The following is a 72,089-nucleotide window of genomic DNA, read 5'->3' as shown; positions in this document are numbered from 1 at the left end:
CATAATCCTTTAGTCATGGTGATATACCGTGGCTAAAGGGCATTTTTGTACTAGTGAAAAAGGAATGCTAATGAAAGTGTAATCCAAAATTTGTTGATTATGAAGGAACAATAATCTTTTCTCCAATAAAAGTAATCAGGGGGAGATATGGTAGACTATTTTCTAAGTCATTGTCAATATTCAGCTTCGAAAAATACATGACTAAAGGAACTGTCTGGAACAACTCTGAAAGTAATCAGGGGGAGATGCCGACATCAGGGGGAGGATCCAAGGATATGATGTCGACATATTTTTCTTCGAAATTGAAGTTGTGTTGTACTCTTTTTCCCTTCGATCTAGAAAGTTTTTCCCAAAGGGTTTTGTTACTCGACAAGGTTTTTAACGAGACAACACTAAAACATCAAGTATGTTGAACGTTGAAGACATAAAGATCGCTTTGATATTACTGAAAATATCTGAATCAAAGAAATGGAACGCGATAATCTGTTAAGCAACGTAACTTCCAGAATCAACAACATAGTCTTATAAGATTTCAAGTCACCACGGTAAGTGTGATAAACTCATTTTTACTGCATTAGACTAATGAAAATTGTCTGACATCAGGGGGAGCATCTAATGGTATGTTAAACTATTTTCCTTCACCAACAACAAACACCGGGAATGTAATTTCCTAGCTAAGGCTATTGTCTTTCCCACGAGGATTTTCTGCCTTAGGAGTTGTGAAGCAACTAGTCAACTTCAACGGAGCAAAGTGATCATCTGCAACGGATCACCTTTACTTGCATTTGTCACGTTGTACTCTTTTCCCTTCGTCAAGGTTTTAATGAGGCAACATATTCGAGTCTAACTATGTTCTATGTTTACGTAATATTGTACTCTTTTTCTTTAGTTCAGGTTTTGTCCCTTTGGGTTTCCCTGACGAAGTTTTAACGAGGCAATTAACTTAGACTCGGCGATCTTTGAAGATCGTATTACATGTGATGAACTACATGTAAAATACGAGGCAACATGTGAAGTACTACATGTGAAGCGTTGTACCAAGGTTTTGTCCCACTGGGTTTTTCCTTGTCAAAGTTTTAATGGAGCAATTTTCTTAAACACAATAGTCATCAAGGAGAGAACTACATTTCAAGACCTGCATCCGAATCATTGTATGAGAAGTAATGCATATGGAGTTCTATTGGACCGCACAAGGGGGTGTGTTGTAGGGCTTTACCCACGGGTGAGCTGCCCAATATAGTACCTAGGATTCTGTTCTGTTGTATATCAAGAACTATATTGATGTAATAGAGACTAACTCTAATGAAAGGAATATCCTTCTCTCTTTGTCTTTTAATCTTTCACATCCAGTGCAAAAGTCATCGTGTACTACACGCATTCATACAAAAAAAAGTTAGCACCATATAGTATTTTCTTAACCTATATCTTTGTGACTTTGTCTTGTATAAATCAAATTTTGGAAATCGGTTTCCAAATCCATTTACACCTCATTTATTTTCTCCAAACTCGGCTGAGTCTGACTCGTCCGGATCTGACTGAAGTCGCATGATTCAATTGGATCTGACTCAGTATATGTATTTTTTGAGTCAGATCTGACTCACCTGACTCAAAAGTATGAACAAGGGGTATTTTATTATGACTCAAACGAGACTGAATCAGATGCTACACCTGACTCAGATCGTGAATCAGACCTGACTCAAAATAAAAAACAAATGATCTGACTCAGGAGCCGAATCAGATGTGGAGTCGGCATAAATCAAACATACTCTGATATTAAATCCACACTCTCCGTCTGTGGTGAAATCTAAATTCCTACAACTACGAATGCTCATATGTCACAACCACTCAGGACCACTAGCACAGTGAGATTAAGAAACGACACTATGAATCCAACATCCAGATTCCTTTTTTCTTTTTGTAAATGGACAACCGTGACAACTTGACTTCTTTTTTAAGGAAATCCCCTGTTGATTTCCCTGATCTTTTCTCCTTTTCTTAAATGTATTGCCACTGATTAATAGCAAGAACCCTACTATCATATAAAAATATTAATGGGTATCACTGTTTAGTATAGTGGCGGTTACTCTTTCTCATGATGAGGAGAATATGTAGGTGTTTTGGACCATGTACTTGTTTCATTACGGGTTAATTAAAACTGGATTTCTCTCGCCATTGTGGTACATGGAGACTAGTTTCTCACTTGCTGACATAGTGAAAACTTACCTTTTCACTAGACTATAAATTACGCCGATAAAAATGAATAGGGTGAAAAATTACCTCATCACCTCTGCTTTGAGTGAAAAGTTGTGTTCTCACCTTAATGTTTATGCTCTTGTAAAATCATCTTAATATATGAAAAGAAAAAGTAAAAAATGAAAACCTAAAAATAAAATATGTATCTTAAAATCTTTTATGTGTTGTAGGGCTTATGGCTCATAGATGTGCGGCCTAACTAGGTAGTTAGGGTTTTCCCATGGTTGTATAAAAAACATACTCTGCTATGTAATATGGTTGCTGTCTATCAATAGAATCCCTCTTGCCGTTTCTCATATTCTTGGTCTTCTTTCTGTTTTTCCCTCAAAGATTATGGGTAATTGTTGATGGTGGTTTTTAGCTTAGGGTTAAAATCGTAAAACTGCACATCTGACATGACGTCATTATGACCATTAGCACATTTATTGAATCAGTCAGCATGCCTACGTAAGAATTACCGGGGTACCTTTTTTTTTTACATGGGTCATGTTCCACGGCAGAACCCTTAACATTCACCAACATCATTTATGCCAAACCCTAATTCTCATGCTACCGCGCCAAGGCATGCCAACCATGCCAGCCGCACCACCGTGCCAATGGAAAACCATGCCAGCCGCACCACCGTGTCAATGGCAAACCATGTCAGCCACGTCTCCGCGCCAAGGCATGCCAACCATGCCGGCCGCACCACCGTACCAATGGCAAACCATGTCAGCCACGTCTCTGCGCCAAGGCATGCCAACCATGCCCGCCGCACCACCGTGTCAATGGCAAACCATGCCAGCCACATCTTCGCGCCAAGGCATGCCAACAATGCCAGCCGCACCACTGTGCCAATGGCAAACCATGCCAGCCACGTCTCCGCGCCAAGGCATGCTAACCATTCCAGCCGCACCACCGTGCCAATGGAAAACCATGTCAGCCACGTCTCCGCGCCAAGGCATGCCAACCATGCTAGCCGCACCACTGTGCCAATGGAAAACCATGCCAGCCACGTTTACCGCGCCAATGGCATGCCAAACCCTTGGCCCTATCCATGCTGGCCGCACCATGCGCCGATGTCATGCCAAACCCTTGGCCCTAGCCATGCTGGCCGCACCATGCGCCAATGGCATGCCAAACCCTTGGCCACACCATGCCAAGCAAACCGCACCTTGACTTGGCCCTACCATGCCAAGTCGTCCAAACCCTTGGCCCCACCATGTCAGGCCAACCGCACCTTTCCTTGGCCCTACCCATGCTAGCCGCACCATGCGCCAAGGGCATGCCAAACCCTTGGCCCTAGCCATGCTGGCCGCGCCATGCGCCAATGGCATGCCAAACCCTTGTCCCTAGCCATGCTGGCCGCACCATGCGCCAATGGCATGCCAAACCCTTGGCCCCACCATGCCAAGCCAGTCGCACCTTACCTTGGCCCTACCATGCCAAGCCGTCCAAACCCATGGCCCCACTATGCCAAGCCATCCGCACCATTCTGCCTTGGCCCCACTATGCCAAGCCGCCCGCACCATTCTGCCTTGGACCCACTATGGCAATCCGTCCGCACCATTCTTCCTTGGCCCCACTATGCCAAGCCGTTCGCATCATTCTGCCTTGGCCCCACCATGCCAAGCCATCCAAACCCTTGGCCCCACCATGCCAAGTCGTCCGCGCCATTTGCCTTGGCCCTACCAAGTCGGCCTTCCCTATGTGGCTACCAAAACAAAGGCGTGCGACGATCAACGGCCACCCTTCAATCCTAGATGCAAATCCTAGCCGTCCAAGGTCGCCAGACAACGCATGGTAACCTATGGCCCAAAACCCTAGTTTTGGCCACGCCAAACCGCGCCAAGGCATGCCATGCCACATGTGCCAATTGCATGCCAACCACCTTGTCGCACCATACCATGCCGGCCTTCCCTATGCGGCTACCAAAACGAAGGCGTGCGACGATCAAAGACTACTCTTCAATCCTAGATGCAAATCCTAGCCGTCCAAGGTCGCCAGACAACGCATGGTAACCTTTGGCCCAAAACCCTAGTTTTGGCCACGCCAAACCGTGCCAAGGCATGCCATGCCACATGTGTCAATGGCATGCCAACCACCTTGCCGCGCCATACCATGCCATCCTTCCCTATGCGGCTACCAAAACGAAGTCGTGCGATGATCAACGGCCACCCTTCAATCCTAGATGCAAATCCTAGCCGTACAAGGTTTCCAAACAACACACGGTAACATTTGGCCCCAAACCCTAGTTTTGGCCACGCCAAACCGTGCCAAGGCATGCAATGCCACATGTGCCAATGGCATGACAACCACCTTTCCGCGCCACGCCATACCGGCCTTCCCTTATGCGTATGCCAAAACGAAGTCCTGCAATGATCTACGACCACCTTTTCGTCTAAGATGCAGATCTTAGCCATCCAAGGTTACCAGCTAACACATGACAAATTTTGGCCCTAGTTTGGTCGCGCCTAAACAAAGCCAAAACCCTAACTTTTAGCCGCGCCTAAACCAAGCCATATTAAAGCCATACCGTGCATGCTTTCATGCCACTGGCTACCAAATAAAGGGTTGCAATAATCAACGGCTACCTTTCCTCTTAAGATGCAATATCTCGACCGTTGAAGGTCACCGAGCTGGCAAGTCTCCCAAGCTCGACTTGCCAGACGACAACAACATGCTACATGTTTTCCACGAAAGCACTCGAGACATCAACGCATATCACAAACTGGGGGATGCTCATTGGGTATTGGTTTGGCGGTTTACAGCGTGCAGCGTACACTATGCCCGTTATAATAAAGTGTCATAAGGATGAGGCGGTTCGTAAAAAAGGGAGTAATGGTGAAATTCATTCTTTTATGGAACATCAATTCCAGGCGTTACCGGTTACCACCTCCTCTCATTTACTCACCCGTTTTCCATTTCTTAATGAGACCAGAATACGTTTCAATTCGACTTGTATAAATAGGCATGACTTATTTTCACCGAACTACAAGTTCAGGTCAGGAGCATACAACACTCAGAAAACATTTGCTAGCTTTCCATCTGTTAGCTTCCCACTTTCTGATACAAGTCGTGAAACAACTGCTCTTCCAGAATCAACTATTCTGGTCTCAACATTATATTCGCTTCCCTCCCCCAAAACCAACCCTTCTCCTTCACTTTGTGACCGAAGCAAGTCTGGAACGGCCATTTCTTGGTTTAATCCGGATTTGTACAGATTGATCTCTCGAATCTAAAGTACTCCCTCGCAGTACATTGTTTAGGGTTTAAACTCGTTTCTCACCCACACACCCGAAATTACCAAAATCAGCATAAACCGTTTTCACCCTCAAACAATTGGCGACCACAGTGGGAGATTGATCTTTCGGTTACAATGTCAATTTTTGACCATCGATCTCATGCTTCAACCCAGACATTAAGACGGTAGAAGCAGGCGATCCTCTCAGGGATCGACGACTCAGTTACCAGACGACCCGGTTATCAGTCTTGACATGGCAAGGGATGACTGGGGACTGCCTAGAGGTTAAGAGAGAACGATCCGACCAGGGATCGACGAGTCGATTATCAGATGACTCAGAGACGATTGGGGACTTTCCACAATCACGGCGGTGCTTCCCACAAAACTCGGTCTTACACCCGGAAGATTCTTTTTTCATCAGGAGATCTGAAAAACCGAGTAAGTCTCGCCTAGACAAAGTACATGGTTTACTATTTCAAGTTTTCACGGGAATGACAAAACTGATAGCCATGTTATGTTTCACCACATGTCATCTACCGAAACGCAACGCTCACGGTTCCATGGTTTTCCTGGGATGTTTGCGTCACTTGCAATCGTAACCAAGACAACATCATTCCAAAACAATCCATTCCAAAACAATTCATTCCAAAAGAATAATCCAAAACCCTCATAGATAACAGCTATCTATGAATTCAAATCAAACCATAAACCAGGCGCTTTGTTTGTCTGTCAAAAGAAAAAAAAAACAGTCACCTACCCGTACGTGCCTACTTTGCATAATAATGATTACCCATCACTATTCATGAGGTAGCCGACGTTACTACGGTGATATTCGAAAAGGAATTGTTGAGATGAAGTATTTCTACAAGTTTATGAAAGGCATACCCACGGCCAGGGTTTACACCAGTTCAGAAGAAAAGTATTTCTACAGATTTATGGAAGGCATACCTATGGCTAGGGTTTGCACCAACACAAGAAAAACAAGAAAACAAATTGAAAGAGAAACACTGGAGTACATACCTGGTATATGCTTGCCCACTTTATTGCTACCGCGCCACGCCAAGTAAGCGTCGTTCCAAGCTAGCGCCTTGCCAAGCCAGCGTCCACGCCAAGCCAGCGCCCATTCCAAGCCGATCCAGCACTAACAACTTGCATCTTTCCAGCGCCAGCAGCCTGCATTGCTTCCAGCGGTGACATCTTGCATCCCTCCAGCGCTAACAACTTGCATCTTCCCAGTGCCAGCAGCTTGCATCCTTCCAGCGTTGCTCTTGAACGCCCAGTAGAAGAGAATCAGCAATCCAATTTCATCACACGTAAAGATCAGGAATGACTTCTCCATAATCGAGGCAAAGAAGATCAGCAACCCCCCTGAGTTCACAAAGACTCTCTTCCTGTCTGGAGATGCGTGATTTCCGGGGACTTCGCCCACAAAATCGTGCAGTCTATGATGAAACACTTATGTGAGATTCTGTATTTACCCAAGGCGCAACGTAAAGACATATTTGCATCCCTTAACCGCACTGCATCAGGGAAGCAGTTGTTTCCAACCAGAGAAGGCGTTCCCAAACCCCAACCTCTCCTGGAAAGCACGATTGATAAATGGAACTGGGAACTCCTAACCATTGTTCGCTTGAAGGGTGTCCAGTTTGAAAACACACTGATTAAAAAAGCCGCCCCGCTTAAACGTTCACTCCGAAAGCTGCTCCGCTTCAACGCTCTCTCCAGCAGCCGCTCCGCTTCAGCGTTCTCTCCATAAGCTGCTCCAAGATCTGAAGCCGAAGCTTCAGCGTTTGGATTTTTAAGTTCAACATCCTCTCCAAGGGTCGAAGCTGCTTCAACGCCGCTTCTTCCTGCAAAGGTTCATACCACCACGCTCCCCATGTCAAGGATCATGATCACAGCCAGCCATTATTCGTAGTCATGGCCGTCCTTTAATCCATCCCACCAAAACTCGTGATCATGGACAGTTTGCTCTCTAACGCATCCATCCAATCCTTTTACTTCCATGGATGCCCATACAATTCAAGCCAACTTACCTTGTTACCACGACAGTGCAGTCTCTTCTGATTACATCTACTACCAAGAACTGTTACCGCTCATTTGTTGATACCAGCCAGAGCTTCACCACAGCAGCAATCACTACAAAGATGAAAACATGTAAACCATACTTGGGGACTGAGGATATACACGGAATCCCTTCACTGTCAAAGCTCAAAAGACACAGTCAACCAAAAGGCCATAGCCACAACAAAGTCATCTACTCTTCAAGGGTGCAGCACAAGAATATCATCACCTCTCTGTATAGAAGACGCCTTCGACACTCTACGAGGCCGCAACGGATCCCAAGCCTTTCCAGAGGAAAGAACTTTAGAAACTAAAGAAAAGCGCGACTGGGCACTGATCATCGCAGTCCATCCCGACGACCATCAAAGATTCGTGAGATAACTCCAGAGATGCGGCGGAAAAAGTTTCCTGAAGAAACAGAGGGATCCAAGATAAACAACATAACTCTATCATTTTCTACCTCTTCGCTACCCAGAATATTTCATCCATGTGATATTCTGAGCATCCCGGCATCACATCCAGAAGAGTACAATAAGCTTGCATCAAATCCCGTGGACGTGGATTCAAGGCGATGCAATGAAAGTACACTACACATGTGGACTACCAACATGGGACGCTTTCACTCCCCTCAACCAGGTTATTTCTAATTTCAACATCATCAATGTCGAAGTTTTACACAAGAATTTCTCAACATGAAGCCGTACATATGCACCGAAGACTCCAAAAGCACGCCACAGAGATACATTCACATATTCGGCCATGACCATCGGATCAAACGGAAGTATAACTGGGGATTGTTCACCGCGTCCCATTCCATACGATAGTCCAAGATTCAGAAGCTGGTTCTAAGGATGTCTCTTGGAACAAAGTCCTTGAAGACTTGATAGCAGCACAACAATGACAGAATGTCTCCCAACTCATCTATTTCAAATTGTGTCTTCGGAAGATTTCTACCATACAATCATCCACAACATATCATCATCGCGATCAAAGGATCCATACACTGAACAACCTGAAGTCAAGGATGGCCGACAACGCAACAACAATATCCAAGATTAACCCTGACATTATCGTTGCCGAGCATATATTTCATCCATTCATCCCAAGAATGCAATGGAGTTTTGGTAAATTTTGGAATCCACTGGAGAGCCACTGCAGACGAAAGTACGGATCTAGACGAGCAACAAAAGAGGGTCGATACCTTTTATCATACGGACGGAGTTTCTAGAGTTTAAACAGAATGAAGGCTCCTTCTTCCTCCATGAACGTGAATAGATGACTGGGCGCGACTATACCACATCGGAACCGCAACATCCCTCCTAAATTCTTTCTGAGTTTCACTGTCGGACCGTTTTCACCTCCTGAACAAGCTCAAAACCTAAAATTCTCGTTTAGGGAGACAGGAAATTATTTTCCGGTCAGATGGAGAGGCGGACCGTCAAAATCCGAGTTCGTATGAGAATTATACAACGATTTTAGTAAGGGGCGCTAATTATGGTTTCAGCATCCCAAACCCAGATTTCGAAAAAGTTGTCAGGCGTCATAACCACCGTTTGGTAGCTGAAGTTCCAAAACCAGTTCCCATCTTTCCATGGAACTGAAGCCAGTCGTCATCCTTCCACGGAACTAAAGCCAGTCGACATCATTCCACGGGCCCGCAACATCCCTCATGAATTCTTCCTGAGTTTCACTGTCGGGCCGTTTTCACCTCCTAAGCGAGCTCAAAACCTAAATATTCTCGCGTCTGAAGATAGAAAATTCTTTTCCGGCCAGATGGAGGGGCAGACCGTCATTATCCGAGTTCGTACGAGAATTCTACAACGATTCTAGTAAGGGGCGCTAATTAGGGTTTTCGCATGCCGGACCCTAATTTAAACAAAGTTGCCAAGCGCCATCACTACCATTTGGTAACCGAAGTTCCAGCATCATCACCATCATTTGGTAGACGAAGTTCCGAAACCAGTTTACACCATTCTGCGGACTGAAGACAGTTTCCACCATTTCGCGGACCGAAGCCAGTTTCCTCCATTCCAAGACGACCAACGCCTGCGGCTCCCATTCCAAGCCGACCAACGCCTGCGGCACCCATTCCAAGCCGACCAACGCCTGCGTTTCCCATTCCCATCCGACCAACGCCTGCGGCTCCCATTCCAAGCAAACAATCTACATCTCACCACTTCACGGTCTAGCCAACAACACCACAAGTAGAATCTATGCAAGGCCGCTAACACGAGAATCACGAACTCTCATTACCTCTCGAAAAAGGTTAGCCGCGTCTTCTTGACCATCTTTTCACGACTTGTCATTTGGATTTTGTCCTTGCCTGTCTCCATATTATGATTACCTAGCAACAATGCTCTTGTTCCGAGCTAAGCAGGGGACTTAATGTTGATGGTCATTTTTAGCTTAGGGTTAAAATCGTAAAACTGCACATATGATATGACGTCACTATGACCATTAACACATCTCTTGAATCAGTCAGCATGCCTACGTAAGAATTATCGGGGTACCTTTTTTTTTTTACATGAGTCATGTTCCATGGCAGAACCCTTAACATTGACCAACATCATTTATGCCAAACCCTAATTTTCATGCTATCGCGCCAAGGCATGCCAACCATGCTAGCCGCACCTCCGTGCCAATTGAAAACCATGCCAGCCACATCTTCGCGCCAAGGCATGCCAACCATGTCAGCCGCATCATTGTGCCAATGGCACACCATGCCAGCCACGTTTACCGCGCCAAGGCATGCCAGCCATGCTGGCCGCACCATGCGCCAATGGCATGCCAAACCCTTGGCCCTAGCCATGTTGGCCGCACCATGCGCCAATGGCATGTCAAACCCTTGGCCCCACCATGCCAAGCCAACTGTACCTTGCCTTGGCCCTAGCTATGTTGGCCTCACCATGCGCCAATGGCATGCCAAACCCTTGGCCCTAGCCATGCTGGCCGAACCATGCGCCAATGGTATGCCAAACCCTTGGCCCCACCATGCCAAGCCAACCGCACCTTTCCTTGGCCCTACCATGCCAAGCCGTCCAAACCCTTGTCCCCACTATGCCGAGCCATCCGCACCATTTTCCCTTGGCCCCACTATGCCAAGCCGCCCACACCATTCTGCCTTGGCCCCACTATGCCAAGCCATTTGCATCATTCTTCCTTGGCCTCACCATGCCAAGCCGTCCAAACCCTTGGCCCCACTATGCCAAGCCGTCTGCGCCATTTGCCTTTGCTCTACCATGCCGACCTTCCCTATGCGGCTACCAAAACAAAGGCATGTGACGATCAACGGCCACCCTTCAATCCTAAATGCAAATCCTAGCCGTCCAAGGTCGCCAGACAACACATGGTAACCTTTGGCCCAAAACCCTAGTTTTGGCCATGCCAAACCGCACCAAGGCATGTCATGCCACATATGCCAATGGCATGCCAACCACCTTGTCGCGCCATACCATGCCGGCCTTCCCTATGCGGCTACCAAAACGAAGGCGTGCGACGATCAACGGCCACCCTTCAATCCTAGATGCAAATCCTAGCCGTCCAAGGTCGCCAGAAAATGCATGGTAACCTTTGGCCCAAAACCCTAGTTTTGGCCACGCCAAACCGCGCCAAGGCATGCCATGCCACATGTGCCAATGGCATGCCAACCACCTTGTCACGCCATACCATGCCATCCTTCCCTATGCGGCTACCAAAACGAAGGCGTGCGACGATCAACGGCCACCCTTCAATCCTAGATGCAAATCCTAGCCGTACAAGGTTGCCAAACAACGCATGGTAACCTTTGGCCCCAAACCCTAGTTTTGGCCATGCCAAACCGTGCCAAGGCATGTCATGCCACATGTGCCAATGGCATGCCAACCACCTTGCCGCGCCATGCCATATCGGCATTCCCTATGCGGATGCCAAAACGAAGGCCTGCAACGATCAACGACCACATTTTCATCTAATATGCAGATCTTAGCTGTCCAAGGTTACCAGCTAACGCATGACAACTTTTGGCCCTAGTCTGGTCGTGCCTAAACAAATCCAAAACCCTAACTTTTGGCCGCGCCTAAACCAGGCCATATTAAAGCCATACCGAGCATGCTTTCATGCCACTGGCTACCAAACGAAGGATTGCAATAATCAACAGCTACCTTTCCTCTTAAGATGCAAAATCTCGACCGTCGAAGGTCACCGAGACGGCAAGTCTCCCAAGCTCGACTTTCTAGATGACAACAACATGCTACATGTTTTCCACAAAAACACTCGAGACATCAACGCATATCACAAACTGGGGATGCTCATTGGGTATTGATTTGGCGGTTTACAGCGTGGGGCGTACACTACGCCCGTTATAAGAAAGTGTCACAAGGATGAGGCGGTTAGTAAATACAGGGAGTAATGGTGAAACGCTTTCTTTTATGGAACATCAATTCCAGGCGTTACCGGTTACCACCTCCTCCCATTTACTCACCCGTTTTCCATTTCTTAATGAGACTAGAGTACTTTTCACTTCGACTTGTATAAATAGGCATGACCTATTTTCACCGAACAACAAGTTCAGGTCAGGAGAATACAACACTCAGAAAACATTTGCTAGCTTTCCATCTCTTAGCTTCCCACTTTCTGATACAATCGTGAAACAACTACTCTTCCAGAATCAACTATTCTGGTCTCAACACTCTCTTCGCTTCCCTCCCCCAAAACCAACCCTTCTCCTTCACTTTGTGACCGAAACAAGTATGGAACGGCCATTTCTTGGTTTAGGCCGGATTTGTACAGATTGATCTCTCGAATCTAAAGTACTCCCTTGCAGTACATTTTTTAGGGTTTAAACTCGTTTCTCACCCACACACCCAAAATTACCAAATTCAGGAGAAACCGTTTTCACCCTCAAACAATAATATACGGAGGTTTTATTGTTTTCAATTCGGCACAACTAGAAACCGATAATTGCACTTTTTGTAACTATGAATAAGAGATGGTTGACCATCTAGCTTCTTAAACATTGCAACTTCTCTTTTACGATTTGGGATCGTTTCATCAAATCATTTCATATTCTTTTGCCTATTCATGCAATAATTCAGTCTTGTGATTTGGAGTCCTTTAGATTTGTTGACACTTGACATCAACCAAGTTTTGCAGAACTGGTCTAATATGTAAGGTGGCCCAAGCTCTTGTTCATTGCCTGTGGTTTTGCGTTTCTCTGTAATATGGCCCGCTGGCTCTTGTAATTGGCCCGAAAAGGTTCCCGCTTACACTTGGTGAAAATCCAAGAAACCCCCAAAAATATACTGGGAATACGATCGACTAAAACAACCGATGAGATGGCAAATTGCAGCTTAAAAGGTGCTAGCTAGCTAGCAAAAGGTCATGTATGTGCGCACCCAACCAAAAGGTCATTTAGAAAGACACCCAACCAAGCTCAGACCTTGCTCCCCATTCGAAATTAAGCACTTTGTAAACTAGATTATTGCCCACTTGATTGAATTATATTAAGTTAAGATAATATCAAACCTTTATCCAAAAACAATAAAGAACCATCAACTTGTGCACACCAAAAGTTATTATAACAACGTTTTTGGACTATAGCCCCAAAATGATTGCGTATCCCCACATCACCGAGAAGTGTCGGCAAATTCAAATTTGTACCCTAATAGTGATCACAAGATATTTGATTCCTTACATCCAACGGTTGATAATCAATTCAAATGTTGAAATTGACTATCTTTTAGTCATCTTGGACTTTTGACTTTGATTTTGACTGCTATTTAAAATAATGCACTATTTTTAGTACCTCCAAAAAGAAAGTCCTTAACTAATCCTCACGTGTACACTACCACAAAGCGAATTTCAGTCATGCCAAGTCCTAAAACAGCATTAACTTTTCAGGAAGAAAAGTGAAGAAAATTTGTGCTTAGTATGACGAATTTGCCCTTAGAAAACGTGGGTGAAATGGACAGAGAAGTTGTTTCTGTTTATTTTTTCTTTGTTTCAAAAAGTTGTGGGTTTGAACTTTGAATGGAATTCCAGTCTCATAATGAAGAAGATACATTAGTCGTTTAGTGTTGTAAGTGATTTTGATTAGATTCATGTTTGCATTCTAAAGTTAGTCTAAGTGATTGATTCTAATCTAATACAATGTTTTCACTGCTTTAATTTGTTTACTTCTTTTTCTTAGATGTTGGAGTTGAATGTTTTTGGGTTTTGATACTTCTGTTTAAATTTTTGGGTGTGCGATTTACGCTTTAAAAATTGCTAAAACAAGTATTTAATCATTTGGAGAATTGTTTAGAGTTTTAGAAAACTAATCAGTTCAGGTTTTCTCAAATTTTAAGAGAAGGCAGGTTTGTGCAAATATTCTAGCTAAGTGGGGCATTAGTGCTGCAAACAAGTTATTACGTGATTTATCTCGCAGGTACATCCATAAGATTCACTAGGTTATGACATTCACAACCTAAAAGATCATAATCAAATCTAGATGAGAATTTTATAGGAATCTTTCCGATAGGTAGAAATATGCTATCCTACTTGATTTTTTTTCCGGGATAATTGGGAAAATGTCCCCAATACGGGGTGCAATGTTGGAAATAAAGTAGTTGGAAAAATGTCCAGCCCGTTAATATTGTCATTCAACCTAATTAAGAGCTTGTTTGTTTGCAGCTGACTCGGCGTCTGAATCTGAGTCAACCCCTGACTCGGACCGAGTCATCAGTCAGACCGTTTGTTTTCCATTTTGAGTCAGATCTGACTCGACCTCTGACTTAGACATAACCCCTGACTCGGACTCATTTGAGTCAGGTAACAAAATACCCCTGACTCATGGGACCAAACCACTGACTCACTTATTTCCGAGTCAGATGAGTCAAATCTGACTCAAAACAAACATATCGACTCAGATCCAGGTGAGTCAGGTGATTTCACTCAGATCCAGATGATTCAGATCCAGACGACTCAGATGAGTCAGGAGTAAACAAACATGGTGTAAGTCACATGTGTAAAGCCACCATTGCCACTAAAACCACCGCGGCCGCGACCTGAATCTTAAACGTTGAAAGGAGTGTCCTCAAATATCTTGCCTGAGGAAATAGCAAACAAAGGAATTTTGTATTCAGCTATATAAGTGAATGGTATTTCACAAAAATAATGCGCTTTCATTTTGAGTTTGGTCCATTTTTAGGCTAACCTAAAACCTAAAGGAAGCAGACTTGACCTAAATTGTCAAGACAAACTTCATGCACTGTTGCTGTCTTCCATGATTGTTTCTAATCTGTACCTGCACTTAATCTCATTTCAGTGTGGGTTGTTTGATGTGTTTCTAATTTGTCCCTGCACTTTATTTCCTCTTTAGTCTCCATCAAGGTATGTATGACCCCAATAGTGGATAGATGTTTGTGAAAAACTAATGGACATGAACCAACACAATACTGTACATTGACTCATTTGTTTCAAGTCATCCTGGTGGGAGATGTGGTGGTGACATGAGCGAGAAGAATTGGATACTGATGTTAAGAAATGCGTAAAATTGAAGATACTATTTTTGCAGGTCTTTTGAGTTCTAGGAAAAAAAGAGATCCTAAGCACAGTCAAATGTGAGTCCAAAGGAACCTAATTAAACCTTTCACTAAATTTAGATAAGCTTTTTGCGCACCTAGTGTTTTACCGAATATCATCACATTCACCCTATGTTTAGTGATTGGTTGTGATGCTGCTATATCAAAACCTTCGGAGAAACAACATGCAAAAGAAAATTCCGCAAAAGTGTAGATAACATCAATCTGGCATCTCAAAAGAAAAAACAATATTCCAAAAGCATATTTTGGCTACTCATCACACAACCCACTGTGCATAAAACTAGTATTAGGGCATGTCGGCATCTCGCTGCTGTTCAGAGTATGATGTTTGAGTATGATTTCAGACCCAAAGTTGGCCCAAAACATAACCATGCACAGTGTAATGATGCGATATGTGCATTAATGTTAGTGTTGGATGAATGTCATCCTAAAACTAATCTGTTCTTTTTCTTTGTTCATAATTAGACTTTTAATCGAATGCTGAGATCCATTATTATACTACTAAACAACTCCATACTGTTCACCATTTAATCTTAATTAAATGGGAAGAGGACGTTTACGATACGACAGCGTATCGATGACGACGGTAGCGAAATGACAACTACTAGATGGGGGACCATCGCACTTGTATAGGCATGTAGGAGTAGAACAATAATAACCTAAGTATCTCCAACATTCTAATGACAATGAAAGATCATTGTATTTAGAGATACATTGAATTTAAAAATGATGAAAACTAATTAGCAAAGATAAGTTCATGGACTTATATTAGTGGTTAATTAGTCATTAATTCATTACTTCTCAGTTTGATAATTAGATTTGACGAATCTCTTTAAACATGGCTTGAGTTTTAAGCTTCTTCACAAGGGACAATTATTTGGGATTTAATAATTACACATACCCCTAGAGCTAAATGATCTATAGGCTATTTGGGCCGATCTCCTGGGTTGTATGAATTACACATACCCCATCCCAACTCACAACCCATTAAGCGTTAACGGGCTCATGTCAGCTTCGCAAGGAACGGTTTTTCGGGACCATGAGTTTTTTGAGGGGATCACGATTTGATTAGGCCACCTTCCCTATAATTATAAGGGGTGTCCTAAAAGGTGGAGATGACTAGTTTACCTTTTTACCTAATTAAAATTATAACTAATCTACAACTTCTTCTTCCTCTATTCTACAATTTTTCTTCTTCTCTTCTTCGTCAATATATGATCATCTAAACCTGACCGTATACAAATCTAATCAAAATCATCAAATTTTCATCGTCGTCGATTCATTGAGTTTTCATCGTCCATCAATCAATCTTTTATAAACAAACCTATCCATAAATATTTTCCCACAAGCCCATTACTTCTAATTCGTTTTTGATTGAAATTTTGAGCCGTAGTCATCAAAATATGTTGAATTTGGAGGTTACAGTTGTAAGTTCGGTTAGGATTATTTTGAAAAAAAACCCTAGTTTTACAACCGAACTTTTAAACACGAAGAACACTTCGGCTAAGAATTTTTTTTGCCTAACCGAACACCTGAGTTCGGTTGAGCCGCAAAAATAATTTCAAAACCGAACTCTTCTCTATATAGCCAAATGTTGAGGGTTTAATCGCAAAAAAAAATCCTAACCGAACTTTACTCAGAAAACCTATATAATGAATTCGGCTAACTCGCAAAAAAAAATTCAAAACCGAACTCTTCTCTGTATAGCCAAATGTTGAGTTCAGTTTAATCGCAAATTTTTTTTTTTTGCGAACTTACCGAACTCTGTTGTTTAAAGTTCGGTTACAACGTGGTCGAGTCGACTGAACGGAACAAACACTGTAAACTAAAGCATAGTAGTTCGGTTACATTTGATTTTTTATCAGCTAGCCGAACAAACAAAAACTCCATTAAAGCTCTGTTTCCGTTGCCTGTGATTTTGGATTTATTTACCGAACTGCATTTGCAGAAAGTTCGGTTACATGTTCCTCATATAATCTAACCGAACTTTGTTGACCTGGTTGAAATTTTTTTGTTACAATTTTGATTTTGAAGATATTTTAGGCCATTTATAACAACATTCACTAAGTTACAAGCATACTTCGGTGCTCAGAGGATGTTTTTTCTCCATATTCACCCATCTCAAAATAATTTTTTTCTCCATCTTCTTCTTCTATCACTTTAGTCACTCAATAATTCTACTTTAAAAAAAAATCTATTAATTTAACCTTAATCAATGATTAATCACACTAACTAATCATTATACAAAAATAATCAAGAGGATAATTGTGGTATTAATATAAATATTTAGATAAGGGGTGACCTAGAATTACTTCTAATGTCTTATCCAAAATAAAACAATGGTCCCAAAAAACCATTCTTCACAGGTGGCCTGATCCTTCCCGTATCAATGAACCAGGCTTGGGCGAGCTCCGACATAATATCAACATCCAATAACTTTACAAGGCCAGATAATGGCTTCGGTAGAAGCTCATGTCACAATTGTCTAGTGCAGCAAGGAAACATTCAACATCCAGACGTCCCTTATAGCTGCATATGGGGGTAACACGTACCACTAAAGGTGCAATTTTTCATGTGGTCAGCTGCTCAAAAAGCTATACCTACAATCAACAATCTACAACAAGAAACAACTAGCCATCATTTGTTACACTGCAACTTTGCACATAAAATCTAGAATTAATTCATTGGTGGGTGTAATGTTAGGTGGGCTAGGAGGACAATGACCAGTACGTAAATCACCGAGAACTGAATCAGTGTTGATAAATGAGACCAAGGCCTCCATTATTCTTTGGGGTTATACCGCATATTGGTTTAGGACAGCACCCTTGAGAGATATGATTACTCATCGGAAGGTGATTATTGATTAAAATTACTATTTTAACCTTATACATTTTTGTCAGCTGACCTCATACTTTTCCCCTCTGTACCCATTTTTGAAGCGAAAATTTACATCCGGTTAAGAGTGGATTCTTTTGAAACCAACTATAACTCGTATTCTAGCTCCACCCAGAAGGGAAAACAATTCGAAAAAAGTCTAAGCAGACCGTGCGAGAAGTGATCTTTTTCTACTTGTCCAATAATTTTTTACTATTGATTTTCATAAACGTTTGAATATTTCATCTGTTGAAGAGGAACTCGGAAGAATCAGAACATTGAAAGTCAAAGGAATTCACAAACAAACACGTCCGGACTTTGTCATAATTGTAAGGGGGAGTTTGTTTGAATTAACAATGCAATAATATCATCATCAATCATTAAATACTATGATGACAATTCATTGCAATCAATAGGTGTACGTTCATTTATTGATGATGAGCCCATCAATTTGACCTTAACAAAATGAATGCCTTGTCTACTGCTTTAACTTCTTGCAACATTTCAACTCCAACCACCAACGTATCCCGTACATGTTAATGAGATAAGAGAGAAGAAGATTAGATAAGGATTACGACCCCCAGCTAGTACGTTCCTGTTACAAGTTCTTTCTTGTAGGGACTAGCTAAGAAACTGCTACGCGGCCGACTCGTTCTTGCGGGACTAGGTGTAAAATTACCCGGCCAGCTCATACTTGTGGAGCTAGTCATAAATTAAACTACGCGGCCGATTTATTCTTGTGGGATCGGACCGAAAATGCTAAGTATTCACTGGTTTTCTTATACTTTCCCCTAGTGTTTTTTGTTTTTGTTTTTTTGATGCTAAGAGAAAGTTTTATTTATCACTCACACTGCAAAATTACAGTGATCCTTTTCTAAAAGTTAGAAATAAAAACAGGAAAATATAAGACAAAATCGAAATTTTGTTCGTCATCTCTTGATTTACGGGCTAGAGAATGCGCAACATTATTATCTAGTCTATAAATGGATTTAAAAAAACCAAAGTCTGTTAATACTATTGCATTTAGATTTCACTCTTTCCACTATATTTGAGTTGAACCAATGAACATGTGATTGCTGGTCTAGCACAGAATGCATCACATTATCACAGTCATTTCAAATATGACTTTTTCCATCTGCAATTGCTCCATCCAATCTAATGCCAACTCCAATGTCGTGCACTCAAAATGCTCAGCGCCATAGCCATAGCCCTCGTCCACTTCCTCTTCAAATTTCCTTCCTTGAGCTCCTAAGCAGTTACCTGCAGAGTCACATAGAATTAGACCAATACTCCCTTTTTTTGTTGCTGATATATAAGAGCCATCAATGTTTATTTTCACAAGTTCCTTATCAGGAGAAACCCAAACCTTAATATTTAACACATTGCTAGAATTAGAAACAAAACTAATAGCACATTTATTTATAAGGTTATTAATTCTAGCACTGGAACATTGCACATTAGGTTTAATTCCCTGAAAGATGAGAGAACACCTGTCTTTCCAAATGTATCACGTTGTAGTCATTAATCTGCAGACATACTTAGTATCAGTTAGACATAATGGAGAACCAGTATTACTCCCTGAAGAGAACCAAGAAATAATCCAAGATTGAACAGTATTGAAGGTACCTGCAATATAATCAATGTTTATATTCATAGATAGCCAGATTGCTCTAGCAAAGGAGCATTCAAAGAACATATACTTCACAGTTTCCATACTATGGTTACAGAAAGGGCAAACAGTTTGAATCTCATGTTTATAGATAGCAATATTCTTAGCTCTGACTGGAAAAATATCTTTAATGCACTTCCAAATGAATAGTTAAACTCTATGAGGGATTCTAAAATGCCATAAGTGAGACTATACTTCCTTAGGGGTAGCATCAGTAGAAACTATACTATTGACATTGTTAGTGCAAATGGTATTATAGGCACTCTTGACAGGAAATTGACCTTTTCTGTCAGGTTTCCAAATGAGAAAGTCCTCTCCAGTGGAAGGAATCTGCATGTTTAGAATAAGATCACACAAGATTGGGAAAATAGATTATTAAGGGTGCTAATATTCCACTCTTTTGTACCTGGTATAAAAATATCACAAACCAAAGTAAAATTACTATAAATAGATGAACCTACAATAGGAACAGTTGGACTATCAAGACCTATAATCCAACAATCTAGACGTATATTAATTTTTGTACCACATCTAACAGCCCAAATAGTGTGTTTTTTAATAACATCTAAACCAGAATAAATACTTCTCCATAACCAGGAGCAATCATCTTTTAGTTTGTATAACTACAGAAAGTTTCCATCTTTAGAATACTTGGCTTTAAGAATTTGAAAGCACAAAGAATCCTCATCATTACAAGCTCTCCAAGCCACCTTGGCAAGAACGGCAGTATTAAAGTGTTCAAGATTTCTAAAACCTACACCACCAAGAGCCTCTGGAACCATAAGCTTGTTCCAACCAATAAAGAAAAGACCAGTTTCTTTTCCCCACCAGAACTGTCTTTGGAGAGTATCCAACTAAGCTATCATAGTTTTGGGAATTCTAAAACTTCCCATCTGATGAGAAGGAAGAGTGTTTAAAACATGTTTAACCATGGTTGTTCTAGCAGAATGATTCATGGTTTTTCCTTTCCAATTTTTGTATCTAGATCCAAAAGATTGGAGGATAGGTTTAAAGGATTTAGTTTTATCTCTTCCTAGCAACAGAGATACACCTAAGTACTTGTCAGATTCCTTTATCTCAGACATTTTAAGAGCATTATCAAGAAAAGTTTTGTTTTCAGGACTAATATTCTTACTAAAGTAAACACTACATTTACCAAAATTGAGCACCTGACCAGAGTACATACCAAATTTCTCAAGCACATCCAAGATACCAGCTATGTTATGCATATCAGCTTTAGCAAACATAAGAATATCATCTGCAAATAAAAGATGAGTGATACCTGGAGAATTTCTAGCAGCTTTAACTCCTGAGATCACATGGTTATTAGCAGCATTTGTAAGCAATCCAGATAAAAATTCCATATCAATAATGAACAGATAAGGGGAAAGGGGATCCCCTTGTCTTATACCTCTAGTAGGATAAAATTCTTCAATGGGAGAACCATTGAGAAGAATAGATATCTTAGATGTGCTAATACATTGTTCTAACAGCTTGCAAAAATTTTCAGGGAAACCAATTTTCCTAAGCATTCCAAGAACAAATGACCACTCAAGTCTGTCAAAAGCTTTAGAGAGATCCAATTTTAAAGCCAAAGTACCACTACTACCTTACTTATGTTTCATTGTATGTATCATCTCATGGGCTATAATGATATTATCATGAATAATCCTACCAGGGACAAAAACGGCTTGACAAGGAGAAATGATATGCTTAAGATGAGGCTTAATTCTATTAGAAATGATTTTATAAATAAGATTGTAAACAGTGTTACATAAACCTATATGACTAAAATCAACAACATACATGGCAGTATAAGTTTTAGGAATCAAAGATAGATAGGTCTTATTGAATTCAATTGGCATATATCCTGTAGAGAAAAAAATTTGAACAGCACACACAACATCTTTACCTACTATATTCCAATTAGACTGGTAATAAAACCATGCTTGAAAGCCATCAGGCCCTCGAGAGCTCCAAGAAGACATACTTTTAACAGTTTGAAATATTTTTTCATCAGTAGGTATTTTATTGAAACTATCTGCAACATCATTCTCATTAAAAACAGTAGGAATAATATCAAAGATATGATCAAGGATAATAATATTAGAACAACAACTAACAACACTAAAATGAGTAACTAATATTCTAGAAATGTCTTCCCTAGTATCAAAGCAGGTATCAGTGCTATCATAAAGACAATCAATGTTTTTCCTGAACATTCTCCTATTAGCAAGAGTATGAAAATATATCGAGTTATTATCTACATCAAGAATGAATTTATCTCCAGCTTTTTGCTTATAAAAATCTGTTTTAGTTTCAAACCAGAACTCCAAATTCTTGTTAATTTCTATAAGTTTATCATGCTGAGAATTAGAATAACAGCCAAAATGGAGTTTATTAATATTTCTATCTATGTCTCCAAACTCAATTCTATTCAAATAAGAAAGCCTCTTTTTAGTAGCATGATGTTTCCCAGTTAGTTTATTGGCTGGAGAGCCACTAACATCAGTGTTCCAGACAGCAACTAACTGCTGCTTAAAAGCATTATATTTTATCCACATGATATAAAATTTAAAAGGTCTCCAAAGCTTTCTATTTTCTAGCTCAGTAAGCAGCATTATTGGACAATGATCAGAACCATCCTGCGCAAGATGGTAGATTTTAGCATTAGGAAAAAAATTACACCAATCATCATCGCCTAAAGCCATATCTATCCTGGATTTTTCAGTCCCAGTTCTCATCTTATTACTAGACCAAGTATAGTTTCTACCAACATATCCCAAGTCCATCAAACAACAATCATTAATATTATTTTGAACATATTTATCTTCTACGGAAACACTAGAAGAAGAAATAATGTCATGGAAATGAAAGTTTAGATCACCAATAACAAGCCAAGGTTGCCGAATATTATCTTTAATGCTCTGCATGTATTCCCATTGTTCTTTCTTCCTATCAAAATATGTAGAACCATACATAAATGTGATCAAAACATCTGGTTTTGCTATGTGTAATTTAGCAACTACATGAATCATATTATGAGATGTATCTGTAATTTCACAATTAATGCCATCTTTCCACATTAACAGTAACCCTCCAGCAAGACCTATTCTATCAATACAAGTATGATTGCAATAGTTCAATGATTTGGCTAATTGTATCATTTTAGTTTGTTCCATTTTTGTCTCAGAGAGAAACAGAAAATCAGGCTATTGAGTTTGAATTAACACAAGAAGTTGGTCTTTGGTAAACTTTGGTGTTAGACCCTGAACATTCCACGCAAGAATCTTCATAATTAATAACAAAAAATGGCTGGAAAGAAATCTACAACTAAATTTTAATAAACAAGAAATGGGATTGTTCAAAGAGTTTGAAAGGGTGGTAAGAATACCTGCATAGAGTCTCCATGACTTGCATTTGTGGTTTCAACATTGCTAGCATTTGAATCAGTTGTTACCATCATTGAGTTGTCATGATTGTCCATATTAATAATATTAGTATTATCAGTAGCATTGGGTGGTTGAACATGAATATTATGAGGGTTCATGGGAGGTTCTTCATTAAGAATGTAATTTCTCATTCTTTTAGTTTGACGTGCTTCCTCACTTTCCTCATTAGTTGCTTCATCATAGATCATCTCTTCCACACCAGTATTCTCTATATCTTGATTAGCTGGAACCTCAATTGCTGCTTCTTCTTCCTTTAGATGGGCTTCATATTCTGCTTCAGATAGGGTATCCAGATAAAGGAGATAGGTCCATTATGCACATTTACTGTCATCATGATCTATAACAAAACATTTATCACAAATCTTCTTAGGTTGTAATTCCCGATGGTATCTTATCCAGACTTTTTCCCCAGAAATTGTGTACTTTCCCCTAGTTGCATGTTATCGTTAGTAGTTCATTGTATTTAGATAGAACCCACCAGCAAATGGACTCACAATCTTGATTTATGGATCACATAGTTGCCAAACATTTTAGGGGGATAAACTATATATACCTAGGGAAAACTATATGGGGTAAGCAACTCCTAAAACTTGTTTATAGTCTTTTTCGCAAAAAAATATACACCCAATGTTCCAAAATAATATACTGGTTTCATGTGTAAGTTATACGTGAAATCAACCTATTATTTTAAAACATATACAATATATTTCTGAATTTATCTGGTTTTTCATCGTTTCATCTTACATAGTGCTCTCATACATAATGCTGTTTTCACCCTTTTTGCCTCAATCTTGGCTCTGCTCATGCTATGGATCCTCTCCAAAGCAAGTAAGTCAGGATTTGGATGCATGGTAAAAAAAAAAACATGTTGGTCCATTTTCGATGTAACAACCAGGAGGATGCTTCTACTTGCGAGCTACTTTTGTCATCACCCATATATAATTATTGTTACATTCTGTTTAGATTTCTTCGTCCTACCTCACCCCCACCTGGCCTCACCTCACCTCACCCCACCATTAGCGCTTCTGCAACTAAGAAGTCACCCACGTGAAGATGAAGTATCAAAAAGAACAGCCTAATCAACGCATAATCATGCCATCATGTTTGCATGGTCAAAACACATGTTGGTCTATTTCGATACTTGCGTACACACTGTGGACAAGAATAAGTCCAGAGTTTACAAATTGGGGCTTTTGGAAGCACATATGCATCATAGGTAGATAAGATCAAATGGCTCTATGAGAGAAACTTCTGGCAACTAGGAAACCCAAAAATGACGTAGCCATGCTCGAAATTGATAAAAGACATCTTTCGCTGTTTTTGGGCGGTAATGACCAAAATATAAGCGGTACATTTTGATGAAAAAATTCACCGCTTTTTCTGCGGTAATATCCAAAATACTACTAGTGAATATTGATGAAAAAACGTTGAATCACAAGCAGAAAAATAATATATCGATGTCATGCAGTGAACATTTTATCCCTAGCAGCATCATAACAACAATTAGAAAATATACAGCCGTGACTGTGATACAGTGACAAAGTTTTTGGATGATGATATAAATGATCCGAATTCGAAACTCGTTAATATTGCGGTGGGAAGTTTTCCTTTCTTTTCCTTGTTATCTGGAGTTGTAGGTAACCCTAAATCTTTTTGAGGTTTTGGTTTTGATATAACTTTTAGTCTTTAACCCAGTTTTCAAAATGAACTATCTTAGGTTATTGCAAAAACAATTTTCAATTTAGTAGTTGGATAATAATATTAAGGACCTGATTTCGGAATTTGTCTGCACCCAGTGGAAGACTTATTTTCCTCTTTTCCCAAGCTACCTGGGCGCTGAGTTTGGGTTTCAAAAATGGTCATAAAACTCCAAGTCCCAATGGCCGTTCAAAGAGTTCTAGGACTTCCAAAAGATACTCCTTTCCTTATACCTTCCCCAAAAAGAGAAACAAACAAAATTTCTCAAAGCAACAGAACCTTCCTTCAAAAACAAATCCACATGTATAATTATTTTTTCAAAGTCAAAAGTCCAAATTTTGACCAACCAAAAAAAGTCCTCTCTCTATATAAACCATTTTCTCCATCATTTCTCTACTCATCACTTTCCACTCTCAGAACTTCTCCAAATCCTCTCTTTTCACATCTCTGTCAATTTTAATCACCAAAATCCTACAAAATCTCTCAATATGGAATTTGGTATTGCAAATGGTGCTTCAAGTCTTGATCAGATTAGACACCACTTATTTGATGATTTCCTGTCACTAGAGAACAGCATTTTTGATGATTTTAGTTCCATTGATCATCAAAATTTCTCATTTCATACTCAAAATTTTCTCAACAAACCAAAATCAGAACCCCAAGTCGCAATCAACCAACATCGAAACACACAAAACTTCATCGATCTTGAATCGGAGTTTCAAGAAATCAAACCCACTTCATCTTCCTCCTCCTCCTCATCATCATCATCGTCAAGTAGTGGCAAAAATAGTACTCTGTTTCAAACCAGGAAAAAGGATACAACAAAAAATCTGAAAATTTCATTACCACAAACCCAGATTTCAAAATCACAACTCATTTCAAATCCCAATTTCAAATTACAAAAACCTCAGCAAAATCTGAAAGAAAAGAAGGAAAAACTAGGCGAATGGAAACATTACAGAGGAGTAAGAAGAAGGCCATGGGGTAAATTTGCAGCAGAAATCAGAGACCCAAACAAGAAAGGATCAAGGGTTTGGTTAGGTACATACGATACTGCAATCGAAGCTGCTAGAGCTTATGATTGTGCTGCTTTTCAATTGAGAGGATCCAAAGCCATTCTCAATTTCCCACTTGAAGCTGGAAAATTACAGTCTCAGAAACGTGAAGCAGAGAATCCAATTCAGCACACGTCATGTGGGACCCAAGGACCAATTGTTGATGTTCTTCCCACCCAAGTGAAGAATGAATGTGGAAAAAGGACTAGAGATGAAGAGGAAGCTCTTCAAGGGGTTAAAGTGATGAAAGAGGAGAGAATGGAAGGGGGAGTTGGTAATTTTAATTTTGGACCGTTAACACCGTCAAATTGGATGGGATTCGAGCTTGGTAGTGGCGACGGTAATGGAATTTTTAATTTTCCGTTGCTTTCTCCGTTATCCCCACATCCTTGTTTTGGTTATTCTCAACTCATGGTTTTGTAAACACGATTTGTAGTTCTTATAAGTTTTCTCAAGAATCAGTTTGTTTTGTTCATTCTATGATTGTACGGTGTAAAATAAAATGTGTAATGTACCTATCTCTACGATTATACACCAGAATATCGCTCGCTTTTTCCTACATTTTAGTATGCTGTCACACGCATTGATAAAGACATAATGATCATGCATTTTTAAACCGTTAGAATCAGATCACAAAGTAAATAAAAAGACTTATCGCAGGGGTAATCAAATTTGACAGCAATTACCGAATTTCATGATTAAGCAGTGAGTTTAATGGGAATTGTTTTTTCTTTCTAAACAAAATTCGGAAAAAGCAATAGAAACCAGTAACTTATCATGGAATTTGATAACATTCCACAATGGCAGCCTTGCCCAAAAAATAAACTAAAATGCTAGGTTTACCGAGCCATTATCCCGACTAAAATTTCGCCACAAATAAACACATGGGATCCGCTTTCACCCATTAATGATAACAATGCGAAGAGTGGTTCCCTAGCCATCCGATCCCTATCGAGATATTTTATGGAAGTAAAAATCGGTAGGTGTGCAGCACTTCTCAAAAATGAAACAAAATAATTTTATTACAGCCAAGCAAACGAAAAAAATATCCAAGCAGAAAAATAAGCCACACACTGCCTTGACTATCCAACATTTGGTCTCCACCATTCTAGACCCCCGTAACAAAGATGTGTTCTCACTGAACGTTTCCTTGTACAAACTGAAATAACATATTGTGGTTGTTGTGTCTGATTTGCGCCTTTTGTGATGTTTCTCAGATTATTAACCATATAAAGCCGTCCGGTAATAGGATCCAAGTCCACATAAGTTTGACCGTTACGTTTTCCACCTCTCGTGTCGTGTAAGTACCAATCAACGTTATCAAGACAAAAGTTAGAATGCTGATCGCCACTGTCGTCGCTCCAAAAGCACGAAAGTTTGCATCCGTCTCCAATGTCTCCCTATACAATACATTACTTTCCTGATCATATTCTCGTGTCCGGTTTTCACCTTTCGTGATGTTTTTCAGCACCTTATTATCCCGTTTATCGACAATATAAAGCCGTCCGGTGATAGCATCTAAGTTCATCGAAATTTGGCCCTTACGTTTTCTTGACCAACTTTTCGTGTAGTACAAGTACCCAATAGTGTTTCCATCACAAAGATCATTATAATGTACAGCATTGTGATCCCAATCACTCCCAAACTGGTTTGCACAAACGCGGACACGACACGATGCGGACATTACAAAATTCTCAAAAACTTAGGACACGGACACGTATATACATATTTTATTTATATCTTATTTTTATATATATAATCATGTATTTATACATCAAAGTCAAGTATTTTCGACCCTAAAAATTAGAAAATGATGCTACATGTGTATAAATTTCAAAAGAAAAGAAGATATCGTTTGTTTATACACGTCGAATGTCAAACAATCAGTCACTATTAAACACATGACACAATTAAAATGCATTCTTAGAACAACACATGCCAACTAAGGGTATACGTGATGTCATTTCCAATTACAAAACCCTAATAAAGACCTAAATTATTGATCTAAGGGTATACGTGATGTCATTTCCAATTACAAAACCTTAATAAAGACCTAAATTATTGATCTAAATGTTTGTCTTTCTTCGTTTGGTTAATAATAGTAAAAATAAAGGAAAAAGTTTAAATGAAAATGGAAAAAAAATGTATCGGACACGCGTCATCGGTGCGTCCAAACCAGACGCGTGCAGGACGCACAAATTGGTGCGTCGGACACGCGTCGTGTCAGCATCCCGTGTCCGACGCGAATCGGACGCGAACACGGCTTAAAAAATGGAGCGTCCGTGCAACCCAGCTCCGAAAGCATATTATAAGTCTTCCATAATATCTGTCCAACCCTAACATATGGGTAGGTTGAAATTGATCAAACCCAACTCTATCTGTAGCTAAGTTATACTCGTGCCATAGTGATTGACCACCAAAGACAGTATTGGTGGGATAATCAAAACTTTGCCATACAATCTTAGAATCCGAATCATATAAAACCAAGTTACCATTATCATGCATTACTGCATAAGATGCCGGTTGCATTTGCAACTTGCCGTGATGAAGTAAAGGTTTAACCTTGCCTTGTCCCAACTGAAGTACGAAATACCCGTCGTTGTTGAATTGCACTGATGGTCTGATTACCCGTAGGAGTTGCAGTCCAAACTAGAGTTCTATTTGCTGATTTAATGAACCATATTCCGACTACGAGCTGGCGAACATTAGAAGGAATTGGGTAGAAACCAAAAGCAAAGTCGCCCGAAGGAGAGAGCCAGTACGATGTTGATGAAGTAGAATTAATCGATTCGTCAGTAGGAGTAGTAATAGATGAATTTCTTGAGATATTGGTGGAGGATTCAACAGTGACTGGAGACAGAAGGAAAAGTAACGCAAGAACTGATGCCTTGAAGGATTTTCATGTCGAGTGATGAAAATGGATAAGTAGCTAAAAACCTATATATAACCCTAATTTTTTATATTTGGTGCGAGATGATAGCTAACATATCTGATACTTGAAGGAGGTGTTCAGGTTTATTAGAATTTTGACTACAAGTAGGACACCTGGAGTTTTTTTTATTTATTTTTCACGTTTTTTGTTTTTTATGGCATACTAGGTTTAACTCCCCTGAATAGACAATGAGGGTATTACCTAGGCCTGTCAATGGAAGAATATCCGTCGGATATTTAGAATTCTGATATCCGACAGGTTAAGCATTATCGGATATTCGATATCCAATAATATCCTATAGGATATCAAAATCAGATATCGATTCCGATAGGTTAAGCTATCGGATATCGGATATATATCCGATAATATCCGATTCTGACAATAAAAAGTTCTTCTGAAAAACAACTAATCAACTATTGTCTGTAAAACATATGCAGAGCAGCAAAGGTGATATTTAAGTTAAATTTTTCATACATACCATCCAAATTGTCTTCAAAAAGTCTTAAAACATTACTCTTAAGTAGTTATGTCTCTAAGTAAGTCTCTTACACACACATACATGAAAAGAAACACAAGCAAATGCTATAGAAAGTAAGATAAGTATCTGTCACTCTCCTCTCCAGGCTCCAGCCTCTGACCCTCTTGAGTCTTGACTTCATTCGTCGTTGATTTCCAAATTTTCCATATCTGCATCCAGACAAACACACATAGATTAGATCCAAATTGAAATGCTAACAAGTAACAATAAATAGAGATTAGTAGTATTTCAGAAAAAAAACATCTAAGTAGATTGTTTGTTTTGTACTGCTCATTGCTCTCTAAATCAAAATATACTGGTCAAAACCAGCAAAAAAAAAAGAAAAAAAAATATGTTACCTTCACAAATGAAATCTGGCAACCAATCGCTTAAGCACAACAATGCTTCAACAAGCTCTGGATCTAATGAAGCTCTGTGTGTTGTAAGCACTCTACCACCTGCACTGAACATTGATTCGGATGCAACACTGGTGACTGGGATAGCCAAGACATCTCTTGCCATCTTTGCAAGAGTTGGGTACTTAGGTGCATTTAGCTTCCACCAACTTAAGATTTCAAACAAATACTCATCTTTTGGTGAGCCTTTGCTAAGCATTGGTTCTTCTAAATACTTGTCCAACTCAGACTTCTGCACCTCAAATTCAATGTTCTCCATCATAAACTCAGCATATTCAGGATCACGTGCTTCATCTGGATTGTCTGAATCCATCATACTTGAGCTAGAGACAGAGCTGCGGGCGCCAAAATAGTGATCATCTGCATTTGAGTTTTGTGAATCATACTCATAAAAAAGAGCTGTCAATTTTGTTTTGAATTTGTTATACTCTACTGCATAGCCAGTTCCATACAACTTCTTATAACGAAACTCTACCCATTTGGCTTTGTATCTAGGATCTAACACAACTCCGATGCCCATAACCAAATTACTTTCAAGCCACTACACATCGAACTTCTCCCTCATCTTCAACCCCATTTCTCTGATATATGCATACTCACTGTCTTCTCATTGTTTGATGCACTTGTTAATTTCATAGACCCCATTGTAGTACAGATTTGCAGTTGGATACTTCATCCATGCAAACCTGGTTGAAACATCATTAAACACCTCTAAACACTTGCAAATAACTACCCCTTGTTGCCACTCGTCTTCACTTGGTATACAATCGAATTCAGGATCAAGGACAGCAAATCTTTGAAACCCTTTTTTCAACTCAATTGCATTTTTAAGCATAAGAAAAAATGAGTTCCATCGAGTGTCCACGTCAAGACTAACTGCCTTTCCAGAAAACCTATGACCACTGTACCAGACAATGGAACGGACCTAAGATGATTAAACAATTAATAACTTCTATGAAGTTATGTAAAAAAACATACATTGGATTAAATAAAAGAAATTTATTTAGTATACAAAGTTGCAGGATAAATAATAAAGTGAATCCAACAAATAAAATTGTACTTCGAATAAAAAGAAAAAATTAATTTACCTAGAAATAGCAAGAAACTATGTAAATCCTAAAAATAAAGCACAAGTCTTAGAAAAAGAATCCAAATGCTGAGTTACACTTTGCTTCCATCAATCAGCCTTCTTCTTGTCAAGGATCTTGTTATTCTTTGATTGTGGGTACTTGAAATAGTAGTATGCATAAACACCGAGCTGAATTACACTGAGAACACAACCCATGCTGTTACTTGCAACAATGCTGGGATCAAAACGGAGCAACGCATATGTTAATCAACATGCACTATCGAAAAGACCGAAAACGGGGAGCCGAAGAGGCATGTACTCGAGACTCTTTGTCTTGTAAACATTATAAATCTGGTCACATGGCATAGCATACATGAGAATACTGACAATGTCGCATACCACTCTGATTGTCGTACCTCTTTCCCGTAATACAGAGTTTGGGATCAAAGAGCACGAAAGCACCAACCCGATGAAGGTAACAAACCCAATAAAACTTTTTATGGCTACGGACTTTCTTTGCTTCTTGCTTGCATAGGTGAGATACAAAGCGACATAGATGGATTCGATTAGAAGTCCAATCCCATTGTCGGTGATAACAAGACTGTCAGAGTGTATAATACCATGGTAAACCCTTAACACGCAATTGAGAACGGTAACTAAGTAAGGATTAGGAGAGAAATCCTCTACTGAACCTTTCTTATAAATATTGTAAAACGTTGGTATTGGAGAAAGAAACAGACATTGATAAAATACGTTACCGAGGATTGAGTGAATTATTCTTATGACCCTATATATTATGGGTCTTACTCTCGTGACTCCAGGGTCATATAAATAAATATGTAAATTATTCTTAAGACTCTACCATAATATTAGAAATTAGATTACCAAAATAACCTTCAATAAAATATTAAATTGAAAAAGAGCTTACCTTGAGCCAACTACACAAAGACTGTTTCCTTCCTGAAACTTTTTTAGCAGAAAAATTATGTGGAAGAGTTCTATAAAATTCACAAGCAGGTAGCCCAATCTTTTCATTAGGTTTTGGTTTTTCCACGAAAGATTTTGAACAGGTTTTTTTTTTTAATCTTTTATATTTTGTACACACATTTTGTCTGTGAACTTCAACTAAAGAAATATTTAAAAAAGATTTTGAAGAAGTATATAGTTCGTGGTTAATATCATCACAGTAAAATATGTGTGAATATGTTCTACACATAATGTTTCCTTCAGATATTTTTTTCTTAATTCTCATTACTGAAACTAAGAGAATGTCCTTCTCTGTGAATATGTTCTACACAGAAGGATTCTTTCTTTTTATTTTTTGTATATGTGTATATATGGAGAAGGAATTTTGTTTTTGGGTTTTATTCTCATTACTGAAACATTAAGAATTCTTTTGTTTAATGGAATTTAATTTTCAGGGTTCCAAAGTTGAGGAGGGACCAAGTGAAATTTCAACAAGAAAACGAGAAATATCAACGGACGAATAAACAAAAATACTTGAAGGAAGTCAAACATCAATGGATAATGAACCACTCATCAAACGACTTGGTAGAATTTCAAACAAAATGTTGTCGCTCCAAGTACAAGAAATACAACCAAAGGTTGCCACTCCAACAAAGGATGTAATTGCTCGGATACAAAAGGTACAGAAAAGATATAAATTCATTATCATTTTTATTTTAAGAAAATAAAATCATCATTTTAACAAGTTTCATCTGTTTTCTCTTAGAAGATGCTGAAGAAGCCAATTGCTACAGAAAGTCTACAAAGTTCTATTGAAAATTTAGTGGACAATATGCCACTGGGAAATCTAGAAAAATCTATTGAAAATTTAGTGGACCATATTTCTTCTTCGGTTGTTCAAAGCACAGACCCAGAAGGATCCATTTTTTAAAAGGTTTGAAAACTCAAAGTGTATTTGAATTTCCTCTATCGTTTAATAGAACTTATATGTAAATTCTATCCTTTAATTTCTTCTATCCTTCAATAGAACTTATATGTATTTGGTATCCTTTAATATGCAGGGAAATAAACTGAGTTTGAAAATAAAAAATGAAGACCAGGATAGCAAACATAAAGACAAAAAGGAGCGATCAAACCCCATTATCTCCCCTGTTTTTGATAAGGATAAAAGCAAGATGAAGTCAACAATTGCCTCCACATCCAAAACGCAGTTAACACGTGAAGTTAGAAAAATTAAGATGAGATCAACTGGCACGCAACTGAAGAAGAATGTGAATAACACCAAACTATTTTTGCAAATGGAGGAATGCCAGCAACATGTTGTGCTTAAGTTCTTCAAAAAAGAAACAACAACGTAAGATCTTGTTTATAAAATTTCGTTAAGTTTTCAATATTATGAAAATTGCAGGTCAATTGATTTTAAAGTAACGTCAATGTTTGACGGTGAGGATGAGTTCAGAGTTTGCATATCAGGGAAATGTATCGAGGACCTCATGTTTAATGCTTTTTTGGACGCTAATATCCTTATATACAAAGTTTATAAGCTCAAGAAAGCATTTGAGAAAGATACAATCAATAAGTGCATCAAAGTACTATACCTGTATGCGAAGTCTTTGGTGAGTCATTACTAAATTTAATATTTGTTGGGAAAAAAACATTAGAAAAAATATCTATAGGATAACACAGTTGCAATGATATCTGCACAGTAAAAAAAATATCTTCTGGTAGTATATTTAAGTTAATATCAGGTCATTTTACTAAGTCAATTCTACACAGTTGAAAATGAGTGAATAATGAATTCCTATAGTACTTGTTACTAAGTCATTTTATCAAATTCTTTTCAGTTTTTTGTCAAACACAAAGATACTATGCAAACATCATTGAAACACGGAGTTACATTACCAATATTAAATATATGAATTCTATTGTGAAGAATATTATGATACCATTGTACCATGACGAGTTGGATTGTACACAACATTGAACTTTTCTGAGTACTTTGTCCAGAAAAAATATTTCTTGCACTACAATTCGTGGTCTGACCAATCAAGAGAACGCTGCTATATAAATGCCAAAGAAGTGGCAAATGAATGCTTGGGAGAAATCAACAACTTCATGGAGAAGGAGGGCCTAAATAAGGTTTCTAAAGCTATGGTCTATGAAGCTCCAGTACCACAACAAGGGCAATCTAATGACTGTTTACTGTATGTTTGTCATTTTATGAAAAGACAATCACTAAATGAAAATCATGATGGATTTAAAAGTAGGATGGAAGATGCAGATATGTTGAAAGAGAAGATTCATAGGAAGAGGGCGACAATAACTTTCAAGTTACTCACTGCAACCACACCTGCAGAAATTTGGAAGAAAGACAATTCCATGGAATAACTGCAACAAAAAAATATCTTTCAACTTACTCAGTTATGTTTGGATTATTTGTATACATACATTAATTAGACATCTTATGTTCAGATTATCAATATATATATCTTGAAACTTAATCTTAAAATATATTCAGTTTATCACTATATATCTTCAAAAATCCTGGTAGTAGTACTTGTAGTTATATATTGATAATCTGAACCACCAATCTTAAAAAATATATTCAGCTTATCACCATCTTAAAATCCCTTTTATATGTATTACTGTTCTACTTTAATTTCTTGACTAAATAAAACATGTGAATAATTTCTGCACATAATATATGTACCTTAATAAGATTTCTTAAGTTCAGATTATCACTATATAACTTAATAAGATTACTTAGGTTTAGATTTCTTACGTTCAAAATATATAAGTTAATCTTAAAATCTTGTTCATGTTTAATCTGGGCTAAAATAAATGTGTGAATAATTTCTTCACAGAGTATATTAAAAAAAAGTGTGATTATTATCTTCACAGGCACAAACAAGTGAATATAATAAAGAGAGTTGTGAAGTTATAATACTTTTCAAGAGTTGTAGATACTTTTCAAGTTTTTTTTTAACCTATATTTGTTCAAAAAACATAAATGTAGCATTTCAGAACTAATGTAACATTTCAAAAATTAGATTTGTAGTATTTCAGAACTAATGTGACATTTCAGAACTAATGTAACATTTCAGAACTAAATGTAGCCAAATATTTTGTTCAAAAAAATATAAATGTAGCATTTCAGAAATAATAAAGCCAAAGTATTTTCCCAATCCATGTCCTCTTCTTGTATTAGTTGTGACTGGAGCTTCACCAGGGGGATCTGGACAGGTTCTCTTGTTGTGAAGAGTTAACTTTCTGCAGTTACCACACATTCGTTTTTTCCTAGGCTTTTCAGGACGAGGTATGTACCTCTTTTTTTTCTGTCTTCCAGGTCATATAACAACAGTAGGAGCATTAACCTTATTGGCTTCATCAACTTCATTTGGTGTCTCAACATCAGGAATGGGACAATTGGATGTGAATAGGCATTTCGATAGCAATCAATTGTAAACGCAGGATCAATGTAATGGTATACAGTGTGTTTAGAGTACCTACAAAAAAGAAAAAGGACTCATCAGTTAACAGCAATGGAAAACAAAAAAGATCAATGTAATATGTAGAAAAAATCAATATAATATGTAGAAAAGATAAGAACAAGAGAAAAAAAACCTTAGAATGCATTGCACATCATGAGAACATGGGAATCCGTTAGCATCCCATCTTCGACAAGTACAACTCATAGAATACAACTCTACTAAATGCTTCTTTGGAGGAGCTAATGTATACACTTCAAACAAACCATCCTCTGCTGGCTTAACCCTGTAGCTTCTACCAACATCCTTAATGGTCTTAAGTCTGTGTTCCATTCTGGGTGTAAGGACTGATTTCCACTTTTCAGATTCCTTCTTCCTTTTATACATCCAATCCATAAGATGAACCCGAATTTGATCCGCTAAAAATGAATGTGGAAGTCCCTTGTCATTTTTATAAAACTGTTGAAAGATTCAATAACACTAGAACTCTTTTCTCCATAACGCATTCCCAAAAATGCATAAGTTGCCCAATTCTCATGAGTTATTCCGTTCAGCCAAATGATCATTTTATGTAAGTTGTACAATTTCATGGATTTCAAAGCGGAAGCAAAACCTTGAGGAGTGAGAGCATAGTACGCATACTTAAACATACTAACTGCTGCCTTGTATCTCTTATCATTTTTAGAAACAGGAATATTAAGCTTCATGTGATAAAAACAGAAGGAATGAAAGCAGCCTGGAAAAACTTCTGGGACTGCATGTATCAGTCCTTTACCTCGATCGCTTATAAAAGTTATAGTTCTTTTCTCATCAAGAATCTCCTTCAAATGCTCTAAAAACCATACCCAATTTGGTTTATCTTCAATGTCAACTATACCAAAAGCTATAGGAAAAATTCCTGAAAATAAACACAAAAAAACATCCGAAAAAAGTAGTGTGAATAATATATCCACAGAAGAAAATTGTGAATAATAATGGGGTGAACCCCGAGTATAATGAACCTGGAATTCTGGAAACTCCTATAAAAATAACAAATATTAGGGCTATTTTCAAGGCTACCAATTGCATATGTGAATTGGTTGTGATACATGTGGATTGTATATGTGAATTTGTTGTGCCTTTTCTAATTCTAGTTATGTACAACTTCATTTGAGTATTTGTAATAGGAATTTCATGTCTGGTTACCCTAAACACTCAAACTCCCCTTAACCAACAAATTATATTGCCTAGTAATACAAATACAATATTATTGAACATAAAATAAAAAGTATGAATAAAATAACTTGATTTGCATACTTTCCCACATCTACCATTAGGGAACCCTTGTGCTTTCCGACAAGAAAGGTAGCATCCAGGATAATCATAGGACGACAGAAGTTAAAGCCATGTATAGAGGCTTCAAAAGATATGAAAAATCTCTCAAACTTTTTGGAGACTTTATCAACTTCAAGAACAACTTTACTACCAGGATTATACTTATTCACAGCATCAACATACCATTGAAAGTCTGAATATGACTTCACATCATCTCCCCATAAAACTTGCTTTCTATACTCAAGACCGGAATAAGCTTGATGGTAACTTAAATCTATCCCATAATCCAATTAAAATATTTTTTGGATATCTGAAGCCTTCTTTTTGTGAGGATCGTGTCTTATATCGTCCATTATCACACTTTGTACAAACTAACGCTTGCATTTAAATTGGCGAGAATCGGCAGTACCATCTCCACATGTGTGTTCTTTGTAAAATGTTTTAATTTCAAACAGATCTAAGTTACCTTGGATGAATGAAGCATGAAATCTCCATTTACAAGTTGTCATGGCGAACGAAGCAAACTATAAAAATAAAAATACCTTAAAGTTAAAGAAAAGAAAATTTAAAAAGAAGATACAAAATATAACTTGAAATGTGTATATTTCCTGCACAAGAAAAAATGTGAATACTAACTACACGGGAAATTACCTTAACAGTATAACGATCAGGAGCACTCTTTATGATTGCATATGGATATCCGATACTGATGCAATACTTATCAGCAGCTGAACGAACTACATTTACCCCCTACAAACTGTTGACCAACATCACCAATAACATTCTCCCACTCCTTTAATCTCCTTGGACGAGACACTAGTGCTCCATCTTCAATAAAAGCAGTGTTGTTATCTTCAGCCAAGTCATCTACTACATCACCATCATAATCTGTTGATATTTCCAAAGAAGAACAACTCTCCACAACAAATTCAATCGACAAGTCAAAACTGCTGATATTATTATCAATGTAGAATAAAATCAATGATTGTAGATGATAATCAAGACAAAGAGGCACTTTATTGCCCTCGTAGACACAAGTGAAGTAAAAATTAGAATTACAGAGAGAAATCCTACGAGAACAAGCATCATCTTTAGCTCCTTAATTTTATATGATGATGTGACAACATGTAAAAAATTTAAATTGCAAAAATGAACAACTGCGGTAGCATTAACACCCATATTATCCTCTGCCAAAAAATAACAAACATAAAAACAAAAAGAAAAAGAAGTTAGCTCTGGATATATTTTTTAATTTGTGCATAGCAGGTATGATCCCATATTAGAAATAAAGTGTTATTATTATCTTCACACACACAACAAGTGAATATAATACACTATAAGAAACCTGTTAGAAAGTGTGATTATTATCTTCACACACAGACAAGTGAATATAATACACTTGTTCTTCATTTGTTTTATTTGGTTTAAGAGTGAAATCAAATTATTCTTTTCCATATACAAGTGTAATATATTATCTTCACACACACAACAAGTGAATATAATACACTATAAGAAACCTGTTAGAAAGTGTGATTATTATCTTCACACACACACAAGTGAATATAATACACTTGTTCTTCATCTGTTTTATTTGGTTTAAGTGAAATCAAATTATTCTTTTCCATATACAAGTGTGATTATTATCTTCACACACACAACACGTGAGTATAATACACTATAAGAAACCTGTTAGAAAGTGTGATTATTATCTTCACACACACACAAGTGAATATAATACACTTATAAGAAACCTAATGCAAAAGTGTGTGTATTATCTTCGCAAAAAAGATATTCTCAGTATGATATATTAAGATTATAGGTAATTGTACATGTTATCTAATTAGGATGAATGACTAATATCTTCACAAGATTGCAGCACTGTTTTTATATTGAAGATGTATAGTAAACAAAAACAAAAATTGTACTGATTCTAAACATCAACAATCTTCTCTGAAACGAATTGTACTTATACTAAATAAAAATTGTACTGTTTTTAAAGAGAAACATTTATTTCTTCTCAGTATCAACGATTATGATTTTATATTACAGATCAGAAACAAAAACAAAAAGATGAAGAAGATGATGATTATGAAAAAATACCTAAAAATATTTGAAGTCTCCGTTGATTAGAATGAGCTCAATTTGTACTGAAAATCTTCTCTGAAACGAATTCAATCAGCTCAATATAATTGAAGAAACTAATCTGAATATAATTGAACTCCTAATTAAGTATCGAATCACTAAACCTTGCTCTTCTCTAGAATCGAATCATGGTTTTTCTCTCGAATCGAACACTGAACCTTGATCTTCTCTCGAATAAAATCAGAAATCACTGAACCTTGATCTTCTCTCGAATAAAATCAGAAATCACTAACAATCTCTACCAATCTCGTAGAAAAAATCATCCTCCCTGTTCTCTCTCTTTTCTCGAATTCTAATAAAATCTCGATCTGTTTTCAGTTATTAACGAAAAAACAGATGGAAGGTTATTTTTGGAACAAACAATTTTTTTTGGATGACGTCATCACTCTTTTTTATTATAATGACCCTCCGTATTATTCTTTTGACCCTCTGTTTTAAGTGGGCTCAGAAATTAGAAACTCCTCTCAAGCCTAAGGTCATTAGAGTAAGAAAGAGTGAGGTGAGGGTCAAACACTTAATTCCCACCCGAAGATTCCAACACTTTCATGCAATGCAGCTGTTCTAACCATCTTGAACCGCTAAAGAATCAACTAAATAAGAGTAGAGAAACTATGAAGATATATGGATTACCAAGGGATGAGTTCATCTCTATATATAGGGAGTAGAATTATAGAGTCCTACTAGAACTGGAATTTGCTCTGGATATAGTCCAAGTTGTAATTGAAGTCTGATTTACTTATAATAGGAAACCTCATCATAATAAGATTATGAAATTCCTGAAGGCGTTAGGGAAAAAAACATAGCATAAAGGACTACTTTCCCGTTATGATACCTTTAACGACCGAGCTTGGTGAAACTAAGATCTCTACATAATTCAGGGATACGCTGCGTCGCATATCAGGATCATCTATACCCTGGATTTTTAAGACTTTGAACCTATTAATCTTGGGATCATATAAAGGTTTGTCATTGCCAGAATCGATTAAAAGCCCTCCATTTGTAAAAGTCCATAGCAATTTCAAATCAAGGATGACCGGTATGTTTTTGGTGCTACAACTGAATCGTTTAGTCTAATATTCTGTTTTTAAGATTGTCAGGATATTGTGATATCTTGGCAGTTATGCTATGTATATTCTGTTTCTATGTGTTGTAAGATCGTATAAGATCATATATTGTGTATCTTTTCCTTTCCTTATTTGTAACTGTACAACTTGTATATATGAGGCGTTTTCCCATTGAGGAATATACATTGAAAGATTATTCTTCACAACCCATCTAGTTTCCCTCTGATGTGCATGTTCTATCATGGCATCAGAGCTAGGTAAGATCTGAGAATCCACTCTTCTGCTGCATAAACCTTGAAACAAACATCTTCCAGTAAATCATTGTCTTGTGTTTTTTAGTCTGTTTTCCCATTCCAAAGTTTGAAATCCTAAATCTAGGAAACTAGTTATCTGTTACCCTAAAGTCTGTGAACATGTCTCGAGAAGATTTTCAGCCGATTACTGTCAGATTACATGGAACAAACTATAATCACTGGTCTTTTCTTATGAAGAGATTTCTCAAGGGAAGAAGCATGTGGAAATATATAGATGGAACAGAAAAAGTTCCAGCAGCAGGCACAGGCACCTCTGGTGTCAAAGATAAAAACAAAGAAGATACAGCAGTTGATGCCAAAGAAACTTGGGAAGTTAACAATCATAAGATCCACACATGGATTAGTAACACAGTGATCACCTCAATCAGTATGCAACTCACCAGCTTTGAAGTCGCAAAGGAGGCATGGGATTTTCTGCAGAAAAGGTATACACAAATCAACTTTGCTCAACGATATAAACTTGAACAACATATTCGTGTTATGAAACAAAATGATCAATCGATTTATGACTTTCACTCTGAGATGTCTTTGATTTGGAACCAATTGTCTCTTATGGAACCAAAATGGACTGTTGATTTGGCATTATGGGAGAAACATAGAGAAGAAACACGGCTAGTCCAACTCTTGATGGCATTAAGAGAAGATTTTAAAGCTGTGAGAGGTGCTACTCTTCATCGCTCACCTTTACCAACTGTTAAAGCTGCCCTGTCTGAACTTATTGTCGAAGAAACGCGCAAACGTATCAAGCCAGAGGTCTCAGGAGTATTTGCAATGTCATACAGTCGACCTAACTTCAACAATCAAAAGAAAAGTTTGCCTATGCCCATGCCATCAACACAACGTGACTTGTCTCAGGTCCAAAGTCATAATTGTAAGAAGCTTGACCATCTAGCAAGAAGTTGCACAGTTCCACCGCCGATTGCATCACCAGATACACCATCAACACAATGCAATTATTGCAAATAACTTGGACACTCTACAAGAAACTTCACTTCTACATCATCCAAAAACATGAGAAAGATGAACTCCAATAGATTCAGTGGTCCAACCAGATTTGCTGCAGCACCAGTACCATATATTGGGTCAGCTCCCTCTTCATCAGCACAAATAGTACCGGCTACACCAGATATCAGTTGTGATTCAACATCATCCGTGCCAAACCTTGCTGAGATACAAGAGATGATCAAACAAGCACTTGCATTGGGTAACATACTACAGCTGCTTCTGTTTTCTCTGCTCCATCAGGTATTTTCTCTACTGGTTGGTACCTAGATTCTGGAGCATCAAACCATATGACATATAACTTGAAAGCTTTTGATAGTCTTTATCCAGTTATAACTCCTAAAATACACACTGCTGATGGGTCAACTGTCACTGCTAGTCATATTGGTTTGGTGAAGGATTCAAGTGATATATGTGTTCCAGATGTGTTATTTATACCTAAATTACAATGAATCTTATCTTTATTGGTCAGCTATGTGATCAAGGTTTTTACACACTTTTCTACTTTAATGTTTGTGTAATACAGGATCTCAAAACAGGGAAGCTAGTTGGGATAGGCCGTAGAGTTGGTTGATTATATCTCCTTCAAACTCTAGTCATTCCACCAAAGCCCAGAAATCATGTTTTTGCTTCTACAACTACTTCATCTTGCTCCACTTATCCATTTATGTATTGGAATTCTAGGTTAGGTCATGTTTCTTTTCCCCGTCTTTCATATATGATCAATAAAGGATTGTTAGGAGATACTCGGTTAGACAAAGAGCCCAAATGCATCTCTTGTAAACGGGCAAAACAACCAGCACTTTCTTTCAGTTCTAGCACTTATATATCTACTGAACGCTTTGCTCTTATTCATTCTGACGTTTGGGGTAAATCTCCAGTTGTGTCAAAAGGAGGAGAACTATATTATGTTAGCTTTATTGATGACTATTCTCGTTATACATGGGTTTATCTCTTCAGTTCTAGAGCATATTTTCTTAAATTATATGTTGATTTCTCAACCATGATAAAAACTCAGTTTGGCAAGGTAATCAAAGTCTTTCGTGCTGATCAAGGTGGAGAATACATCTCCAATCCATTTAGAGAATTTCTCAAAACTCAAGGAACCATTCTTCAATTATCTTGTACAGAAACTCCAGAGAAAAATGGAGTTGTTGAACGAAAACATCGACATATCATAGAGACAGCTAGAACCCAACTGATTTCTGGTTCAGTCCCATCCAATTTCTGGTGAGAATCCGTCCTAATAGCAGTCTACACCATAAATCGTGTTCCAACAGCTATCATAGGAGGTATATCAGCATATGAGTGCTTATACGGTAAGAACCCAAACTACTCTGAACTTAAAGTATTTGGTTCTACATGTTTTGTGCTTCTTCCAGAACGTGAACGACATAAACTTGGTCAAAAGAATGTGTTGTGTGTCTTCCTTGGATATGGTATTGAACAAAAAGGATATCGTTGTTATCATCCTATCAATAGAAAACTTCGCATCTCTCGTCATGTCACATTCTGGGAGAAAATCCCATTCTGGTCCCTTCCCAATTCCAAATCATCATGTTTTGAGACTTTCACCTATGTTGATCCCTTTCCTAGTGAATCTAGTGGTACATCAATGTCTACTCCTGAAAATCCATCTTCCTCAGTTGCTGAACCTCAAATATCTACTGAATCTGACCACTCTATGCTATCCAAAAATGCAGAACTGGTAAGAGATCCTGAACCTAACAATGATATCTTACCACCTCGTAACCGAAGGCCACCAGCTAAATTTACAGATTATCATTGTTCTTTATCATCCATTATGTATTTCTATGAGCCAAAGACCTACAAAGAAGCAGCAGTGATACCAGAATGGCAAGATTCGATGAAAGATGAATTGACTGCTCACATAGAGGCTGGTACATGGGATATGGTAGATATTCCACCAGGGAAACCAGTTGTAGGCAGCAAATGGGCCTACAAAGTTAAAACGAAGTCAGACGGCAACAAAGAACGATGCAAGTCACGTATAGTTGCTCAAGGGTATACGCAAGAATATGTCATTGATTATGAGGAGACATTTGCTCATGTAGATCGAATGGTAACAGTAAGAACTCTTATTGTTGTTGCTGCTGCTCGTCAATGGGATCTTCATCAAATGTATGTGAAAAATGCCTTTCTTCATGGTGAACTACAAGAAGAAGTGTATATGAAACCTCCTCCAGGATTTCCTCATGCACCAAACCAAGTATGCAAACTTCGTAAAGCTTTTTATGGCCTCAAACAAGCCCCTCGTGTCTGGTTTGAGAAGTTCAGCACTGCAATTCTCAAATACGGTTTTGCGCAAAGCTACTGACTTAGCAATGTTTACTAGGAAACCAGAAAAATTTGTTGTGATTCTTATCTTATATGTGGATGACATGGTCATTACTGGCAGTGATATAGACGGAATCAGTGATCTCAAAACCTATTTAAGCACATGTTTTCAGATGAAAGACCTTGGGTTTTTGAGATATTTTCTTGGCATTGAGGTGGGTAAGTCTGACAACGGATACTTTATATCTCAAGCAAAGTATGCTTCAGAAATCATTCAACGTGCTGGAATCACAGATGCTAAGATCGTAGACACTCATCTTGAAGTGAAGGTAAGACATAGTCCAACAGATGGGACTATCTTGTCCAACTCAACTCTCTACAGGCAACTGGTAGGCAGTCTAAACTATTTAACTATTACTCGACCTGATATAAGTCACGCAGTTCACATCATGAGTCAGTTCATGTCTGCTCCTCGGTCTACACATTTTGTTGCAGTTCTTAGAATTTTACGTTATCTGAAAGGAAGTATGTATCAAGGTTTGCAGTTTACATCTAAGTCTGATCTAGTTCTTCGAGCCTATTCAGATTCCGACTAGGCAGGAGATGTCACTGATAGAAGATCTATCACAGGGTATTGTGTATTTCTGGGAGACTCTCTTATATCTTGGAGAAGTAAGAAACAGTCAGTTGTTTCTCGCTCAAGTGCAGAAGCTGAATATCGAGCTCTAGCTCACACTACATCTGAGATCATATGGTTACGATGGATTCTTGGTGACATGTGTGTTGACATTCATCATCCTACACCTCTATTTTGTGACAATAAAGCAGCTATACAGATCACTCATAATGATGTTTTCCATGAAAGAACGAAACATATAGAAATCGACTGCCATTTCACGAGACACCATTACAAGCAAGGTACAATAGATCTTCCTCATGTCAAGTCTGAATTACAACTTGCAGATCTCTTTACGAAGAATCATCCAGCTACTCGATTACAATTTCTGATATCCAGACTCAAGATGTGTTCCACACCACCTTGAGTCTGAGAGGGGGTGTTAAGATTGTTAGGATATTGTGATATCTTGGCAGTTATGCTATGTATATTCTGTTTCTATGTGTTGTAAGATCGTATAACATCATATATTGTGTATCTTTTCCTTTCCTTATTTGTAGTTGTACAACTTGTATATATGAGGTGTTTGCCCATTGAGGAATATACATTGAAAGATTATTCTTCACAACCCATCTAGTTTCCCTCTGATGTGCATGTTCTATCATCTGTCAATCCATAATCTTGCATCAACCAAACATCGATGCGATTTTCATGCCTATCATAACTAAGAAAAGAAAGGCAGTCTTCCAATACCCCAGCAACCTTAAAAGAGTCGCATTTTGCTTCTTTTGGGAGTAAGAAATCCAAAAATCTCTCTCTACTGACATCGAAAGAGACTATAAATCTGGCATTAACTTCTTCTTGGTGTTAAACCCTATCCAATGAAAAGCTCCATTCAAGAAAATATCGGTGTTAAATCCACTAACTGAAAAGATGCGATGCTGTGTGCTTTGGAATGTTTTCCATGACTGAGAGCCCATACTAGACATCAGCTTGAACGAAACCTTTATCGTCGATCCTTACCAACTCGTAATCTTTGGTAACGCAACCGTAACAAAACCCAAACCCATACGTATACATAGAGCGTGGTGCCATTATTGAATCTCTAAACGGAAATTGCATTGGCATATATTCAACGGTTGATGGGTTACAAATACAAACATCCTTGAACCTAACATTTGAATATCAGTAGAGTTATTCAACATATCTCGGATAAGATTATCCATTGGAACAGCTCCATCACATGTACATACCCTGAGCAAAGAAGATGTCCACGAGATATCTCTGTAATCTATTAAACGAAACATACTACCAGTGTGGTACTTTTTGAAGCCATCATATTTAAGCAGGAGCTTAGGGTTACGGATACCGTGATCTGTGTGAGTCTTGATCAAGTTGCGGCTACAAAGTAGTGAGCGCCTGACCTACATACTTTCCTACAACTTAAGATACAACTAACCGGTAACTTGAGAAAGACTTCTACCTGAATCCCTTCGGGAAGGTTTGATAACTCCATCTTTTCTTCTGCTGCTTCCTTTTTTCCTCAACAATAGTTGAACCGAATCAATGATTAGAATAGTAGTTATTCGGGTCTGGGCCTGGGAGATATTTTGTCGGGTCAGATTTTACCCTACTACCTTGTTCTTATTTTTGGAAGAATCCTAATCCCATTCGCACTCTAATTCTGTTTACCAAACATGTAGTACTATTTGGCATGAAATAGTTAAATTTATTTGGCATGTATGTACGTGTTTTCTAAAAAATTGTGACGGTCGAAAAGTCCCCCTGTTCCTTACTATTGTATATAAGATGGATCTAAAACCCGCATTTTATACATGTTTGAGTAGAGAAGTAAACAGAAGGGATGTGCCACTGTGTGGCGTACATACATGCATTAAATCATCATCACTGACGAACATAATCCGTCAAGAAATTCTAATAGTTGGTACTTGGTGGATTTAAACATTTATACAATGTTTTAGATGAATTTGAGGTTAATAAAAAGTCTATGGTTTGCATTCTTGACAAAGGCTCCTTCCTGATTATACTAACTAACCACTCCCTGATCTCGAAAGTTAAATTCTAATATAGTAAACCAAGTTGATAAATATTACCAATTGGAATGAAGTCATTGACGTAGTTTCTTGCTTGCATTATATAAAGTTGATCCTGAAGATGAGTTATGAATCACTTCGACCGCATCTAATGTAGTAACAATGAATTTCAGTCATCTCTTCCAATTCTCAACATCAACCTCACTTATTTGCCTCTTCATTTTATTGCCGTCTTATTTACTACTTTTACGGAGCTGGAGTTGCAAAAAAACTAGCAGTAGCAGCACAGGCGCCTGTACCCGCTGGTGCATGGCCGATGATAGGTCATCTCCGCCTCCTTAGTGGGAAAAAACCGCCTTATGTAACATTAGGATCTTTAGCTGACAAGTACGGACCAGCTATTACCATCCGGATAGGCTTAAAACAAGCACTTGCATGTGGTGAGCTCTTGGTAGGTAGCTAAAGAATGTTTTACTACAAATGATGAATTCTTTTCCTCACGTCCGTCTTCAGCTGGTGCAAAACATATGTGTTATGACCAGAGCATGTTTGGGTTTGCTCCTTATGGACCATATTGGCGTAAACTCCGCAAGGTAGTGAACCATGAACTCTCCTTTAGTAAGCTTCAGTTGGTACAGCATATATGGGACTCAGAGATTAATAAATCCATTAAAGAACTACATGAGTTGTATTTGAATAGCAGAAAGAACAAATCAGAAGCTGATGATAGCGAGGTATTGGTAGATATGAAAAGATGGTTTGCAAATTTGTCGTTGAACATATATGTTAAGACTGTTGTTGGGAACAAAAGTGTCGTCCCTTCTTCTTCTTCCACAGGGATTTACCCGAAACCGGTTAGTGAATTTATTAGGCTGATGGGTGTCTCTGTTCTAGTTTTAGGAGATATTCTCTAGTCGACCCGGTACTCGCTACTGGAAAAGACTTTGGATTTCGGATTTCGGGTGTCTCTGTTCTGTTCTTGAAGGGGTGGTCAGATATCGGTGGGTACGAGAAAGAAATGAAGATAAATGGAAAAGCACTCGATGCTATGACGGAGAAATGGTTACAAGAACACAAAACAAAGAACAAGAGTTCACCAATACCGGGTGATGAACAAGATTTCATGGATGTGATGATGTCCATACTTCTCGGCAATAAAGACAACACTGGAAAATTGTCAAAACCTTACGTAGATGATGACACCGTAACCAAATCCTCTAGCCTGGTAAGTAGTCCTTAAATATTTCTTTATTGTTTCTGCAAAGAGTCCGGTAATGATTATGTTAACTATGTATGCTTGTTCGTTTTGATTTTTCCTACAAATGGCCTTACAGGCTCTAATCTTGGGTGCGAACGATGCTACAGTGACTAATTTAGCATGGGCCGTATCATTACTACTCAATGATCAGTCTAAACTGAAAAAATTCCAAGATGAGTTAGACAGCAACATCGGCGATGAACGACAAGTGCAACAATCGGATATCAAAGACCTTCCGTACCTCCAAGCTATCATGAAGGAAACGTTGCGTCTGTATGCAGCTCCATTATTACCTCCACGGGAATCTACTGGAGATTGCATTGTAGCTGGCTACTTTGTTCCTGCAGGGACTCGCTTAATTATAAACAGCCGGAAAATCCATCGGGACCCACGAGTCTGGTCCAACCCATCAGAGTTCCATCCAGAGAGATTTTTGTCTGGCGGTGATCAGGTAGACGTGGATATTAGAGGTCAGAATTTCGAGCTCATTTCTTGTGGCGCCGGCAGAAGAATGTGTCTTGGTGATTCGCTTGCAGTTCAAGTGGTGCACTTGGCATTAGCTCGGTTAGTCCATGCGGTTAATCTCAAAGTACCCTCCAGTGCACCCATTGATATGACTGAAAGTGTAGGATTTACAAATATCAAAGCCACCCCACTTGAACTTATACTCGCTCCACGCCTCTCTTCTGACCTTTATGCCTGTAATTAGGAAGACTTGTGAAGCCAGAGATTAAATTTCTCTGTTTATAATAGTTCGCTATTATATTATGTACCTACCAGGCTACCACCTAGCTGTAGGTTACTTCGTTTGCTTTCGTATGTGTGTGTTCTCTTTTGTATAATGATCTGAGACATTTATGTATGGTAGAATTCCAGTCTTCTTGGAGCAACCACAGTGGACGATTAAACTCATATTTATGGTCCACAATCGAGGCACAGTGGGACGTACTAAAGATTAAAATCCGGACCAAAACCAAATCCCAGACTATATTTGGTCTCGGACCAAGACCAAAACTAAATATAGCCGAGCGGTGGTATAATGTACGTTTGTTAAGCGGCGAAGTTATAAAGTAGGCTTCATGTGAAGCGTTTGTATATTCCTCGTTCTATGGAGAGGCGCAGTACGTTTAGGCGGAAGTAAAATGAACGCCCCATAACAGGCGTAGATGTTAGGTTCGCCTCAGTGAGGCGAACAATATACACTGGCCTCATCCAGGCGGTGGTAATATGTTGGCACAATAGCAGGCAGGGGTAATATGTTGACCTATTCAGGCGTTGATATAGTTGACGCCTCATTACAGGCGGTGGTAATATGTTGACCTATTCAGGCGTTGATATAATGGACGCCTCATTACAGGCGGTGGTAATATGTTGTCCTAGAGCAATTTTACAAACCATTTTAACATTTTTAGAGAAAAATGTTTTAAAATAAGTTTATACTGTTGGTAATTTTCGAACGTTGGAGAAATTTGAACGTTGGACATTTTCGAACGTTGGAAAGGATGAAAGATATTTTGGAACGTTAAGAAAATTCAAACGTTAAAGGTTTATTTCGTATACCTATACATACATATGAACTCCATTAACATTTCCCCACAACTACTGCTTCAAACTATCCATCAGTACAAGAAGAATAAGTATTATTTCGTCTTTCAATTTATCTAGAAATTTTTCACTGAGTCACTTACAATGGCACCACGAGTAGCACGAGGTCCAAATTTTACGACAATCGAAGATGTAACGATGTGTAAAATTCATTTATTAATATCTCAAGATTCTGGTGTTGGAACTGATCAATCAGATTAGGCGTTGTGGACTCGTATCAAGGATGATATTGAACTTCATTTACCTAATAAACCAGAGCGGACTTGGAGTTCTTGGAAAAAACGATATCAGGGAATAAGTAAAGATGTGGCGTTGTTTTCGGCAAAAGAGGCGGAAGTGGAAGGTGAATATCATATTGGATGGGGTCCTGAAGAATGTACGTATTCTTTATTTTTTGAACAATTATTTTATAATTTTGACATGCCCATGAAGTTAACTGTTTTTAAAAACATTAACAGCTTGAAGAAGTAAACAAGCGGTTCAAGGAATGCAATGATGGAAAAAAATTTAAGCACGAACAGTGCTACCCAATTGTCGTAGAAAATATAAAATATAATCGACGATCGACTTTTGTATTCGATACGACGCACGATTTGGACAGTTATGAGAATAACGAGGAAGATGAGGAAGGACAGCAAACAACAACTCAAGGCGAGACCGGTAACGACACAGATAGGGGAGACATAGAGAACACATATCTCCGTAAGATGTGGAAAAAAGCAGCAAAACGATTGAAGAAAACAGGGAGAGAGAAATCCAGTTCCCAAGAGGAATTGATGAGAATAATTATTAAAGAACAACAAAATTTCAATACGCATTACCAAGCACAATCAAGATTCAAGATGGAACAAAGAGCAGCAGAGTTTGCAGCAAAACAAGCTGAACAAGCGGCAAAAATAGCAAAGCAAGCTGAAGACGATGAATTTCACATCATTATGATGGATCTTCAAAAATTGGATCCTGTACAACAAGAGTACTTCCAACTTCGTAGGGCGGACATAGTTCGGAATAGAAGAAACCAATCCTAACACAAAGGCGGAATAGTTCAAACCTTAATTATTTCTCTTATTTTGGTGATTAATAGTATTAGTAATATAATTATGTTTTAATATTTCTTGTTATTACAATTACCCGTATTATTATGTAATTTTTAGATTTTAAGTTTATTTTCGTTGAATTGAATTAAATTTATACGTTTTTGACATAAGACCTTAATAATTAAAACTTGATGATGATTACATAAAAAGAGATAATAGATTTAAATAAAATCATTCGTCCAAAAATACTGACCAAGTATTGATCAACATCTTTCGAACAAAAATTATAGAAAAGATACAACATTGTTATTTGATCATTCGTCGGGATTATATTGCCCAAGACTTGATTTGAAGATTTTGTAGCTTCCTCATGCTCAAAATCATTGCCTGTCTCATGGTAAAATTCTAACCGAGCTGTCATTTGCTGCAAATTTAAAGAAAAATAAGTTACACATATGTATAGCTTAAATATAGCTCTAAGAATATGATTTGAAATAAATTCTCACCCGTTCCTCATACTCCATACTGGGATTCCATAAGTTAACATCATCCTGAAACACAACAAAAGTCTCCACCTCCTTGTTGATGCGATTGAACCTATTTTGAACATCTTTTTTAGTTCTAGAATTTTATTACCTGTTATCGTATCGAATATATCAAAAATATTTGACCAAAACCGGTTGTGTGGTTTCCCTGAATAAAGTGGATCTGTTGTAACATTGATCCATGCTTGCACAATACCAACATCTTCTTCTTTAGTGAATTTTTTCATATTTCGTTGATGAATCACAGACTAAGAGATTGTTGTGGTTGGAGAAAAAAATAAAAATAAGAATTCAGTAGTTTTACAGGATTAAAAAAATGAATGGACATGAATCAATCATAATCTGTTGGGATAAGAAAACAGTATTCCATGGAGATTTCTATATAGTATCGACAAAAAGAAAATGATAAGAAGATAAAAAAATGATTTTATTATTATCCAAAGTTAAGATACAAATAAAATGACAAACAACAATTTTTAATTCCCATATTCTGACCATATATGTTCGATCAAGTCATTACGTAAGCGAATATGCGCATCTTTGTTACGCATTGCACGTCGGCGTTGCTCAGCTCTAATTTGGGAAAACTCGTCACTATTGCCTCTTAATATATTAACCGGTGTCGGGTTGCTACGTTGCTCATAAACATGTGGCCAATCACCGGGTAGACGCTCATCCTCAACTATCATATTATGTAAGATAATACAGGGTTTTCATGATATAGGCAAGCACATCTGGATTCCACATTCTTGCAGGTTGTTTGATGATTCCAAATTGTTGTTGAAGTACACCAAAACCTCGTTATACATCTTTTCTTGCACCCTCTTTCATTGATGAAAACATTTCCTTTTTCTACCAACCGGATGTTTAATGGCCATAATAATAGTAGCAATCATTGGGTATATGCCATCACCTAGATAATACGACATATCATATGAATGTTCGTTTACCTTGTAGCTCATTAGCGGTGCTTTTCCTGTTACAAGACTTCGAAAAACATATGAACGGTTCATAACATTAATATCGTTGTTAGGGTCGGGCATACCGAAAAATACATGCCAAAACCATATATCATACGACACCAGTGCCTCCAACACGATACTTTCGCTCCCTTTATACGCGGTGTAAGCCCTGGATTCTGCTGAGAGACTACCCAGCATCCCTGGAAATCCCCTGTCTTTGTTTTGCTTGAGCAACAGTTCAACATCACCAGCTGTTGGTTCACGCAAATATTCTTTCCCATACACATTTACAATCGTCTTACAGAACCTACGAGTAGCTTCCAACACATTGGTTTCTCCTATGCGTAAGTACTCGTCTATTGCATCTGTCGCACATCCATAAGCTAACATTCTTACTGCTGCTGTTACTTTTTGATGAGGGTTTAATCCTAAAACTCCACAAGCATCGGGCTTTTGAACAAAATATTTGTCTGCATTGGTAACGCCATCCACTATTCGGTTAAACAATTGTCGATGCATTCTGAATCTTCTGCGAAAAACATTGGGTGGTTGGTTTGGGTACGGAGAAAAATAGTCGTTCCATAGAAGTTCAGCTCCTGCATCACGATTTCTTGGTATTTTGATACGAGTTTGAGGCCATTTCGAATTTTTAACAAGAACTCTCAAACTAACGGCCATGTTATTCTGCATAATTGCTATTACATCATCATCCGAGGAATAAAAACTACTATTAGAAGAAGAATACGAAGAAGAAGCAGAAGAGCAATAATGAGAGGTTTTCTCGTAGTTTTCCATTACTATCTGAAGCAGAAGAGGGGTATTGCCATTCATATATTGAGTGGTCAGGTCTTTAATTTATAACCCATTTCCAAGAGCATCAAAAAATAAATAAAGATATAGTGTTATTCAAAAAAGAAATAGTGTTTTTCAAAAAAGATAAAGTGTTTGTCAGTGACCTGATATGACTACACTCTGTATGGACGGTGAAAAAACTATACACACCAAAGACTTGAAATGACTACTCGCTGAAAGATAAGATAATCTATTAACTATCAGTAGGTCTAGTATTACTACACACAACAAAGATCTTTGACATAATAACACAAAATACAAACCATCTAAATAGTCATAACAAATTAACCATTCATATTATCCGTATCAGAAGGCATGGGTCGCGGTGGCATAAAAGGCACATGCATTCTCGGATTGGTATTGACTTAGGACATTGTTGAAGCTGAACCTTGGCTCATACAACTCCAAACTTGTGGTGGCATTGTTTGGGAAAAGGAACCGTATCCAAGGGAAGGTTGGACAGTGTGCGGCGTACGGAAAAGAGACAGTTGTAGTTGCAGATTTGTGTTCATATTATTCAGCCTTTGTATTTCTGCTTCTTTCTCCATAATAACGCCCATCCTATCCTTCGTTTATTTTAATGTAAATTCTTGAAACTGTTGATTAAAATCAGCATGTTCTTGAAATAATGTGTAAGCTTCGTTCTGTCATGAAAAAATAAGATACATAAGTACAAATATTTCTGAAATATATAATAAAAAGTCGAACGTACACTTACGTGGGATAATCGATGAGGAGGAGGAATAGGTACATGTTCAGCAAGTTGTTCAATTGGGTCAGTATACAAGTCACCAACATACCCATATATTTGGCCTTGCCAGGTAGGATGAGTCACATAATCTTTGTAGTTAGTTACCTTTCTCCAGTACTCTAAATATGTATCATAATCTTTAACAACTTGCACTACCTCTGTTGCATCGAGCAAACCTTTCGTTTTTAGGCTCTCTGCCTGCTTATCACCGATATCCCCAACAACTGTGTAGTCGTATGGGAACGGCAAATGTATAATGGTTTTGCCTCCAACACCTTTGTCCGAGGTACATGTTATGGTGTACAGTTAAAAAGGGTATACGAATGTAGAAGTATGTTATATACTAAATAAGCATGAAAAACTAAAAAACAAAATGTTATTGGCAATTTAACAACGATTATCAAATAAAATTTAGTTATTAACTCATTATGCCCATGTAAGAAAATATGTATCTGGAGTCTGATAGCCTCGTAGCCGTGCATCCCATATTAGATGCAAGGACTTCTTGGTATGATTCCCATGGGTGTCATGTCACTTCTTCCGCACTAAGCTTACTCAGTAAATCCCTAAAACGGAAAATATCATTTGTATTCTTCGGTACATTCCATTTAGAAGTTACAGGACATTTTTTTTCTACACATATTTCTTCTTTACTCGCCTTTGATATGTCTGGTCGACATATGCCCAGGTATTCATACCCCCAAAACTACTCGATAAAAATAATTAGCCAAGTTAATAAATTCTCAACAAAATAAACATTGAAAGGAAAAAAGAACTGGATAAAATAATACCTCTAATAGTTGGAAAGTATTGCATAGTGCCTTTTGTTTCCTACCAGCTTAACGGAGTGCCGCATACAATCTCGAAAAAGCGGCACCACCTCAGTCATACGTGGATACTACATCAAGATATTCAAAAGCAACTAACCATCCAGCACCAATGTAGGTATTTGCATTTGAAAAGAAAAAATGTCACAAAACATACATAAAAAAGGCAATTGCTACTCTATGAGCAAGGATGGGATCATTTTCAGCCGCAACCAACTTCTCTTCTAAGAAATACGAGCTTAAATATCTAATTGTAATTGAATTTGAAACCCACGACGGAGCTTTTGGACTGAGCGTGACATCTTGGATATCCGGAAAGATATGCTCACGAACATATTCAAATTGGTGCTTACCAGAATTATACGGAACGTCAGGCCCATCACCGATACTCGGTCCAGTCAACATGACCTGGGAGAAACTTTTTAGTTGCAATAAATAAACTCCAGAGCCTAGAAATTTATCCCTATTAAGGATTGCACTAACCAATCTAAGTGTATGGAAGCATTTTGGTTGTAGGAGTTGAGGAACCAATCTGATTAGATGGAAACATCTAAAGAGTTTATTCATAAAAGCACAGAGCTCAGGTGTTAGAAATAACATGGTAGTTTCGCCATATCTCGTTGAGTCCTTTTCACTTTTGTTTTTATTTTTATTTTTAAATATTTTTCTAAGTGATTTGGTGGGGCTCACGATTCAAGTTGTTACCAATGCTAGGGTGAATTAGAGTGATTGAAAAAAAAAATTGAGACCAGACCATTTGACCAAAAGGAATAAATTCAATAAAGTCGACCAGGGTACCCTTGTATATGCCAGTTGTGTTGACCTAGAGTTAGGTTATCGACCACTGGTTCCCTTGTATATGCCAGTGTGTTGTTATTAGTCAGACTAGAATCTCAATCCATTAGGATAGGTTCATTTTGGCGGAGGCCTTCAGACAGATATGGGAAACGCCATTCACTTAGTAAACATCAAAACCATATATGTTTTTCTCTATATCCATCTTCTTGATCTATCCATGTGATTAGTTTTGACTCCGGATATTGATGTTCATAGTGCGACTATCTGAGTAGAGCTCTGTCACTTATATATGAATTTTAGTATGCTTGAGTGCATACTCGTGTACATCAATTGGAATTTCGCATCAGGGTACTTCCTCGTGTAGTCAATAAGTATGTCAACCAAGGAGATTCTTTAGTGCCTTCCAAAATTTAGCGTAGATAGCTAGAGTCTGGAGTAAAGGTTTTGTGGGTATATCTCTGGTAAGCCCTCCCGAGACTATAACTCGGCCACTAGGGCCACCTAGGGATTTAAAGGATTATTGCATACGCTAAATGCAATCGACGATGCCTGCGACAGTGAGTTAGGATTTTATTTTCTATTTGATTTGCTCGAGGAATAGCAAATAATAAGTTCGGGGGTATTTGATAGGCACATTTTTGTGTCTTATATAATCTCAATTATATATATTATTAGTGCTCGATTTTATATTTATTATGGTTTTTTATGTCCCTGTAGGTATTTTTGGAGAAATAAGCTTTCCCGGCAACGGCGCCAAAAATTGATGTGGTTTTTATGTTGTTGTAGAAAGTGGTAGTAAAGTTGTCGTTCACTCAGACTTGTGAAGATTCGATTTTAGATTCAAACTCAATAGAAAACTTAAGAAGTTGTTGTTATCAAGATTATAAAAGCACCAAGACTCAGGATTCCACCATTGACCAATTAAGTGATTTAATTTAATCAATATTCATGTAATTCTTTGCGTTTAAAGTGATTCTAATTTATTGCCTCTAGTAGATTTTTTGAAGTAACAATTGTATACATCAAGCTTGAAACATCAAAAGTCTTAAACTAAGCATGCTCCATCAAAACAGATCACAATCATTCAATAAAATCAATTTTTCAATATTAGTTACATGCAAATAATCATAAAAGAAATTGCAAGAATTAATTAAAATAGAAATATACCACTTTTCATGGAACAAAAGCTTCCTCCGTCGCCTCGGCTAAGGGGTTTAGCTCCTCATATTATTCACGTGCTCAAAATAGGTATTCATACCTCAAAAGGGTGAAAAACAAGAGGAAACTAATAAAGCAGACAGTTCACAACGTTTTATAGGCGTTACAAACTGACTGTTACAGATAACTGTTACAATAGGTGTTGTTACAGGAAACGAGAGAAAATATATGTTGTTGAATAAAAGACTGCTCTGAAGGGTCTGATGTTCTTCGTGTTCTTCAGCAACAGCAGAACTCGACTTCCTGCAACTTCGATTTCTCGACTTTGTGGTGTTCTAAACTTCCCCTAACTTCTCCTAAACTTTCATATATTTATTTGGGACTCGAGCACGCCTTTTATACACCTCCAAACCCTCTAGAACCCGATTAATTCTCTGTTTCCTTCCGTACAAGTCACGGAAATAATTTCTTCCCACAATTGTTTCACGCGTTTCTGAGCTTTCCAACTTATATCAAACTCTTCCTTAGATAGATATGTATCTTTGGGAAGGATATCCCTCTTTTAATCTCCCTATAACTCCCAAAAATAGCTCCAACAGCAAACTGTGTATAACTTGACTTCTATTTCTTTTTCCGGCTATTCTAGCCAATTTGGGTTCAAATAAAAGACTTCACCAAGCCTGTTTAGGCCTAGGGAATAAACCCAATCAATTTCAGCCATTGAATCGCTCTGGAACTCGATCGAATTATCACCCAAAATCATACAGACGTGATGAATATTTTCCCGCCAAAATTTTTTATTTGAATTTTGTGAGAAAGTGACCTCCCCCTTATCTGTGGCTGGTCTCCCTTTAGCAGATGCCTGGAAATGGGTCACCCCTTAGTAATTAGGTTACCCCTTATCCAAAGTGAGAGTCTGTATAGTAATTTTCTCCCACTTTTTTAGCCAATTTCGCCGCAAAAGCTTATTTCTCCAAAAATACCTACAGAAACATAAAAAGCCATAATAAATATAAAATCGAGCACTAATAATATATACAATTGAGATTATATAAGACACAAAAATGTGCTTATCATGCCCACTCTAGGGGGGTGAATCCCATCTCACCAAATGGGAAGTGAAAAGTGTTTGTTGTATCCCAAAACGGATCAACAATTTAATCAACCATGGAATGTTGTTTTTCGCTACATTCTATGTTCAATAAACGTTGCCATCCCGCTTTTTCAATAATATATTTAGCTCTAAAACAGTGTTTTGAAATAGTTTGATAGTGATGAATTATCGATGCCAGGGATCCACGATGTTGAAATTTAAATTTTTGATTCCCTCCAAATGTGATGTCCGTAGAAGCGTGCTCTTTATCATCTTCCAGTATAGGAAACCTCCCTAATCGGGGAATATCAACCTCCTTAATTTTACCGGTGGAGATTAAGTTGTAATCCTCGTCGGCTACAGATTTATGTTTCTTGTTCGTCTTCATGCGACCATTGAACCTCGGTGTGAATTTGTTCAACATCCGTGAACACACAAGATAGATACAATTTCATAATTAAACCACCAACCCTCAAACCAAAATACACATATACATATAAAGAACTCAACACAATTTCATCATACTTCCATATTTTTATAAGTTCTAAAACATATATATTCCAAATTCTATACTTCCTTAACACAAATTATATTAATACAAATTCAAATGTTTGTAACCATAGTTACATATATACAAAATATCTCTTCTACATATATAACAAACATAATCTACATAACTACAAAGTTTTACATGACCACAAAACTTCAAAACACTTATTCATCTATTTTACTCACAAATTTTTACATAACCACAAAATTTCAAAACACTTATTTCTTCTACTTAACTCACAAATTAGGCCCTGTACAGTTATGTGTAAATTTCAAAATTTCTTTACATAAACACCAATTATGGTCTTCCTCACATAAAATACACATATTCATCTCTAAAAACAGAAAACACATATACCCATTTATACTTCAAAACTCCAATTTCATATCAATTTCTCAAAACCAAATTTGTAAAACCTAATTTTAACAAACTAAAACTAAATCATAAATTATAAAACAATATAAAAAAAACTAAAGAGATTAAGAAAAGAAAAGTACCTCTCATGGAAGTTGAAATACTAACGATCAATTTCTCTCTTTTTTTTTTCTTTGCTCTAAGCTGTGTTAGGATGGGAGTTTCAAGGAACTAAATTGCAAAGCAGTACAGAGAAAAGAAAGAAGAAGACCCGAAAACATTAGGGTTTAATGCCAACACCTGTTGATCGGGCGAATATATACAGGCTCCGCTGCTTCTATAAGGCCCACACGTGTTGATAAAACTCGATTGTTTTAAGACCCGCACGTGTGGATAGCGTGTGTGAGTTCGAGCGGTGTTATAAAGATGGCCTGGCTTGCAAGCGGTGTTATAATGCTGGCTTGATTTCAGGCGTGTGGATAGCGTGTGTGAATTAAAGCGGAGTTATAATGCTGGCCAGATTTCGGCCGTGTGGATAGCGTGTGTGAACTTCGAGCGGTGTTATAATGCTGGCCTGGTTGCAGGCGTGCATTTGAGCCAACGCCCCACCTGGCGTGTACTATATCTCCGTCCCTTGTTAGGGCGTGGACTATATGTACGTCCCACACCGGGCGTTTATTTCATCAATGCCCTACAACGAGCACAAGCTATATGCACGCACCAGTTGGACAAAGTTTGTAACTAGGCTCTGCAGCAGAGGAAGGGTATAGTTCTGATCGACTAAATATACTCCAACACCGTAATGCCACACCATTGACTAAACTCAAATTTGGTCGTTCTTTTTGATCTTTGATCTTTGGTTATAGTCGTACCACTGCAGTTGCTCTTAGAACATCCACAATGGACGACTAAAACCAAATTTTTAGTCTAAAAACCAAACGCAATCGAACTAATTAAAAATTAAATACCAGACTAAAATCAAATATCGGACTATATTTGGTCTGGAACCTAGACCAAAACCAAATATGGTCGACCGAAGTTTAAAAGTCCGTTTGTTAATATGCGAGCTTTTAAGTTACGTTTCAGCTCAAATGGGGGTATATTTCACGTTTGGTTAGTGAGGCGTGTATATAACGAACGCTTCAATTAGGCGTTGATATAAAGTACGCCCGAGCAGGCGTTGGTATTTTGTACGCCTGATGACAGGCGAGCTTAACATGATCGCCCCATTGAGATGTAGAAAAGTAAACAGGAGACTCATTTTTTTGATTGCTGCATTAATACCATAGAGACTCATTTTCTTCACCTGTTTTGCATCAGGCAGCAATATTAATTTCACCATCAAGTATCGAATTCATATGAACACGTGGCAAAAGAAAACAAGGATATGTTGACAGCCGTTATAAGATCTTACTTCTAGTCTATCTTGTTTGGCTTTATAGTCCTTTGGAAGTAGCCGAAGTTCTTCAACTAACTGGATGCTCTTGCTAACATTTTCAGGAGACACAAAATCCATTTGCACGTTTATGCAACACCGAAGATCAAATGAAAAGCGAAAGTGAGTTCCATCACTCATCATATGTTAACCGGGCGTGCATAAAAAGTTCGCCCCAAATCATGCGTTTATATTTTTAACGCCCCTCAGCAAGCGTGAATTATATGGACGCCCCATACACGTGAAGTATATGTCCGCCCTACATCAGACGAGGTTTATATGCCCGTTTGTAAAATATGCTTGGGTACCGTAGCGTACCACAACGGACTAAACCCAAATTTTCGATTATTTTTTAGTTTTTAATTTTTGGTTTTAGTCGCAGCATTGCAGTTGCTCTTAGTTCTTAATGTTAAATTAATGTGGTTTTGTGAAAAAAAATTTTACTATCCTACTAACTCTGTTTGAAATAATCTTCGTTAAAACAGTACCAATGGAGTACACTTTACCTTTTAAAGGGATGCAACATTTTTGTTTGGGATTTTTAATAAAGTGCCACACTTTCAATTTCATGTTTAAGAAAGTGCCATCGTTTTTTTCAGAATTTATTTAGTGCCACATATTTGACCTTTTCCATCCAGTTTTTTTCCAAACAAAAGTTTACATCCGCTAGTGCATAGGTGGCAGTAGTCCAGCTTACGAAAAGACATTTACGCCCTTGAAACATCTCACTACAGTTCATGTCTTTTTTGGGTCATTTCATCGAACAAATAGACCGCGTTGTGCTCATCCAGCAGCAGCAACATCAAGTTCGTCTTTGCCATTTAGTTTTTTTCCGTTTAGAACCATAACCCGCACCAACTTCTGCAAAACCTCTGGATTATCCAAGTTCCTTCGCCTTCTAATCCTTTGTTTTTTTGAGGGTCTTTTTTGTGTGCCTCTTTTTCGTTTGTTTCCACTCATGTTTGCTGCGGGATTACTTTCGTTGGAAATTTGATCCTCAGTATCAACATTTGGTTCAAAACCCGTAGCCCACGCCAACTTCTGCAAAACCCCTGGATCATCCAAGTACCTAAAAACATGTGAACAATCAATCAAAAGCACTGTTTGAGGAAGGATCGTGCTCGAATATACTAATCTCACGTTCTTCTATCATAGGACTGTAACACGAAAACGGAATACGGAAACACAAAATCAAAGCAGTTAAATTGTCTGATTCAAACTTCCATGTATCACTTAACTGAGGTAAGAAAGGAAAAAAAACTTACACAAACACGTTGCAGGAACACTGCTAAGGAAATTATTTTCCGAAAATTCGGTGGATAATAAATTTTGTATGATCTCATAGAAAGGAATTTCAATTGCTTCAAAATGCATCTAATTGTGTCATAAGAAGGAAGAAAATTTCAATTATATGATTTGGGAATATGAGGTTTGCTACAACAGCTTATGGGCCAGTCTATATTACATACCAAAATGCTGCTGCCCATCAAAAAAGTTAAGTTGGATACTAATTTCAGTAAATCAAATAGCATAAATGAAGAATTAAAATTTTACTTAGATGATGTATTGATTTCATTAGCCTCCACAGACGACCTTACAATTTGAAATTTCTCTAATCTAGCCTCATCAAGATGGCAGAGACGAACTTGGTAGAGACAACAATCTCCATCTTCTTTGTTGACAGAAACAGACAACAATCTTCATATTTACTTAAATCTCAATCTCCAACAATCATTCTTCCGTCGATTTCTCTCTTCTCTGCTCTAATTATGTGCTTCAATTTCATCTCCTCCTTAGTCTAGGAAAATCCTCTCTAGATCTATCTCTCTGCGCCTCTATTTACATGGACGCATCTCAGTTTAAGGTGAATACCTATAGCTCAGTTTAAGGTGAATGAGATCTCATTTTCTTCTTCTTCTTTATTAACGGTTGAGCCTTTAAGGGTTGTCAAGGGTAAATAAGTAATGTTGACACATTTTTTTGACTTGTTCAACCATTATGGACCGGTTTGGTGGGACCTGACGGAATACATAACAGAGGTGGCACTTTATAAATGTTGAAAAAATTGTGGCAATTTCTTGAATCGGGATTCGCAAGTGTGGCAGTTTTTTTAAAAATCCCTTTAAGGTTATAAAGCTTACGAAATAGTGTGGTATAATTTAAGAGATAAATCATTTCTAAATTTTACTAGTTATTATTCATAAGGGTATAATTGTAAAAAAATACTTAAACATACTCCATTTTCCTCCTTGCCTTAAGAATTGTGTAAATTACAACTAGCTCATCCTTTTTTTGATCATCTAACCATAAGTATTTTATTCCACAAGAAACGTTTATATGATGACTTTAAAGAGAAACAAGTACATCATAACATGAAACAAATACAAAGAAAGATACAAAACGTAAATAAATTGCGAAGAGAAATAGCGGTTTACCACGATAGCATCCAAATCTTGGAAAAGAGATGCTCCTATGACAGAGGAGCGATATGCCCAAAATTCTTCATGTGCAATGACTAACCCGAACCCTGGATCTATTTTTATGATGAAGAATAAATTGATCTTCGCCCGTGTAGAATCGCCGATGTACTTTTATCAAGAAAACCAAACACGAACAAATCGGTGGAAAAAAACACTATAAAAAGTGTAGATAAAATCGCCCAAATAGCGAAGATATAAATCGCTCTAATAGCGAAGAAAATATAGGAAACAACGAAAATTACTAAAACTAAGAAATCTTTGCCCAGATATAGCCCCTAAATGACTAGATCTGAGCAAAAGAAGATGAAGAAGTTGATGAGTTTTCTCTAGATTTTGAGATGAGGGAAGAGAGAGAGAGTTTGAAGAGGGAGAGAGTTTTGTTAAAATCTAGGATTACAACTAGCTCATTTAATTTGGGACGGAGGAAGCATGTGGCTATTTTTGTGGACTAAATATAAAAATTAAGTGAACTAAGTCCAAAGTACATGGTAAATGTAAAGGCTTTTTCAAAATTTTACTAATTTTAGGGTTGGGTGTAGGATTATATTATTCAAATGGTGGCTCCGCCCCGATGTAGTAACAAGGAAGTTTCCCATAACAAATTAGGAGGTCTTTTTTTTTTTCCATTTTGCTTGCCCAGTCCAATTAAAAATTACTAATCAACGGTAATTGCAAAATTACCGCATAAGCACCCATCCATCTCTTGTTTCAGAAGCCGAGGTATACTATTGTTATTAAACGGTTATGTTGGACTCACCGCCACTTGTCTTGAGAGGTATTCCAAAAACGGATGTAGTGGCATTAGGTTACCTTTTTTAACAATGAGATAGTTATAGATTTAATTGGGTCTCACTTTCTCTCTCGGTCCAGAAAAATATCGTCAGGAAAATGGCTCCATAGGACCATAAGTATAGCATTTCCGGCTATTAAAAATTTGATTAGCATAGGCTGAGCCAAGACTCTTCCAGGTTCAAGAGCAGGGGAGTTTGTTTCTTCTTTCTTGATTTCTTCCTGGTTGTGAAAAGAAGAGCGCAAACAATAAAAAGAAACGGATAAAAGGAGGACAGCGCTTGCGAGTTGTGAGATCTCTTGGAGCAAGTTGCGACTGAGATTGTCTTGGTATAACTATAATAACCTAATTATACTATACAGGGACAACAGTCTGAACATTGTGAGGGTCCCTTTGAAATCGGACCCATTATACATATATATTCCCGTTTTCTTAAGCATAATAAATGTCCACATTTGTTGCTGAGCCACCGTCCCCAACAATTAACAATTGGAGAACCATAAATTTGGATGTAGGTGACTAGATCTAGATCCATGTTACAATCATACACTAATTTACAAATGCATTTGCTAATAATTAGTTATAAACGGTACTAAACTACTAATCATCCAGATAATATGAAATTATCAATCTAATATCACATGATTAGCGTTGTACTTTCCCCATTAAAAAACCCCAAGTTGGATTAGTAAAACATAGATCTAGATCTAGATATCGATCTCTGATTTTCTTCTAGTTGCGGAAAAAATTATTGCGGATATAGATCTAGATATGCTTCAAAAAAAAAAATTCTACTTGCGGAAAGAGCACTGATCGTGTCAGACACTCAAATCTCGTAAGTTTGGAGATAAAAATAAATAATAGACATTCAAATCTCTGATTTTCAACTCTTGCACTTCGTCACCCAATGCATCAGATAATACTATTTTATAACGCTCGCTATAAGCAAGAGAGAAAAAATATCGCAAAAACAAAGTATTGAACTTTATTAACAATGGTTCCAAACGAATCGAGCTCCCAAACCACACCAAAACCACGAGTGAAAAAATTCTCACACTTTTTATGGTGGGTCCCTGTGAACTCCGCCGGAGGATATCAGGAGAGTCATTCATAATGGGGCTAATAAAAATTTTGTGAGAGGTAGTTTTTGCATTGTTTGAACCTCTCGGTTTATACAGAATTTTTGCTTTATTAATGGACGGCTAATTATTAAATTTGCATTATCTCCTCTTATAAGTAACCAATAACAAACTAAATTAATATAGTTAAGTATTCCATCCATTTACCAGTTACCTGACATGACTAGAGCTGGCAAACCAGCCAAAACCCGCGGATAAATCCGACCCGGCCCGTGAAAACCCGTACCCAGTTTGGCTGGTTGTATTAACAAGCCGGGTTAGGGTTGGATAAACGCCGGCTTGTGTGAGAACGGATAAACCCGGCCCGTCCCGTAAATCCGCGGATATAACCCGTATACCCGTAGTCCCATTTATGCCGCGTGTCCCTATCAGTTTCTATACGTGTCTGAGTCTGAGCCTGAGCATAAATAAAACATAAGAGAAAAAGAGAAGAGAAGAGCCCTAGCAGTAGCAGCGTTATCTTCTCTGAATCTCTGCTTGATTTCTTTCTTCTTCTCTAAATCTACATTCTACAGATATCTTCTTCATCTCTTTATCTTTTGGTCTTCATCTTTATTATGTAAACTAATCATTAGAAGAACAATTTTAGAGATTCTGAATCTCTGATTTTTTTAATTTCATCATTTTAATTTTTCGAACGATTTTGCTTTCAATGTTTATATGTATGAATTGAAGATCATTCAACAGAAACATGTTTAAATTACATGGATACTACATGTTTGTCTTCATAGATCTGATGATTTTGGTTTTGACCTTTAGCTTCAACCTGAAATTACTGTCAACTCCTCTATTTCGTTTAATTTCTTAGGATGTTATTGTTATTCATATATTTTGATTCATGGTATCCAAAATTATGTTGTTTGTATATTGGTTGTAGAAGAAAATAGGCGGGGGAAACATGGATCCCAAGTTCCCAACCATAACAACTAAATGTGATTTATAATTGATTTTAATCTTCAAAACAACGAGTCTTCTTCTCCATCTTAACTTCTGCAAATAGTGATTCGATTAGTTTGAGTTTTTTCAGATTTTCGAATTGGGGTTTTGTTAATAATCTCTGCTAATTCTTCATCTTGTTGTGGAAGATTCAGAGTTGAGGACAGGTAATATTCTAAGTTCTAATCCTAGATTGGTTATGTTTATGTAATTCATGTCATGTCTGATAATTTCTTTAGATTGGTTATGTTTCAAACTTTCACTGCTCAATCAATGACCAAAGTTGATGATTGAGTCATTTTGCAAGGTAACTATTTATGTAAGTAAATTAGTATAGCCTTCAGTTTATTATTAAGATTATGTGAATGCTTATGAGGTTAAGAATTATGTCGATATAAAATGGAGCTGTATTGATTGGGGTTTAGGTTTATTTTGATTTACATAGGTTGGTACTTATTAAGAATGAAACAGAGACTGAGTTTTAGAAGTGGTATTGACATCAGTTACACAAAACTTTGTTTGTTGTAGTGAACTGGACAAGTAAATGGTAATGGTGATAGCTTTAGTGTGGTTGTTGGGTTGTTGTATAGTGACTGAGAAGATTTTGATGAAGAATTTACTTGTTCTGTGTGTATTTTGAGTGATCTAGTGGTGCAGGAATGGATAAGTTAAACTACATTTGGTGATAATGTTGTTGTGGTGAGGTCATAGTTGTGATGGAGCTGAACTGATAGTGCAGGAGTTAGAGGTACTATAGTGATCCATATTGTTTGTGTTGTGCAATTGAAGCCTTATAGTGATCCATATTATTTGAGCACACCTGAAAAACACTTATCTATATGTTGTAGTATCCAAGGAGTTTCGTTAGACTTTATGAACTTATCTATATTACCAGCACTTTCTGACTCTGATTTTTAAATGGCACTTACGATTTATGGTTTTCAGCAAGTCATTTTGCAAGTCAATTGCTGATGTTAGTCCATGAACCATGATAGTAGACAGTAGTAACAATCTGATGGATTTTGTTTTCTTTTCTTGTCCAAGTTATTTTCCTTTATTGGTTTGAATTCTATGAGTGTTTTGTTATTTAAACATGATAGTAACTAGTAAGTAATGTACTGATTTTTGTGTCTTTGACCTATTCTTTGTGGCTCCATCCAGATTCCAGGATGTCAAGTGTACAAGAAAAAACTCATTATAACGATGTTATGAGTAGTGACGGTGAGGATGATGATGTTGAGATGGTAGATCCTTCGGATGGCTCTACAACTGTTGATTGTGCACCTGCACCAGTTTCAGGTGAAAAGGAACATAAACTTAGATCTGATGTTTGGGAATATTTTGATCTCATTAAATATAAATATGGATCAAAGAAGGGAGTGTGCAAGGCTTGTAAAGTGGGATATAAATATGATAGCCAGAAAGGTGGAACCTCATCTATGAAAAGGCATAAGTGTCGTGAGCGTCATTCTCAGGATATAGGGCAAATGATTTTATCTTCAAAGAATGGCCAGTTGTCTTCCCGCTTACGCAAAATTGATCAGATGAAGTTTCGGGATCTTATTTCAGAATTACTCATTGCAAGAAATGTCCCATTGGCTTTGGTGGAGTGGAAAGAATTTAGGGACATATGTGCTTATCTAAATGAGGATGCTAAACCAATATCAAGGAATACTGGGAAAGCCGATATCGTCAAAAAACATAATGCACAAAAAGAAGTTATTCGAAACATATTGAAACTTGCTCCAGGTACGATTCAAAATGCTTTTGCTTCAGTTTTGATCCCATTTCTCTCGAAATGCTTTTGCTTCAGTTTCATTTGCTTTCTCTTCTGAAATTTTCTGTTTAACCAATAGCCAATTATCCCAAGCAGAAGTATTATGACTATGCTTACTCCAATACCTGTGGATCAGTTTGAAGGATTGGTTAAACATATGCCTCGCATGTTCCATTCAGTAAACTGTAAATGTACATCGCGTTAGAAACTGTATCTAAATGAAAAATCATTATCATATACTCTATATATTACCTGATGATTCAATCACAACGATACGAGTCTTCGTTTGTTTTCTTGATCAGCTGGAAGTCTTTGTTCGTCAGGTGTACAATAGTTTATGAGCTCGTTAATCTCTAATTTTTCATCTGGTGGACAACTACAGTTATAGCTTCCACCGTGTTGCTGCATATAACATCTTCTCCACACTTGTGTGGTTCTTTACATTCATCAATATCTGTGTAGAATAGATGCAACTACTCATCAGGTGTTTATCACTCGTGCACAAGGAAAAAGTAGACATTTTGTATTGGATCATATAACTAGGAATATTTTGACTCATCTGAATCTAATTTATCGCATCGTAATTAATTATGATAAGATTTGATGATATGTATGTGTAATCCTTACATGTAGGATGTGTCTAACATCAGACATGTGGACCTCTGTTACGACTACAGGGTATATAAGCTTAACTGTCCACTTTGTTAATCAAAACTGGGAACTAAAGAAGTATCTACTGAATTTTTGTGAACTTCCACCACCTCATACAGGTGAAGCACTTACTTGAGTGTTCAGATCTTTTATTTTATGTGCATGTGATATTTTACTTCAGTCTTGAGTCTTGACTCTTGAGATCTTCCACCACCTCATACATGTGAAATTGTGAACTGAAGTACTTAATTGGGACTGGGAGTTTAACTTTTGTGTTCCACTACCTCATACAGGTGAAAACCTTTCTGCCAAGCTATTTGCAATGATAGAAGATTGGGGAATTGAAGAAAAAGTATCCAACATCACCTTGGATAATGCTGCAAATAACGGAGCTTGTGCTAGAATTATGCAGAGTAGACTTGTTGCAAAGAAGATCCTGTTTAACAAGGGAAAATACTTTCATGCGCGTTGTTGTGCTCACATCTTAGCTCTTATTGTAAAAGATGGACTTGTGAAGATTGATCCAGTTGTGCTTAAGTTAAGAAAGTCAGTGAAGTCGCTTAAAAAGTCCCAAGTAAGAAAACAAAAATTCTTGGACATTGTTGATACTTTAGGAATGTCTGCAGTAAGAAGGGGTGTTCGTCAAGATGTTAAGACAAGGTGGGTTTCCACTTTTATTTTGTTATACAGTTAAAGAATGGTATTATTGTTTATAATATACTCATTGAATGTTTGTTACTTTTTTATACATATGGAATTCAACTTATCTTATGTTAGACAGTTGTCTTGTGTATAGAAGTGTTTTCGCTCACTTGAAGGAGGTGGATTCAGACTATACAAACTGCCCAACTGACGAAGAATGGGATCAAATTGAAGTGGTCAAAAAGTTCCTCAAGAAGTTTTATGATCTCACAACTTTGTTTTCTGGTAGTAAGTATCCTACCTCCAATCTATATTTTGAAGGAGTTTGTCAAGTTCAGGTGTTATTAAAAAAAGAAAGCACAAATGAAATTGAATTCATTAGGGACATGGTGAAAGAGATGCAAGAAAAGTTTAACAGTTATTGGGAGAACTTAATTCCTATATTAGCTATGGCACTTGTGTTAGATCCTATATTGAAACTGAAGTATCTAAACTTTGCTTATTCCAAGTTGTATCCTGATGTAAGACAATTAGAAAGTAAAGTTTCTGATGTGCGTGAAGATATGAAAAAACTTTATAATGAGTATTACACCTTGTCAAGAGCTTCTGGTAGTGGAACTCAGAATTTTGGTATTCAAACTGGTGCAAATTCTGCCCATCAAGGAAGTGAGTGGATCCAGGTAATTTTGGTATTCAAACTGGTGCAAACTGTATGAAGTTATATTATATGTCCTCCTCATTATAGAAGATAACTGGTCCTTGCACTCACTTATTACTTGTTTCATGCAGGAATATGTTGCAGCACAGGAAAATGGTGGTGATCTGCAATCTGACTTGTCAGAGTTGGATCAATATCTTAGCGAGAAATATGGATTTGTTAATCAACCGCAAGATATCCTAATGTATTGGAAAGCCCAGGAACAACGATTTCCAGTACTTTCAAGAATGGCAGGGGATATTTTGTCAATTCCTATTTCAACCGTCGCTTCGGAATCTGCATTCAGCATTGGTGGAAGAGTAATTGATCGGTTTCGCAGTTCTTTATTACCTGAAAATGCTGAGGCGTTGATAACAACTCGTGATTGGAAACATAGAGTTGGTAAGTGTGCCTAAGTGGCACCGCGTAATTCAGTAATACTTCATTTAGTTGAATGTGTAAATTTCATATATAACTTTGATTGTTTTTATCCATGTAGGAAAAGAAGATATGGATGAAGACAATGGGATTATTGGAGAAGATGTATTAGGATTTGAACTTGGTGCAGTGGAGGATAGGACAAATGAGAATGGGGAAGTAAGTTCTTATGTGTCTAATTAGTATGCGTACTTCTTCAATATAAAGCGGGGTAATTATGCAAATTCCATGTTTTTTACTTGAATATTTTCTTTTGTTTGATTTATTTTTGCTTGAAATTACAGATTCATATTGAATAGTTGGAGCTACTCAAAGATAGACATGGAAAATGAGAATTTTTTTGGACAGACAGTTATCGCAGTGTCTCCAAATTTTGTATAAAAAAGATGTTGGAGATGTTTTTTTGGACAATTATCACTTTTTTTTGATTAACCACAATATACATTTTGTGCAGGAAGTGGTTATTAATATCTTTATTGTTGCACTTGGTGATACAAAGTACAAAGTTACAAACAATGGTATTACTACGGTTTCGAAGGTTTTTTTTTCTTTTTTGAAGATATCATGAACTGACTGATGAGTACTAAACTACAATGATTAGCATAATGTGTATCTGTGACTCTGTGTTCCTCTCATGATGCAAAACTAGTGTCAAATTATTATTAAGTTTTGCAATTTTCTTGATTCTTTCATTAAGTTTTTTAATTTCGGTGCGACACTGAGTCACTGACTGTTGAATCTGTATTCTGTAATCTGTTGATTGAAATTGAATTGAATGGAAATGTCAAATGAACTAGATGAATGTTAGGTTGCAGGAGCAGGAGTTTTTGATGGCCTGAATGTGGTCGGAACCGGAAATGATCCAGAAATCAGAGGAAACTAAGCAGAAACCAGCTAACCCGTGAACCCGCAGGTTTAACCCGTTACGGGTGCGGGTTGATGAAATGACCACCCGTGAAGAATATCAACCCGCGGGTTTTGACCCGTGTTAACCCGAACCCGTGTAACCCGTAACAAGCCAGCCCCGGCCCGCCCGTTTGCCAGCTCTAGACATGACAGTACTAAGTATAACGCAGGTGGTAAAAACAAAGAAGATGTGGTAAACTAGCTAACTAACCATGGGAGGCAATACAAAATGACCTTAGTAATGGAAAATCACTGATTGGGAGTCTCAATGTCATTGATTGATTGCTATCAGTTGCTTTCTACCTGTATTATGGGCTGTTATTATTCATTTGGTCCAACATGGGTTGGTGTACTTAGATGATAATTTCTTTTTCTTTTTGATAAGATTCTCAATATGTGTTGTTTTCTTCAATGCCAAAAGAATAATATTAAAAACAAAGTTGAACATTGAATATCCCGATATATCTTTTCCAGATTTTTTGCCAAGATTGGGGTTGCAAAATTTGATTTTCTCGGTTTAATAACATTATAATGCAACAGATGGTCCGCAATACATCCTTGCAACTACTATTCTTCTTCTTCTTCTTCAACTCTTGTGACTGTACTAATCTCTTATCGACTACTCAAACTAAGACCATAAATAGACTAGCTGATTATCAAGATCCTACTTACAAGTTAGCTTAATTTCCTTTTCTTTTCATTCTTCTTCTTCCACTTTATTTATCTAAAATAATACTCCGTAACAATGAGTTCAACAGAATTAATCGGCAAACCAGCTAAGGCACCGGAACCACCGGGTGCATGGCCAGTCGTAGGTCATCTTCCACTCATCCGTCGTGGGAATAAACCGGCTTATGTAACTTTTGGAGAATTGGCTGATAAATATGGACCTGCTTTCATGATCCGGATTGGTTTAAATCGAGCGCTTGTGGTGAGTTCATGGGAGGTAGTAAAAGAATGTTATACTGGTACTAATGATGAAATCTTTTCTTCACGTCCTCCTACTGCAGGTCCAAGGCTCATGTGTTATGACCAGACCATGTTTGGATTTGCTCCTTATGGGGAGTATTATCGTGAACTTCGCAAGATTGCGAACCATGAGCTGTCCACCACTAGGCTTCAGCTGGTACAGCATATGTGGGATTCTGAGATTAACACATCTGTTAAAGAGCTGCACGAGTTGTATCTGAACAAACCGGAAGCTAGTGATAATGGTGTATTGGTAGATTTGAGAAGATGGTTTGCGAGTTTGACGTTGAACATATTTGTTAAGTTCGCTGTTGGGAGTACAACTGGTTTGGATGCTGCCGAAGGTGGTGATAATGGCAAGACTATTGTAGGACTGTACCCAAAACCGATTGGAGAATTTTTCAGGTTGATGGGTGTCTCTGCTCTTTCGGACGCTTTACCGTTTTTGAGAGGGTGGTTAGATATTGGTGGGTTTGAGAAGGAAATGAAGGTAAATGGAAAAGCACTCGACGCTATGATGGAGAAATGGTTACAAGAACATAAAACGAGGAGCAAGAGTACTTCTTCGGAATCAGGTGGTGGTGAACAAGATTTCATGGCTGTAATGATGTCCATACTTCTTGGCGATAACAAAGAAATTGGGAAATCATCAAAACCTCAAGTGAATGATGATACCATAAGCAAATCCTCTAGCCTGGTAAGTAATCCTTCAATTTTTCTGGATAGATTTTACTGACGGTCGACTTTGGATCTCAACTGTATAACCAAAAAAAAGTTTGTGTCCCGAAAATAATTTTTTTTTTTAAATAATTTTTACTTACTTTAACTCAGTTATAATAACATATCTTATTACAGTCAGAAAACGGTCTAGTGAGATTCTTAAGATGACATATCTTATTAATATATTTCAGTTGCCTTGCTTAAAAATGTCAATGGAGCGCCCATTTATACATTTAACAAATTAACAATGTTCACTTTTTTCAACCATACGGCATTACAGGCACTAATCTTTGGTGGGACTGATGCAACAATGGTCAATTTAGTTTGGGCTGTAACTTTACTACTCAATAATCAATCTAAACTCCAAAAGGCGCGAGAGGAGTTGGACAACCAAGTAGGCAAAGACAGACAAGTGCAAGAATCGGATATCAAAGATCTTCCATACATCCGAGCAATAATCAAGGAAACATTGCGTTTATACGCAGTGCCTCTGTTGCCTCCACGGCAATCTACAAAGGATTGCGTCGTAGCTGGCTACTTGATCCCTGCAGGAACACGTTTAATTGTACATAACCGGAAAATCCAACGTGACCCACAGGTATGGTCTGATCCCTTGGAGTTCCAACCGGAGAGATTTATGCCCGGTGGTGATAAGGAAGGTTTGGATGTTAGAGGCCAGA

The 72,089-nt window shown here is 37.7% G+C and overlaps 2 protein-coding genes and 1 pseudogene across 2 annotated transcripts in view; all 3 read left to right on the top strand.

Annotated features, from left to right (window-relative positions):
* The first annotated feature begins 25,202 nt into the window (after window positions 1–25,202).
* Window positions 25,203–26,406, top strand: LOC113321358 (ethylene-responsive transcription factor ERF104-like). Its single transcript, XM_026569259.1, has one exon. It carries the CDS (start codon window positions 25,281–25,283, stop codon window positions 26,268–26,270), a length of 990 nt encoding a protein of 329 aa, XP_026425044.1. The 5' UTR covers window positions 25,203–25,280; the 3' UTR covers window positions 26,271–26,406.
* Window positions 26,407–43,416: 17,010 nt separating this feature from the next.
* LOC113274153 lies at window positions 43,417–48,006 on the top strand (annotated as a pseudogene).
* Window positions 48,007–70,129: 22,123 nt separating this feature from the next.
* LOC113321351 (cytochrome P450 82C4-like) overlaps window positions 70,130–72,089 on the top strand; it is a 2,410-nt gene continuing 450 nt past the window's right edge. The window contains exons 1-2 of the mRNA XM_026569248.1: window positions 70,130–71,386; window positions 71,690–72,089. The exon at window positions 71,690–72,089 is cut by the window's right edge and continues 450 nt beyond it. Of these exons, the coding sequence (XP_026425033.1) occupies window positions 70,466–71,386; window positions 71,690–72,089 (1,321 nt within the window). The 5' untranslated portion in view covers window positions 70,130–70,465. The remainder of the gene's footprint in view (window positions 71,387–71,689) is intronic.

Source organism: Papaver somniferum, chromosome 1 (genome assembly GCF_003573695.1).
Source record: "Papaver somniferum cultivar HN1 chromosome 1, ASM357369v1, whole genome shotgun sequence".
NCBI lineage: Eukaryota > Viridiplantae > Streptophyta > Magnoliopsida > Ranunculales > Papaveraceae > Papaver > Papaver somniferum.
Note: the sequence above shows the minus strand (reverse complement) of the source record. Positions and strands in the feature narration are given on the sequence as shown.

Bases quoted from the DNA above. Each gene is read 5' to 3' on its own strand.
- LOC113321358 (XM_026569259.1), top strand. From the start codon at position 25,281: ATGGAATTTGGTATTGCAAATGGTGCTTCAAGTCTTGATCAGATTAGA.